The sequence below is a fragment of the Falco biarmicus genome, chromosome W, assembly GCF_023638135.1.
Source record: "Falco biarmicus isolate bFalBia1 chromosome W, bFalBia1.pri, whole genome shotgun sequence".
Classification (NCBI taxonomy): Eukaryota; Metazoa; Chordata; class Aves; order Falconiformes; family Falconidae; genus Falco; species Falco biarmicus.
In genome coordinates, this window is record NC_079310.1 from 8,699,264 (window position 1) to 8,771,352 (window position 72,089).

A 72,089-nucleotide genomic window follows, 5' to 3' on the forward strand; every position below is an offset into this window, starting at 1 on the left:
GGAGATAGTTAATGAGGTCAAATGGACTAAAAAGATAAGGAACTATATTGGAGACCTGAAATCTTTTAAAAATAAAAATCCAAGCATTATTCATGATTTTCATCAGAAATAGTTAGAAGAATAAACTTAGGGGAAGTGGTGTTCAGATGTAATCCAGTGAATAAAGACCTGAAAAAGGATATCTGCATATGGGAAAGAGTAGGGGGGAAAGACTGGCCAACATAAGCTCAAACCTCAGAAAGTATAGGGTTAAGTCAAGAAACATAAAAAGTGTATAAGCGACTTCATAGATGATTAATACAAATCATAGGAATTTCTCTAGCCACATAAATGAAAAGGAAATAAAAACAGAGGGGCAGAACTGCTATGACACAAGATAGAAAATACAAGTCTACATTAACAGCTCCAAAACTAAACAGATACTTCCCCTCAGTTTCCAGTAAAGGTTTTGATGCCTAATACCAGAAAAAAATGCACAACAAAAATGGAGGAATGAGAATGAAAAGGATCACACCTGAGGTAGATTAAAAAAGTTAATTGAGTTTAATATCTCATTTAAGGGGAACAGAGCAATCCATCTCACAGAATTCTAGAATAGAGATAAAACAAATGTTTCAATTCAATAAGCTGCTGAGGTGATATATATCCCCAGTCCTACAGGCATTAAAGCTCTTCCTAAAATATGGGATACTTTGACCTATCAATTTGAAGTTGATTATATGGGTTCATTAGAAGGGGTTCCCTCATCACTGAATTATGAGGTATTTTGGCTTTGTGATAAAGGATAGTCCAAGTTCCTCAATTCTTCCTCCACAGTCAGTAAGAGGCTTTGGAATGAATTTAGTTCCCATTTTAGGACACATAGTGGAATTTATTGAATGGCAAATATTTTGAACAATAAGTAGTTGTAAGTGTTAAAAAAACTAGTCCCGAATGCTTTCCACATCTTGGTTTCACTTTACAATGTCTACATAGTTGTGACCATATTTTAATATATGTTATACTTGGAAAGCTGGAATTAATGTTGGAAATCGCTGTGAAACCTTTAGAGTAGACAGTGTTGTACTCACAAAATTCACTTGTAAATCTACAATATTTACATGGCGATGGGCATTTGATTGTTGTTGAATGGTACAATAAAATTTAATTTGAATGCTTAAAGATCCTGCAGCCATGAGTCACAAAGTGTTGTTGCAATATAAAATCACCCAATACTTTAGGTGCATTCCAAAAATATTGCTTAATTAACCTCTTTTCTATAGGTTTTATGCCAAATACTCTTTTTTTTGTTTCTACAACTAGCATAAAAACACAAGGCCAGCATACATTCTGGCTCTGTGCTTTACTTGATTTGACAGCAAGATTCTGTGTCCATACCTGATCTAGAACCTATTTATGTTTCTAGGAATTGGATGGTAAAGACCTAGTATTGATGCCAAAAAGACACATACACAATGACCAGAACAAGATGTGATGTAAGCCAATATAAAACCAAAACAAAACTGTGGGCAAAAATCTTGATACATATGATTGTCAACTCTAAGACTACAGCCAAGCCTCATTTTTTCTTTTTATCTAATTCGGAAACCTTTGGTGTCTATTTGGTATACAGAGGTCTCCTGGTAGGTGTTTTGATTCTCATTAGCACCTTACAGCACACTGCTGCTAAGGAACACTTGAAAAGGATCAGAAGTGCAGGTTATTGAATATCCAGACAAATTAATGACATTAGATCACAAAGTTGACATAGCTGTTAGTTTCTGGCATTTCATCAGTTGAATTGGAAAAGCAGTTCAGAGTTATCCATCCCTAGGACTGGCAATTAAAACAGAAAATTTTATAGGTCTGTAATTTTTGGAAAGTGAGAGAAAACAAAATTGACATGATGAAATCCTTGTTGGAATTTTAATTTAAACTCAAAGTTTATTTTTGTCAGATTTATAAGAATGTCTGGCTCCTGAAGTAGTTCAAGGAACACCCATTGTAGAAAATAAAATGCTTTACTATCTCAACTTAAAACTTAATGTTTAGTTTTCTACTTTCTAATATTTCAGTTTGTGTTCTGAAACCCATTGAGATGAATCAATGGTATCAAATCTTCTCTCTGTGGGAACCCAGAGAGAACATACTGTACCAGATGTTATTATGAACCAGCTACAGAAGCAGACCAAATGCTTAGTTCATCAAAATTCATTGCAGCAGTAGCTTTCAGCATCTTATTTAATCTAGGCTGGACTTATCAAGACATGCTTCAGCAAGAGATACGTATGAGTAGCACAAGTTGCTCGTTCTAGTGTTCTTCAGTCAAGGTAGTTTATTAACATGCATCCAATGATATAATGTGGAGAAGCATTGCTACCACTGGATAAGATGGCTTCCCAAATATCTCAGTGGCTATCATACACATATATACCATTTTAGCTTCCAAGCTCATCATCAGTCTGTCTGTTGATTAGAGTAAAATGGTTTGAAGCATTCAGCTTTTTCTTCCAGTCAGACTCCAGTCTCCCTGAACCTAGGTAAGAGCTTCTGCTTTATGTCAAAGTATAAGATGGGCTCTAAACTCTCTTATCACATCTGAAATCAAGTAGGTAGACTATGATAAAGCAAGTGTCAAGTAGAGTAGAGAAAAATAGCTGCTGCAATGAGTCTGTAAAAAACATGTCACTTCCACCAAATACCTCTTCAGCAGATACCAACAAATCCCTATCCCTTGTCTCCCACTCAAATGCTGTGGTGCCTGTCATGAGAAACTCTGTTAGGAAGACACTTCAGAAGTGAAATTAGATTTGTTGCTGCTTCTTACGGTATTTAAAATGGTAACTGGAAAACCTGAGGTGTAAAAAGTTGAACTAGCTATTGATTAGAAACTATTTGTTCTGTTCTGCTTATTATGAAGATGGCCATGATAGCAGCAAATTCCTTTCTACATTAATTCTGATTACGAGTTCTCCTATTATTATGAAATCCAAGAAATGTTTTCACCACACAATTGTCAGATTTAATTTAGCGTAGCTCTTTCTTTAAAAAAAAATTGAGCGCTCTTTTCTTTGCCTAGCTGGACACTAGTTGTTTCAAATGTACTTACACCCCTGTAAATCATCTTCTGCCATTTGTTGTTGTTAGGAGCATCGTGGGCTCATAAATCAGCAGACTTTTCACATTTTTAAGATTATCTCTAGAAAATCTTTATAACCCTTAAGCTGATTCCCACAAGAGTGTTTACCATACTTAATTCCATCATAAAACGTCTTATGAGATAGTCTGCCTCCACAGATTTAGATCACATGGCCAACCACTTCAAATGCACATTAAAGAACTCTCTGATGCATTTGTTCTCAGTAGGACTTCAGTGTCTTCAGGCCACCAGAGAAAGTCTGTAGTCTTTGAGGCAACTTAAAGAAAAGTGAATTTCTTAATGTGGCTGTGTGACAACACACTGGAGATGTTACAACATTGTCTTGCAGGACTTAAGTTTTATTCTCAGTTTAATGCCTCTTCTCTCCACAGTCTCATCCAGTCTTCTAAAACTATTAAAGCCTTTGATAATCTGTGGTTTATTTCATCATGTGGGTGTACATTTGTGGTGGTGCATCTCACTCCCTCCCTGGGCCACTTTACAATCTCAGGAATGCCCATTATGCCTTAGTGCCTGTGTAATGATTTGGGCAGTTCAGCGTCCCTTGACTGTACTAGCAACTCCCACAAAGCTGAGGTGGGAAACTGCACTGGCTGTACCAGAAACATGCCTTATCTGAACAGCACCACCTGCTAGCATTGGAGCAATCCTTACCTGGAACATAAAATCCGTAACATGACTGAGAACACTACTATGACTGAGTGGCACGGTACCAACATCACTGGAATTTTGAGAAAAATTCCATTAATTACAGACTTGGATTGCAGCCAGGATGGAAAATTACTGATGACTATCCTGATTTCAGCTGGGATAGAGTTAATTTTCTTCTTAGTAGCTAGTACAGTGATGAGTTTTGACTATGATGTGAGAACAGAGTTGATAACACACTGATGTTTTTAGTTGTTGCTGGGTAATGTTTATACTAAGTCAAGGACTTCTCAGTTTCCTGGGCCTTGCCAGCCAGAGGGCTGGATGGGCACGGGAATTGGGGAGGGGACACAGCCAGGACAGCTGACCCAAAGTAGCTAAAGAGGTATTCCATACCATACAGGGCGATTCAGCCCTACATGCTATGGTTCCTCAGTAACCAAGTTGAGCAATCTTGTAAGGCAGGACAGAACTTTTACCTGAGACTTTTCTCAGGTGGATCTTTAGGTTTTTAGGCCTTTTTCCTTTTCAGTGCCCAAAATGGGTCTCAAAGGGTTTGAGATAACAACAGATTTGATTGGAATGTGCTAGTTTGAATTTATAGCTGTTATTGCTGTTTAGCTATTAAGGGGCAGGTTTCTGTGCTTACCATGGGGTTTGCTTGCCTTATTGTAGAGCAGACTCTAGTACTCATTAGTGGCTATTTCTTGCTTTCACTACTTGCTGTACCACTGCACTGTTTATCTTAATGTGCTGTGCCTGGGAACATTCTGATAACAGCAATGGCAATGCACCGGCGCTGGCAGATGGCCAGGGCATCACTGCTGTTTCCGTGCTGCTGTACTGGACAGGCTGGAACTCCAGTGTGAACTCGACTCAAAGGGACTGTGATCTCTGGATGAGTCCATGTGGGAGGAGGACACACCGAAGCCCCTGTAGTTGTGAATAAGCCCATGCCAGAGCAGGTATATCTTGGAGCATCTGTGGCTGTGGATATGTCTGTGCTGCAACAGCTATGCCTCTGAAGGAATTGTGGCCCAAGGACAAGAAGGTGCACCTCGAAGCATCTGGGGCTGTGGATAAGTCCATGCTGCAGCAGATACACCCTTTCAGTATCAGTGGCTGTGCATGAGGTCATGCTGGAGCACCTCAAAGCGTGTGGCCATAGATAAGCCCATGACAGAGCAGGTAGAGCCCTGGAGGGATTGTGGCCAGGGACAAGGCCATGTGCAAACAGGTGCACCTCAAAGTGACTGTGGCTGTGGATGAGTCTATGCTGCAGCAGGTATACCCCTGGAGAGACTATGGCTCTGTCCTGGTTTCAGCTGGGATAGAGTTAATTTTCTTCTTAGTAGCTAGTACAGTGATGAGTTTTGACTATGATGTGAGAACAGTGTTGATAACACACTGATGTTTTTAGTTGTTGCTGGGTAATGTTTATACTAAGTCAAGGACTTCTCAGTTTCCTGGGCCTTGCCAGCCAGAGGGCTGGATGGGCATGGGAATTGGGGAGGGGACACAGCCAGGACAGGTGACCCAAACTAGCCAAAGAGGTATTCCATACCATATGACATCATGCTGAGTATATAAACCAGGGGAAGAAGGAAGGTGGGGACATTTGGCATTATGGCATTTGTTTTCCTGAGTAACAGTTACGTGAGATGGAGCCCTGCTTTCCTGGGGATGGCTGAACACCTGCCTGCCCATGGGAAGTAGTGAATGAATTCCTTGTTTTGCTTTCCTTGCATGCACAGCCTTTGCTTTATCAATTAAATTGTTCTTATATCAACCCTTGAGTTTTAACATTCCTTTCTGATTCTCCTCCCCATCCCTCTGGGTGAGGGGGAGTGAGCAAGTAGCTGCATAGTGCTTGGTTGCCGGACAGGGTTAAACCATGAGAATGACTGAAGTCAATCATCTCCAAACCTATAAACGAAGGTCCTAAATGAGGTCCTTTGAGCTCTCCTGGACCATAGCAGGCTGTGAACAGCATCTCCCTTTGAGTAGGACATCTCTCAGACCTCATGAACTCCCAAGTTTGCAATAATAGTGGGACTGCTGCTGAACGCTGATGACAAGACCTGGGCTGGTTTTCCTGCTTCTTGAGGCTCAACCCTTCATCCACTGAGAAATGCAAAGGCATTTGATGTATTTCACTGAATTTGAGGAGAACATTTAATAGGTATACCTTTGTACATATATATGTCTATACTTCAATTACTTTTTGTCTGAGTGTATGTGATATGTTTTAGTGACTTCATAAGTATGGTATAAGTATTACCATTTTGAATCCATAGTTAAGCCACTTTTATAAGTAAATTCTATTTGATTCACTTTGTATATGATAAATTAGTTGATGATTTAAGTGCTGCTAGAATCCTATGATCAACCTTAAACTGTGAACATTCCTTATATCCTTTAGACTTAAACTGTTGACCAAGTCTGAGATTAGGATTGGATCTAGCCGCATCTAAACTCTATGAAGAGTTTAGAAAGCAAGGGGGGGCCATTCTGAATGTTGTGACTCAATAGGTCTCCCTTACTCTCTTACATTTTTAGTCTCTGTGTAAATCATTCCAGCTTAATTTTAACTTGATTCTTCTTAGTGTTATTTATTTATGTAGTAAGTAATAGTGAATCTTGCCAGCGAACTTTGTGAAGTCACACTCCCACAAATTCTTATTAAAACTTTTTTGTTCATACCTTTGATAGTGATTATTTTAAGCAACTTAACCTAAACCACTCGTTTATGACAGCATGCTATAAATGGTACTTTCTAGTGAATGACTTAATCCATTGCAGACAGCAAATGCCTAATGGTGATTTTAGTTAGCATCAACAGGAGCTGGTTGAAAAGTGGTTTTTATCTTTTTCAAATTAAGAGTAGAAATAAAGTTATCACAAATCCTGTAGACCTTAGAGCTACCAATAATGTATTTTTTTTCTCTCCAAGGAAGTGTTAGGATCACCTGAATTATTCTTATGTGGAACCAATGGGTCAGAAAAGGAGGAACCTAATACTGAGCTCATAAGAGTGTGGTGTTAGTAAAACAAAAAAGCTCTCCAGAGAGAGGATTTCATGAAAGATCCTGGGCTGAATAATCTTACTGGAAATGGAGACTAGATGGAGACTAGGTGAAGACAAATATACAATTATTTATCCATTTTGGGGAAGAGAGTAGATAAACAAAAGGTAATTCATAACATAGGAGGAAAAATAAGATAAAAGAAAATAGTTAAATCAAAATAAAAAAATTGCCCTCCTTAAATATTAAGATTTAGGTTGATGATATTCTTATTCCTGATGGACAACTTGCAGAGTAGAGCACTTTTAATAAGTCCTTGATGCAATTAAGGGTGATGGCCTTTTGCTAAATTCTGAGTTTCAGCCATGGTTTATGTAAATCATTCACTGGTTTATGTAAATCATTCACATTGCTCAACCTATAATGATGCACTTGGCTTCATTTTTGTGGTCTGGTTCTCATTTGTCTGGCACTACGTTCTAATATTGCAATGACTCAGATTTCTTTTAGTTTTACAACTAAAAGCACTAGCATGTATTGCATGAGACCTCTCAAATTTGTTCACTTGTTTGTGGTCTTGTGCAGGCTTCTCAAGCAGGTGTATCCAGACACCCACCTCTGCATTCAGAGGATAAATAGAAAGTCCCTTCTGTAGTGTTACTATAGTGATTCCTTCACTATATAAAGACTGACTTATATTTTCAATCTGGGATGTTCCTGAGAAATTATTTGATCATGGTCCTTTATTTTTAATAAAGATTGAGATCTATGTGCTGCTTCCTAGTTTTTGTTTTGTAGTGTTTTGGTGTTTGTGTGTGGGTTTTTTGTTTTGTTTTTAAAACATGGAAGAGAAAGCTATACTTAAACTATAGGAGGAGAACACAAAAATTGCATATAATCTACTTAGCAGTGCTTCCAGCAAGCCTTGCTTAACCTTCATTCAGACAAAGTTAAGTCTTTTACCTGGAGCAGGGAGAAAGGAGTTGGCTACTGTGGTATTACAGTATGTAACAGTATGTAACAGTATGTAGAATATTACTATACATTTCAATTGACTTTAAATCAATTTGTATTTTTGCTATAAGCAATAAAAAAGGCTATCCAAATGTTCATGCTGATAAAGTGAAATGGATTCAAGAATTATAATAGACTTTGGGATATGACTTCTATGTATACTCAGCAGAAAAAGTAAACTTTAGCATATGCTAACCAAAGCATGTACCCAGATTCCCTTGACAGTTTATACTTTGACTGTTTTTGCATACCTGTAGCTTCATTGTCACTGGGTCCAGCTAGGATTACTGAAATTAAAATTAAACCAGAGTCAAGTGTATGCTATTATCTCACCTTCCCTTTGTCATCCACACACACAACCAGAATACAATACTTGCAGGAAGAAAAAGCCTAAAAAAAAGAAAGGAGGAACTGTGAGCAGGTACAGAGACTTCGGAGAACTAGAACAATCAGTTTCTCTGCTGGGCCTGGAAATGAGATAGAATTCAAAGGGACCTTGAATTTAATTCCTAGGATCTAGATTCCTATGGATATTCCTTTGGGCCTATCACTCCAAATTGGTGGGCAGGAGGGAAGAGTGTGGAAGGAAGATATTGAGAAGACCTAGCAGAGACATGATTTTTGAGAGAAGAATGCATGTTCTACTTTGAATGGAGAATATTCTTCCCAGGACTGTAGAAACCCATCTCTTCAATAATCACTAGGACCTAGCTAGTAAGCTGAGCTCAGAAGCACTGTATAATGATTACAGAGGACTCTGATTTGATTAACACTGTGAGAAGCAACCCAGTGAAGCCTGAGAAATCACATTTTGGTGACAAACAGATTTTCTTTGCACTTGCAAAGATTCAGTCACATAATAGTTTTAGTTCTACATATAATTATATTATTTAATCATACTCTATTATGTTCAGCTATACTCTCTAAATAAAAAATAAGGAAAATAAAAAAACAAGATGACCTTTGAGATCCTGAACTACAGACTGCAGCAGGCTCAGCAGCAGTTTGATGCAGAGAGACAAAATTTTGTGGTCAGGGGCTGCAACAGCTCATCCTCTGTAGATAAGTAAAGGGAAAAACCTACACAAGATACTCACCAGGAGGTTTTGAATAAAGTCTGAGTTGAAATAACAAATTTTCTTGTCCAGATAGAGCTAAGCATTTATTTATCATTGACAACAGGAATTCAAGAAAATCTGTAAGATGATCTAATGATTGTTTTGTCAACAAAAAAAGACGATCTTGGACATTTTAATGTTCTCTAATGATTGCAGTGGTTTTAATAGAAGCTATGTATTTCTTCAAATATCAAAACATGCTCTATCTTCCTGCAGTGGCCAAAATAACTAGGAAATCATAAATCCTCCTGAGCATGGAGAAGCTTGTGTTAATACCTGCAAGCTGTTGTTGGCTTATTCTGTTCCTTTTCATTTTCTTTTTCCTTGGTATCCCTCAGCACTGACCCTTAAAAACCAGGCACAAAAATCTTTTTTTTTTCTTTTCCATGAAAAAAATGGCCAATAACAAAGACAAATATAGTAGACTAGATGGACATTGCCCTGATTCATTTTGGCAGATCAGGAACCAACTGAATTTTACATAAGGTTATGTGGAGTTTGGCTACATGCGTTTCCTGGGGTCCTAGCTCAAATTCACTCAATCAACCCTCTAAGCATCTCCAAGGATTCCAAATCTCTTTCTCCAGGGCACAGTGTCCCAAAACCAGTATTTGTTTTCTCAGAAATTACTTCAGTGGCATACCAAAAGAAACTTTATATCCCTACACATGAATTTATAACATGGAGGATGCCAGGATTTCAACAAGCAATGCAAAGTGATGCCTATGAGAACAATCAGCTTTCAGTTTGTTCAGGCATAGAACACAATGGATCTGTAGCCAGTGGAAAGGCTTCCCCTCCCCTTTGCAAGGTCACTTCAGTTGGCTTTGGATTAGGTATCGTGATTATTATTTCCCCATAAGGACAATGACGAATTCCATGATGCAATTCACCTTGACATGCTTTTTACATTTGAACCTATCACAAAAAATGTAAAAAATTATAATCTTGTTACATAGTTGTTTTATTTTCAGAACAGCATGAACAGGAACATTATTGTTTCAGGAAGAACAATAAAAGTAAACACACATTACATAATGTAGTTTAAAGAACCTGCAAAGGATTAGTTAGAACTGTAAATACACTCAGATGGACTGTAATAAATTTTAATCAGAAGGAGATCACTAAGACTCAAATTTTATATGGGCAAAACTACTTTCCTAACTCAAATGAGTAGCCCCACAGGAGTCAGTAAATCAAGAGAGAATTTTGTTTAGGCAGAGCTTACAGAGAAAAGAAACATTTCCTATCTGCATATTCCATGCTCTTTCTTCTTAGGACAGACAAGCTATCCTTCCAACAGCAATTATTTAGAATCACATCTGAACCTGCCTCCTTATGCTGACTGATTTGCAGTAGCAGGGGCCAAGAATGGTGAAAATTGAATAGAAAGAACTATCAGTCATCCCAAGCAGAAGTGTAGGATTAGGAAACTAAGGTAGCTTCATCCTAGAGTCTTAGGAGATACAGCACCTCCAAAGCAGAGAAGTTTGTGCAAAGACCAGTCCCAAAGGCACAACATTGTCATAAAATCCTTCTGGTTTTCTGTAGCTCTACACTCTACTACATGCAGTGTTAAGGCTGAAAGATACAATTTATCACTGGCTTACATGTACTGTTACACCCAGGAGAGGATCAGGCCTCCGGTGTGTTTAATTGTGTCTAAATTTCACTTAATTTGAGGTCTTCACCCATGGCTAGTGTGGCCCATTGGAGAAGAAGCCATTGTAAGATTCAGATGTGAACCCTCACTTTTCTCTTAAACTATGAAATTCAAAAAAATACATTTAGTAATTAAGGATATGTTATGTTCCATTCCCATAACTTTAATAAGGTTTCATATAATACAGAATTCTAATAGCAGCTTGTGGACGTTTTTTTCAAACCATATCATTTTGCAAGTCTTCTCTTCCTCTATAACATCAGATAAAACCACACAATTTTAAATAAATCCTATAACTCTATGGCTTTTCCAACTAGTACCACAAGAACCATTTCTAAAACTAAAAATTAGTATAAACTCTGAGACTAGCAAGATCATTTAAAAGAAATTATCCTCTTTATCCTTTACCAAATAGTCAAAGGTATTATTCAAAATTAAGTCCTTATTAAAATTTATCATATTAAATATACAACTGCCAATAAATACCAAAAATATAAAATGCCTCCAAAACAGAATATTGGAATTGCTTTATAGAGTAATAAAGACTAGAAAAAGAGCTATCAAAATAACCTGCTGTCCTCTCTTCATGTTATATTCACTAATATAACCTGACCTTCAGGGAGAAGCACTAGGGTACTGGGTGGGTGTGTGTGACGGTGACAAATGGTTACCCTCATGAACAGATATCAGGGTCCCTCGGTCCTACAGATTTTGAAGGGTCAGTAGAAGGGTCAAGGCCACCCTTATAGCACTGCCCCTTGGCTGCAGGTCTCTGACCACCCCCTGCAGCACATTCAATACTTGAAAGCCTCTCTTTAACAAGAGCACCTATTGCAAGACAGAGGAGATATGGGACTGTATTATCCCTTAGTCTAGTCCAGGATGCTGACAAAAAAAATGGCCTGTCCTGTTCTCTTTGGATGAAGCTTCAGGTGCACAAAGAAGCCTCCATGATCACCTAAGCAGAAAAATAGAAAGAATAAGAAGGAACACCTATGTGAAAAAACACATCTCCCTGTGCTTCGGGCTCAGCACACAGAAGCAGGGTCAAGACAAGGCAGCTTGCTTGAAGGAGGAAGTTGAGATGCTCTACATAGGCTTAAGGGTATGGTAGCCTTGGCAAGGCACCTAGGGTGTGAATGGGAATGCACAACGAGAAGGCAGGACCTTTGTGATCGAGGGATCCTGGCTTTAGAGGTTTGAAGGAGAAAAGTGGTGAGAAAAGAGAGGGAGACTTTAGGCTTCCAGTTCACACACACAACCCACATAAAACAGAAACAACCAGATTTTTAAAAAGCCATCTGGTAAAAGAAAAAATTGAAGGCAAAAAAGTCAGTTTGGGGATATACGTAAAATGTTATTTGTTCAAAACAAGTCATAAAACAGTCCTATAGTGTGCTGGTCAAGTGGGTAAACTGCTGAAAGGTAAGAACCCTAGAAAACCTGTAATCTTATTCCCACAAAATTTGCAAATAATTTTTTATTCAAAGTTTGTCATTACAGGCTATGTCAGTGCAGGTACTTGTATAGCAAATTAAGAATCTCAAAAATTCAGTAAGAAATTGTGCCCAGAATTTCAAAGTGATTTTTGAAAATGCAATTCTATGGGCTTGAATACGTATGAATCTACAATCTACTTAGAGGAAAAGTTCCTGTGGAGTTATACTCCCTTTCAATTGTTATCACTGGCATTATTCATTGTGCTTTGGATCCTTCTTAAAGGCAATTTTTGGGGAGCAATATGAAACAGGCATTCATGCTTTGTAGACGAATAACATATCTGAAAAATGCATACATAGGCCTCTTAACCCAGTGCTCAAAACAGTATTGGTGTTAAATTTAAACAGCTGTAGAGTGCAATTTAGCTATGACAGAGCTAGAGCATTAGACTGCTCTAGCAGTGTATATATATATATATATATATATAAAACCTCAGAAGTTATCTTAGTACCTTTATGAGTACTGATAATCAATACATCTAGATAATCAAGCCTGAAGCCTCTAACTGCTCTACTATTACAGCCCCATACTATAGTGCTTGCTTATTGAAATTAAATTATTAGGACATTACAAGTAAGCATCCCACTAGCACAAGAAGATTTTAATCTCCTCCTACCCAATTTGAGCACAAAAAAAGACTTACTGTGAAATATAGCAGTGTAAAGACTGCTAGATTTTGATACCTGGACTTCCGATTACAACCCATTTTCTACCACCCTTCCCTTACATTTAATGAGAATTATCTAAAGTAGTTGTATTTTTGTTCAAACTCTTGAAATTCAAATAGCATGTCTCCCAACTAAGTTTTGCTTTAATTTGTTACTGAAATTCTGCCAGAGAGCATTGCTGCTTGTTGTGGTTTAACCCCAGCCAGCGACCAAGCACTATGCAGCTGCTTGCTCACTCCTCCATCACTCAGAGGGATAAGGAGGAGAATCAGAAAGGAATATAAAACTCAAGGGTTGAGATAAGAACAGTTTAATAAGCAAAGCAAAAACCACACATGCAAGTAAAGCAAGGAATTCATGTGCTACTTCCCATGGGCAGGCAGGTGTTTGGCCATCCCCAGGAAAGCAGGGCTCCATCACATGTAACGGTTACTTGGGAAGACAAATGCCATAATGCCAAATGTCCCCCAGTTTATATACTCAGCATGATGTCATATGGTATGGAATACCTCTTTGGCTAGTTTGGGTCAGCTGTCCTGGCTGTGTCCCCTCCCAATTTATCTCAACCCATGAGTTTACCTTTTTCTTATTCTCCTCCCCATCCCACAGGGGTGGTGGGGTGGAGCAAGCAAGCTGCTGCATTGTAATTAGTTTCCAGCTGGGGTTAAACCACAACACTTTTCTAATGGTCAGTTCTGTAACTGGAGCTGCAGGAGCATGGATACACATGACATTAAACTTGCATTCCATTCTTGTGGGTTAAGGTGTGAATGCTAAATTCAGAACATCCATTTGGATAGGTTTAGGATCCTTCCAGTTCCTATCAAATAGCTCTCCTCTATTCCATATAAACAATTAAAATAGTTCAAGTACTTGAGAACATCTTCCATTCCCAAAAACTTGGGTTAGATCACTTACTGCTCACCAGTGAATCCAAAAAGCATTCCACAGTGAGTTTTTCCTCACTTCAATTATAGCCAGAAACAAAATATATTACATATTTTGCTCCCAATGTTTTACATTGTCTGCTACAGGAGAAAGTTATCTTGAACTACCTGTGCATTAGGGATCAGGGTCAACACATCCTCCAGTTTGTCATGCTTTTAAAATTATTACCATAAAGGATGTCTAATCAACTCATTTGGTTTCTTTTATCTTTAGGTGATACACCATAAAAATTCTACATGGTAACTTTCTGTCAATAACACAGTCTGGTTTAAGCTTTTCCTAGTAACGCACCAGATCAAATCTCCCAAGTTTCCTTGTACTTCCCAAGGACTGGAATATATAATGAAAAATATTTCTAGCTGACTTTATGTAATACTGTGTTAAATAATCTTTTAAGTAATGCTAAGCCTCATTTAAACTTTTCTAATGTTAATCTTCATTGAAAAGAAGGGTAAAGATGTGGAAAAGGATTATCATATATTCAGTTAAAAGTGACATATCAGCAATATTTTGAGTTTGACAACTTTACAAACATACGAGGACTTATGTAACATGTCTGAATATTGAAGCCTTCAGTTGGGAAACTTCCCTAAGATGGATTTATGTGTCTTTCTTATTCTGTCTTGTATGTTTTGCTGTTATAAGCCTCAGGCACTGGCTTTGGCCTTTATCCAGTAACCCTCTTCCTGTGGGTTCAGGAATTGGTTGTTGTAGGATTGGGGCTGTTTCTTGGGACTCTGCGTATGGCTTTGGTCTCTTCTGTTTGAGAATGGTGAATTCCTGCTTGAGGCACTTGCAGAGAAAGTCTACTAGACTATTCACATGGAGTAAGCGGAGGTTAAAAGAGTTCTAGTTTTTTAGCCCAATGAGGAAAAAAAGTCTAAAATCATAAGTTTACTCTCCCAAAATGCCTAGGACTTAAAACCTAAGATAACAGAAGGCATTTTCATGCCTGAAGCATTTTTTCTTAGAGCAGTTCTTATATTCAAATATCATGATGTCATGTATTAAATAAGTTTAGTAAATCTAGTGAATGATTGTCGGTGGAGTATTTCCCAAAAACATCAATAGAATCACTTGGGTTAATTGAGTCAGCAAGCTGTGTTTGACAGCGGATGGATCATTTCTTACAACTTAAAGAAGATCTTTTTTAAAAGGCCTGATGAAATCAGTGTCTAGGCCAGGGGTCCTCAAACTTTTTAAACAGGAGCTGGTGCGCGGATGAAGTGGCAGGAAGTCATCTGTGGCTCCTTGGTTTTCCCCCCCCCCCAACCCCCGCTGTGTGTGTGGGGGGGGGGGGGGCAGGGGGGTTCTGTAAATACCGGGGGCTGGATTGAGGACCCTGGGGGGCTGTATCTGGCCCGTGGGCCATAGTTTGTGGTCCCCTGGTCTAGACTGAGAAAACTTATAAACATGGCTCTTAAAGGAGATTAGTTATTTTTTCAGAGAAGCAAAAATAGAATCAAACATCTTCATAATTGCCTCTGCAACCTTGCGTAGACAGCAATAGAAAAATTGCTGCTGAGTACTGTTAGTGTTAAGTCACTTCCTAGCTTTTAAGTTTCACATGGACCTAAAAGTATTAATTTCATTAACAAGACAGCCTTCACACCATCGTTTGGCTAATACTACTCTACACCACCATTCCTTTTTACAGTTATAGCACACACATAAGACCCAAGGCTTACGGTGCCCGCATATAGTACAAGAAATTCCCACGACTGATACTTCTCTACATTGATTAATTTAGTCATTTTCAGTCCACAGCGTTCAGTTTATACTGCTTCAGTTATTTGTGATCCCAGAAGGTTCAGAAGCTTGTTGATCGAGGGGATGATCCGGAGGATGATCGGAGTCCTCACTGGATGATTGTGGTAGGGATTCACGGAAGGGTCGTATGTTCTTCACCGGAATCCACCTGGGGCCTTTTTCTGTGGAAACACAAGCATAACCTCTTCCCCATGTCACAAGAGGATATGGTCCCATAATCTTACCTGTTTCTGGATCACAGACCAACACCAGAGGTTTAATTCGTGCCTCAAGTGAAGCATTCGCATTAAAATGCCGAACTATCAGAGGATTATTATCTATTAAAGAACAATTCAAAAAATTGAAAACATACAGAGCTTTCTTTACTCGTTCCTCAGGGGTTGCAGTCCCCATTCCCCCTTTTTGTTGTTGTAGTAAGCGTTTCAAAGACTGATGAGAGTGTTCAATCAAAGATTGACCTGTAGGGGAATGAGGAGTACCGGTAATGTGGGTTATGCCCCATGAGTCAAGAAAGTCCTTTGTTGCAGCTGAGATATATGCGGGACCGTTGTCCGTTTTTATTTGGGAGGGTATGCCCAAGACGGCAAAAGCATGCATCAAATGCTTGCAGACATCACCAGCTTTCTCTCCTGTGTAACAAGAAGAAAACAGAGCACCTGAAAAGTTGTCAATAGAGGAATGGACATATTTTAATTTACCAAACTCTGGATAATGTGTAACGTCCATTTGCCATAGTTGTAAGCTCTGTAGTCCTCTAGGATTAACCCCTCCTGCTATGGATGGAAAAGAATGCCTTTGGCAGTCAGGACATACGGCGATAATATTAGACGCTTGATGGGAGGTAAGCCCAAACTGCCGTTTGAGACCTCCAGCATTCTGGTGAAAGAAAGAATGGCTTAGTTTAGCCTGTGCTAGACTATCTGGTAGGACTTGTACTGGTAAATTGAGCATTATCAGCTCCTCGATTCCCTTCTGTAATAAAGCCAGGTAAAGAGGTATGTGCCCTGACATGCATAACAAAATAGGGGTGAGGGCGAGAGTCTAAGAGAAAGACAAGCTCTTGTAATAAGGCAAACAGTTCAGAATGTGAGACATCACGTAGTACAGATGCCTCAGCTCGTTCTACACACCAGCCCCGGATCAAAGGGGTCTTCCTTTGGGGGGTAACCCGTGGCACAAACCTTCAAGGGGTCAGGCAGTTTTGGGTCCTCCGGTGGTAATGGAGGTACTGTAGGAGAGTTTCCTTCTCCCCCCCCCCCCCCGCTTTGTCTCTGTGACTTTTTTCCTGTGCTTTCAAAATCTTAAAAAAGCTTTTCCACCATGGGAGCATGCGCTGCGCTTCAGCATCCCCCGATGTAGCCGCATCCCATAGTTTTACCCCCACATCATCCCAAAGTTCTCACGTAAAAATATTAGATGCAGTTACAGCGGGTACTTTCACCTGTACCCATCTAAGGATTGCCTTGAGATCATGCCCCGGAATATTCTTTTCATGCTTATTAAGGAGAGCTTTCATAAGCTCATATATGTTTCTTTTGGGGGAAGACGCCTGATTCCCCGTGTTTCCCACAGCTCACCTCTAAATTCCAGAGGGACTTTTTTTCAATTCCTGCTTCCTTTCAGCAGCTCATTCAACGTTCTGTGGGACTCACGACCTGCCGCTCAGCCTGGTGGTTCATAAACCCATCATGTCGGGGTCACCAGTTTGCCACGATGAGAGACGGGACGCTGCTTGATGCAAGCAAATGTCGATTTATTGTGTACAATCACAAGTTTATACATGTTATCAGAGGCCGGGGCGCTTTAAACAGATTGGTTCTTTAAACTACACATTACATACTAGGCAATCCCTGATTGGTGGTTAACTACAAAGGCCACTTTAAGTAAGTTTTTACAGTCATCAATTAACAGCAACCTGTTACTTCTCCTTGGCGCCATCTGTTCCTCATTCCCTTATCTTTTCTCAGCATGACTCATCCTGTCGATTGTTATCTATTCACATTCCTTGTCCTCCCAGGGTTTGTGGCCTACAAACTCAAGTACATTCCTTTCAGCTAACTGGTTGTTACTTATGGTCCTGATTTCCAGGCCCCCTCCTGCAAGAAGTAACAAGTTTGTGCTAATTGATGACTGTAGAAACTTACTTAAAGTGTTCTTTGTTTGTAGTTAACCAATTAGGGATTGCCTAGTATGTAATGCTTAGCTTAAAGAACCAATCTGTTTAAAGCGCGCAGCTTCTGAAAACATATATAAACTCGTGATTGTGTACAATAAATCAACATCTTGCTTGTATCAAGCTATGTCCCGTCTCTTCATTCGCCCCAACTTCTCTTTTGGGCCATCTGTTCCTCATTCCCTTATCTTTTCTCGGCCTGACTCATCCTGTCGGTTGTTATCTATTCACATTCCTTGTCCTCCCGAGGTTAGTAGCAGTCCTCCCAAGGTTTTATGGCCATCCTCCCAAGGTTTATGGCCAACAAGCTCCAGCACATCCCTGCTTATCGGCTGGACCATACTTGGAGACTTGCCTCTCAGGCCCTGTCCCACAATTTTGTTTCTGTTATGCTGCAGTAAATGTTCTGCTGATCTATGAATAAAATGTGTCCAGACAAGAAATTCTGCAAGCTCACTTTTTAGTATTTAAAACTTTTGACTTTTGGAAAACTCTCATAGTCCTCTGAGGATTATTTTGTATACTTTAATTTTCATTAGTATTACTTATTAATCCCACATTTCTTTTGCTGCCCTCAGCACTCATAGGGTTTATTGCAGTTTCATAAGCAGTGGATGACATTTTCCTACATAAATACTTTACAGGTGACATCTATAATGCTGGGAAGAGCTGAAGTCTCTCAGCACTCACAAAACCCATGTTTGTTGAAGTGATTTTTTTTTTTTTTTTTTTGCAGCAGGGCTCTTGTTTTCCTCACAACATGGGTGCTGCTAGCATTGATGGCTGCACACTGGCATTACTGAGATCTACTTGAAATCAGGAAAGCAGGCCAATGATATCCAAGTGAAAGGCAGAATGATATGGCAGATTATCAAAACAGTGTGTGTGGAGTCTGCTGTTGTGCATCCAGACATTCTGGACTTCTCTAATAGGACATACTAGATAAAAATATATGGTCTTTGGTCAGGAGAAATGCACTCTGATCAGCATTATTGACGCTGGTTTCAAAATGCAGCTATGCCTAAAATATTTATCCCAATTAGGAAGAAAACTTGTTTAATATATTAAATGTTTAATAAATAAATACATGTATACAGGTTTCAAATATTTAATAGACTTGTTTTAGTATTTTGCAGATTGTGAACAGTCAGTGCATTAATTTATGTTTTCAAGACTTTTCAAAGCCTTATAATTTGTTTTTCAAGACTGTCTGGAAATGTAGTCCAACTCAAAGTAATATGTGCTTAAGTGATATTAGTAGTAAAGTCCAGTCTGCTCTTGGAGTAGTAATCCCATCTGAAGTGCTATCTACACAGGACAAAAGATAAAATATGAACCATTTTATTGAAAAATAAGAAACAATTGAGTGCAATTGTGTTCCTGTGCATCTGATGACACAGAATAGTGTCTACATCTTGCAGACACCAAGAGCCATCAAGCAAACATCAGGACACAGTGTATAGCATTCTTTATTGTGTAGGCAGTTTTAACATTAGCTGTGAGTTCATATTAATTCAAAAATATTTAAAAAGAAGATTTCTTGCAAGCTAGTGGTCACTGGTTACTAATGTCTAATAATTAGTTCCAGGCAATGTGCTAAATGGCAGATATATTTATAACTTGTGTAATAGTTTAGTGGAAATTAGGATCATTTTTCAATGGGAAAGACATACATGCAGAGCCTGGTGGTTTTTTTCACCCTGTTTTTCAGTAAATTACCATGGTTACACTTTCAGAATAATTGTAGTAATAGCAGTGCACTACAAGTGAAGAGGCACAGAAAGTTCAGGTGTCTGAGCACAATGGTGTTATGAAAACCTGCCATGTTGGTACAAAGAGAGGGGAAACTGGGTGTACATGGAGACCAGCTGTCAGGAGCTGCATGCCAGCATGACTTGCTGCAGCACTGGTACCTGGAGAGGCTCAGCACTGTTCTGCCTCAAGGGAGGAGGTCTTCAGTCCTTGGGTCCTGGGGAGATTGGTGCAGTGCAGCCTATCACAGTGGGCTCCCTGCTGAGCTGTGGCCAGGGCTCAACCCTGTGTTTGCTCAGGCTTTTACAATGCCAATGTGGCCCTCAGTGATGGGGGTTGAAATGCAAGGTCAGAGTGAGGGTCTGCCTCTGTGTGTCAGGCTTGCTAACTCTTCTGCCTCTCTGTAAAGGGAAGAAGAACTCTATCCTCCTGCAGAAGTTCCAGAAGGACCTCAACACTGGGGTTTTCAACAACCAGGAAAATGAGGTCTTAAAGCAGATTGTGAAGCATGACAGAGAGATGGTGCAGACCATTGCCCCAGTGAGCTTGCAGCAGATGCCTGTGCTGAACTCCAGCACCTCCACTGCCACCTCATCATTACACATCAGGATGCAGTCCCCTTCCATTTACACCACAAGCAGCCTTTCTCATGGAAACTTGCACTCCACCTCGCTCAGCACACAGATGTCCCAGCAAGCCATCATCCTCTCACCCTGCTCCTACACCACTGCAATCTGCAGCCCACCTGTACAGAGCCCTCTCGCTGGTCGAACTTTCCAGTATGTCTCATCAACCACCTCACAACTCTCTCTCATGCAGCAGCAACCGCAGGCACAGAAGAATGAGGTACACAAGAGCACCCAGGCCCTCTACCACACCAATCTGACCCAGGAGGTGCGGCCCCTCTCTGCCTCGCAGCCTTCCCTGCCCCATGAGATCTCTACCCTGATCACCAGGCCTCACCCCACTGTGGAAGAGTCCCTTGCCTCCCTCCCACAGCCCACCCCTGGTACAAGCATGCCCCCAGCCAGTCAGGCCACCGTCCCCCAGCGTGTCTCACTCTTCAGACAGATGTCCTCAGGAGCCATACCCCCAAACCGGGTGGCCACACCACCCACAGCCTGTCTGCAAAGGGATTTTTCCACAGTCTTAAGCACAGAGCCTGAGGGAGACAAACCACGGTTCGCATCAAACTTATGATTCCTGGTAACTGTGAGCAACAGACTTGTAATGAACTGAGAACCATCCATGGAACAGTTTTAGCTTATTTCCTAATGTACCCCAGCAGTCCACTATGAGAAAAATATTTTAGACAGCTTTTCCCTTGAATGTAAAAATTATATATATATATATATATATGAAAGAATTTTAAAAACTTGTTGGAATTCATCTTCTTTTCTTGCAACCATTAAAGAACTCTAAATTCAGCTGTAATATTATTTATTTTTAACATGTTGACTTTAAAATCAGTCTGACAGATTTCTCTGTTTATGAGGTTTTCTATTTTCATGCAAAAACTGTCAACACAGTAAAAAAGTTCAAACATATATATTAAAAAATCAATGCAACTATAATATAACACTGAGTGATATTCTGAAACCTTCATTATTTAATGTATTACATATATGTTGTTAATTTGTCAGGAAGAATTCAGTTGTTGTTTCCTATTGCATTTCATATTTTAGCACTTTCCATTCAGAATTAGATTTAAAACCAAATAATTGCCAACACCTGCAATCAAAATGCTGGCACTAGCACTCTTCTGGATAGATTGTAACCTCATGACATGTTGACTGTTCTGCTCTTTCAGAAAAATGGGTGGACTTCAGTCTTCACATTGCTAAAGACTTTTACAAAGACTATAAATATTGCCATTATAAATAACTTTTTAGACACCCCCCCAAAAAAAAAGCTGCTGTTGCTGTATCATTGCAAAGTCTTTGTTTAGGAATTTAGGTTCAGCTCTTCACTTTGAAATTTACAGTTTTAAAATTTATTGAACCTAAGTGCAACATAAGTGTTGAATTGTAATGCAGTGGCTTTAATGTTACTTTTACATGCAATGTTTTATGTAAAAATGTATGCTTGATCCTGCAAGCCACTTGTACTTCACCAGTGCCATCACTTTTCTTCTCCTTGCCCTCAATAGCATCTGAAAATTTTCCATGCATGCTTTGGAGAACCAAAAAAAAAAAAAGACAATAAAAATAGGTTTGGTCGGCCATTTTAGGAAAAGGCTTTATGGTATCTTAGGAACTAATAACCATTCATTAATTGTGTCTACCTTAAAATTACTATAATTCTGACTTTGAATCTCTGGTTGAAGTCTAGAAGTGAGGTTTTTCATTTAAAGGATTATTTGTAAACCATAGCTTGATTTAGGCTTTCAGGTGCTTTCTGTGTCTTCACTGTAGTTTTGTATTCGATATATAAATATAATATAGCATCAAATCTATCTGGAAATGCACGATTTGCTCTGTGTATATTGTAATTAAATGGCTAGTATATCCTAAGGCATGTAGTGCCAAGCATAGCCCATAGGTATGAGGTTTATTTTTTATGTCTTCAAAACAGTAAGGAAATGGTGACAGAAAGCAGGGTTAAAGCATACTGTTCTGTGAACGTTTTGTTGTTTGCTCAAACCTTCACATTATGTTATCCACAAAAAAGTTCTTTCGTAATCATTTGTGTCTGATTTGTCACATTAAATAGAGATTGAAACTAAATGTGTCATAATTTAACTCATTGAAAAATCAGCATTATGGATATGATACAAGCTATATTCTGTTCCTTAAAACCCAGCTGACTCATGAAGGAAGTGAATGCAAAGGACTGATTCTTTTCCCATTAATGCTGAGTTTAACAATGCATTGAAAAATTAAATAATATCACAAACTACATAATGCAATGAATCCAGATGTACTTGAGAGCCAAGTAAATATTATAAAGCTCCACAGAGCTTGAACCCATGCTGCCTGTTATGCCTGTTACACCTTTTAATAAAGTGGTACATCAAATACATTTTTAAAAAAAAACTTCCAGTTTTTGCTGACTCCCACTCACCATTAAAAATCAATGTAATTAACCCATTAACATGCTGCTGCCATTAATTCAAGTGGCCCAGAATAGTATACGAAGAAGCGATTGTTTAAAAGTGTTTGGAACATTATGGATACACTGCAAGACCATTTACTTCAGTTAATTAAGATCATATACTGATCTTTCACACTGTTTAAGGTTTACATTTGCTAGGAGAAATGGGGTTAGTAGTGAAATATTTTTATATATTTTTTTTATTTTAAGCACTATGAAGAAATATTAATTCATATGGTCTTTCAGCAAAACCATAATAATTTTTAAATGAATTTGTAATAGAGTGGACAATATCTAGGATTTGTAACTTAATTTAAAAAATGGTACAGAGTATAAAATTATATATGTGTATATATATGTTTGTACGAATGTCTATGTACTTAGATTAAGAAACAAATTGCTAACATTCCTGTAATACAAAGGTTCATTGCTAGTTTCAGAAGTGACCTATTTTCTCTGTACATAAGTAAGCCCATAAGTATGAAATCTCACATCTGTACAGGATGAAACGTATTAATGAAAAATGTTGAATTTTACTGCTGCTGGGAAGACTATAAATCTGATTCTTATAATAACTGTATGGCCAGGGATGAGTTAGATATTTTTTCTTTTGTCTTTGCGCAAAGCCATAAATATAAATATAAATATAATATTATTAATAATTTGAAGAAAATATATACAATAAAACCATGAATATTTTTTGGTTCCAATATCTTTATAAGTGGGCAAGTTTTGCTTTACCATGAAAGAAGAGCTGTTTGCTTTTTTCTTTGTTCTGAGCCCCAGAAATTATATGCACTAAGTGTGGGGAGGTGGAGAAAAAAAAGTCTGAGTCATTATCTGAATAGTAGGAAAAAGAGGGCTTAGAAATTCAAGGATGCTACCTTATTTACTCAAGCATTTCCTAAGGAATAGTTCCTGTGTAGTTTAGAGGAATTCATTTTTTTAAAAAAAATTCTCACTAAACTCTCATTTAATCTATTACCACTAACTTGTAATATTTCTTGAGTACAAATATTTCAAACTTAAGTTTACTTATATATAAAATTTTAAATATCCTGGGGGAGAATCCCAAGTAGTTGTTAGTGTAACTTAAGAAAACTATATTCTTTGTTCACTTTATCTTACTATGTATGCCAATCCCAGATGATGTACCTCTGAAGTTGTGTATAATAGTTGAGATTTCAAGGGAATATTGATGTGGATGTAGTGTTCATTAATTACATTTTAAGTCACTGTAAATGAAAAAGCATAGTCCATTCAAACCAATAGTAGATTTTTTTGTGCTAACTTCAGTAGGATATATAATCCTTGACTGATAAACTATAATTTTAAGCAAGCATGAGTAGTTGTATTTTCAAATTGCATCCTAAAGTGTATTGTGATTTCTTTTAAGTGGCATTTAATTATTTTTTTTTATTTTGTATTGCTAAGATATAAATCCAGACCAATTGTAGTCAATGAAATGATTTCCAAAAGGAACAGCATTGTACTAGAAACTTCTGGTCTAGCAGCAAAATTCCATCCTCCTGTCTACATTTGACCATTGCACAGGGTATACTTTGCTGTTTTGGTCAAGTCTTATTATTTCATACATATTTGTGTACAGAACCAAAAGAAACAATATCTATGTGCACCTACACACTAATGTATATATTTTTAAAAGTCTGTCCATTTCTAATATCTATTTCTACCTCAGATTAATTTCTATCTTACCTTAATTTTAATTTAAAAAGCAGTAGTAGAGCTGGAATCAAAGTAAATTTTATTTTAAACAGCAAATTTTCATGTCTTGATGCATGTAATTAAGGTTTAAGCTTAATATTTATATTTTCAAAATTTACTCGTGTGAGTTCTCACACTGACTTTAGTATGTCTATCCATGTGAGTTCTTATCTACATTATAGCTGACATTGTCCAGTTAAGAAAAATGTTTTGTTTTAAAAATAAGATGTTGGACTTTTAAACAAGCCTGCAATTCAACTGCTCTGGGAATGTGCAGTGACATTAGTTATTTCTGCTTTTTCCACAGACCTCTGTTCACACAAAAAATGTTACAAGATAGGAACAGATAGTGTTTGTTTAGAAATCATAGGTCTGAGCTACAAGCATTATCTGGTACATTCTAAGACACATTATAAGAATTAGGTGTGCACAATTTATTTGTTTAGCAGATTTAGCCTTTCCCCCTCCCATCTTTTCTTTTGAGCAGGGAAGAGTAATAGCGTTAAAATTGTCGTAGGCCATGTCCTCTGAGAGATACATGTTGTGAATCTTGAATCTGTACATTTTTACAAACAATCAGTACCCAGTGCTCCTTTGCATACTTAGCAATTTGAATCACTTACTTGATTAGTGTGGTAGATCGTACAGCCAGATGGCATAATTTCTGGTCCATGATTACATTTCCCTCACCTCTGAACACATGCAATATCTTCAGAACTTAAAGCAGCACCAAATGTTTCAGGTCAAGATATGGGAACATTCAGAAAAAGAAACAGAGTAATAGTAGACAAGCAGAGTATCCAGCTAAATGAAATTATTTTAAATCTACCTGTGTACCCTTCATATATATTTCAAAATACTGCTACATGTATGTGCACCCAGTTAAAAAAAATATATGTTGTGAGAATGAAAACTACATTTGCCGTCTACATTAGATGATTTGAGATGTACACCATGGCTAAGGTGATCCTTGGCCTATGAACTGAGACTCAAGCACACATTTGAACCAAAACTAAATTTTGTCCCATCCTCAAAACTGTTCCAGATATGTGATGTTATTTCACCTGCTTGCAGAAGATACCATATTTCTTACTATTCTCCAGTTTTACATGTCAGATTTGTACTGTTTCCCCTTTTTCCCTACACTCTGCTTTGAAGACAATCTGCAGCACGTAGTTCTCACTGAAAGGCCAGTGGCAAATTTGGATCGAGCAGAACCACAGACCAAAAGAGAAGAAGATGCCAAATTCCAAGTCTACAACCAGTCCAAATTAGCCTGTGCATGAAAGGGAAGCAGGTACTTGACCCATGTCACGTGAAGGGGGGGGGGGAAGAGATATTTTCCCGACCCCTAGTGTTTGATCTGTCTGTCAGCACTCCAGGAAAGCTGAGACCCTTGTGCCCAACTAGTCTGTCAGCGTTATAGAGATCCTTCACTGAACAGTCCTGCTGGGTCGGACAATGATTTTGTGAGAAACTATGGACTAGGGTATTGTTTATTAAGATTTATGTTAAGCCCAATGTAAAGGTCAGACAGTGTGAGAAACTATGGACTAGGGTATTGTTTATAAAGATTTATGTTAGGCCCAATGTAAAGGTCAGACAGTGTGAGAAACTATGGACTAGGGTATTGTTTATAAAGATTTATGTTAGGCCCAATGTAAAGGTCAGACAGCAAAAGATATAAACAGCCACAAGATACCGCTTGTGCAAGATAAGATAACCACCAGATGTCCAGGAACCGACAGAAACAGGACAAACTACCCCATATAAGGACATATGAGTGAGGGGTCAACTATGGGACAAAGGAGGAAGACTTCTTACTTCGGCCTCAACGACCACCAGAAGGCAGAAAACGACCCCCTAACAACAACTGAAGCATGCGCAGAGTACCTCCACTACCTCATGAACACGGGAGTAAAGATGTATATAAAAAGGGACTGTTTGAACTGCTCAGGACGGCAGTTGGCGGAGCGCAGACTCCCCTGTCGTCCAGCGCTGTTTTTGCTCATATTCTACTTGCTATAATTAATAAAATTTTAATTGGATTATGATCCGTTGTGGTCTCAATTTATAACAATTTCTGGTGCTGTGACTCGGATAAGGAACGGTGGGCTTTGGTCCTCCGGGGAGGCGCCCCGCGACATTTCGCGGCCCCGCGACCAACAGCTTACTCCAACCTTACCAACGAACCTAAATTCTAGAATAATGAGCAAAGGAGAAACCGGTAAAATCCCATAAAAATTCTGTGCACGGGAGTCCGGACGAAGACGCAGGACGCGTAAGTATATTGCGAATTTGTTCGCGGGTTTGCCGTTCGGGCGGGATTGGGTTTCCTGGGATATAACGAGTGAGAGGTTCGATATACTGAACCAAGCGAGTGCGGACTCTTAAGTACTGCATCTCCCATCTCCTGCGAGGGACTGGGCCAGGAACAAGGGGAGCGAGTGAGTGTATGTTTGTGGATATTCCAGAAGATGGGGGCAAAGGGCAGCAAGCCTTCGACTCCCATGGGAAGGGTACCCATTGTACCTAAGAATACCCCTCTGGCATATATCTTAGACAATTGGAGATATTTCCCTGGAACTCTAGGGAAAGATAAGCAGAAGATGATAGAATATTGTACTAAGATATGGGGAGGGAAGAAGATTTCTAAAAATGTCTTTTGGCCAGTCTATGGGTCAGAAGAAGATTGGGTAAGACAGCAATTAAACCTCTGGGTTAATAATAAAAAACCCCTTAACCCGGAGGAGAGTCGATATGCGGAAGTGTGGCTAGAAAGACCGGGAGCTAGACTTTACCCACTGAATGAAATGAAAACTAAACAAAAGAAAAAGCAGGAAGAGTTAGACGAAACCCTCCTAACCCCCCCTCCTTACATTCCTCCTCCTGCTCCCGCAGAGGTCCCCAGAGCGCCCACTCCCCCACCAGAGTCGGAACAAGGGTCTCCCCCTCTTCCTAGACGCATAACTAGAAGTCAGAAAGGGGCAGCTCAGATGTACCCCCTAAGGGAAATACCCATGGGGGGACCTCAACCTGTGATCGGATATATTTCCGTACCCCTAAACTCGGCTGACCTACGAGATTTTAAAAGAACCGAGATGGGAAACTTAATTGAAGACCCACTCGGAGTGGCAGAAAGATTAAATCAATTTTTGGGACCAAACCTTTATACTTGGGATGAAATGCAATCTATCCTTGGTCAATTATTTACTACCGAGGAAAGAGATATGATTAGACGAGCAGGAATGAGACTGTGGGATGCTCAGCATGCCCAGGGACCCCAAGCAGATATTAAATGGCCACTCCAAAGACCTAATTGGGATAATCAGGATCCAGTGCATAGAACTCATATGCAGGACCTGAGAACTATAGTAATTCAGGGGATTAGGGAAGCAGTACCCCGTGGCCAGAATATCAATAAAGCATTTAATGAAATGCAAAAGAAAGATGAAAGCCCTACTGAGTGGCTGGAACGACTGAGGAAAGCCCTTCAGCTGTACTGTGGGGTAAATCCAGACGACCCTTTAGGGTAAGCGCTCCTCAAAACTCAGTTTGTGGCAAAATCATGGGAAGATATCAGAAAGAAGATTGAAAAGTTAGAAGACTGGCAGAATAGAGGGTTGGATGAATTATTTAGGGAAGCTCAGAAAGTCTACGTAAGGCGGGAAGAAGAGAGCAGCAAGCGACAAGTAAAAATGATGGTAACAGCAGTCAGAGAGGATCGCAAAGTGCGAACTGGTGAACACAGATCTGCTGGAATGAAACAAGGGAACGTAGTAGTAAAGAAGGAACAGAGATGTTGTTTTTACTGTGGAAAAAGGGGACATATAAAACAGAATTGCAGAGAAAGGATCAGGGATGAGGAAATATTGAAAACGGAATAGGAGAGTCAGGGCTCTATATCTTAGGGGACCGGAGTCATCATGAGCCCTTGATAAAATTAAAAATAGGTCCCCATAAACAAGAGTTCACCTTTTTAGTAGACACTGGGGCTGAGAAATCAACTATTAAGCAAATACCTGAGGGATGTAAAGTTTCCCCTGAAAAAGTACAAGTAATTGGGGCAAAAGGAGAACCCTTTAAAGTAAGCAAAATCAAAAATGTGGTATTCGAAACTGAAAATAAATTTGGAATGGGTGAACTCTTGCTCGTCCCTGAAGCAGAATTTAATCTGTTAGGATGAGATTTAATTGTTGAATTGCAAATAGAAATTAAAGTAAAAAATCAAGAGCTAACAGTGTCTGCTTATCCTTTGACCGTGGATGATCAAAAACAAATTAACCCCGATGTCTGGTACTCTCCGGACACAATTAGTAGACTGGAAATCCCACCGATTAAAATCCAAATTTCCGAACCCCACATACCTGTGAGGGTAAGGCAATATCCCATATCCCTAGAAGGACGGAGGGGATTAAAACCAGAAATCGATCGATTGTTAGCACAAGGAATCTTAGAGCCTTGTATGTCACCCTTTAACACCCCCATTCTGCCTGTAAAGAAACCAAATGGGAAATATCGGCTCGTACATGATCTAAGGGAAATAAACAAAAGAACTATCACCCGGTTCCCTGTAGTAGCAAATCCATACACACTGCTAAGCAAGCTAGGACCCCATAACTCCTGGTATAGTGTGGCTGATTTAAAGGATGCCTTTTGGGCCTGTCCACTGGCAGAAGAATGCCGTGATTATTTTGCCTTTGAATGGGAAGACATAGAGACAGGCCATAGACAGCAATTGAGATGGACCGTGCTTCCTCAAGGGTTCACTGAGTCCCCTAATCTGTTTGGACAGGCCCTGGAAGAGCTCTTAAAAGAATACCAAGTACAAACAGGAAACGTACTGTTACAGTATGTAGATGATCTGCTCATAGCAGGAAATAATAAAGAGGATGTAAGAAAAGAAAGCATTCGACTCCTAAACTTTCTTGCACAAAAGGGACTACGTGTATCACAAGAAAAGTTACAATTTGTGGAGGAAAAAGTGAAATATTTGGGGCATTATTTGTTTAACGGCAAGAAGATATTGGATCCAGAGCGCATTAAAGGAATTCTGGAATTACCTATGCCTGTCACTAAGAGGCAAATTCGGCAGGCATTAGGGCTATTTGGGTATTGTAGGCAATGGATAGAGAACTACAGCTTTAAAGTTAAATTCTTATATGAACAACTGTCTAAAGACAAAATGCCCAAGTGGACCCCTCAGGATCAAGAGCAGTTTGCCAGTCTCAAAAGGGAGCTAAGCCAAGCACCGGTTTTAAGCCTACCAGATTTAAAGCGGCCATTCCATTTATTTGTTAACATATATGAAGGAACGGCATTCGGAGTATTAACTCAGGAATGGGCCGGACAAAAGAAACCGGTGGCATACTTATCAAAGCTGTTGGACCCTGTGAGCAGGGGTTGGCCGAGTTGTTTACAAATCATTGTTGCTGCTGCCTTATTACTTGAGAAAACGAATCGCATTACCTTTAATGGAGAAGTTGTCTTATATGCGCCTCATAATATCAGGGGAGTGTTACAACAAAAAGCAGAAAAATGGCTTACAGATAGCCGATTATTAAAGTATGAGGGAATACTTATAGAATCCCCTAAACTATCTTTGAAAACTATTGGAGCAGTTAACCCCGCTGAATTTTTGTACCCAGGAGAAGGTAATGAACTATTGCACAATTGTTTTCAAACAATTGAACAGCAGACACGCATTAGGCCAGACTTAGAAGAAGAAGAACTACAATGTGGAGAAGTATTATTTATAGATGGGTCATCACGAATAGTGGAAGGTAAACGATTGTCCGGATATGCCATCATTAAGTTGGAAAAAAGAGAATTTAAGACAATAGAATCAGGCCCCCTGAGTGCCAGCTGGTCGGCTCAAGCCTGTGAGCTGTATGCATTGTGGAAAACATTAGTGTCACTGAAGGGAAAGGATGGAACTATATATACAGACTCACGCTATGCGTTCGGAGTAGTGCACACTTTTGGGAAAATATGGGAAGAAAGAGGATTCATTAACTCACAGGGAAAAGAACTGATACACCCGGAATTAATTCGGCGAGTTCTGGAGGCATTAAAAATGCCGAATAAAATAGCAGTTGTACATATAAAGGGACACCAGCGAGGTACAAGTTACCAAGTTAGGGGAAATAATGCAGCTGATACAGAAGCAAAACGAGTGGCAGGCAATTATAGTATGATTTTAACTATACAACAAATACCTGTTAGTAAAAATTTGAGTTTTGAGTCTGCAGAAAAGGAAAAACTAGAACAAATGGGAGCTAAGGAACAGGATGGTAAGTACATATTGCCAGATGGGAGAGAAGTTTTGCCGAAGGGCATAGCACTTGAAATATTTTCAAAAATACATAGTAAAACACACTGGGGAACCCAGGCGTTAGTTGATCATTTCAATCAACAGTTTGCCTGTATAGGCGTATATAACATAGCAAAGACAGTCACGGCAGCCTGCGAGACCTGTAAAAAGGTTAATCAAAACAACATGAGACAAAAGCCTCTTGGAGGACGTTCCCCAGCATACAGACCTTTCTCACACATACAAGTGGATTTTACTGAACTACCCAGGGTAGGGCGTTATAAATATTTATTAGTAATGGTGGATCATTTAACACATTATGTTGAGGCTTTTCCTACCTCCAAGGCAACTGCTAACCAAGTTACTAAAGTGTTACTTGAACACATTATACCTCGATATGGAGTACCTGAAGTAATCGACTCGGACAGAGGAACACACTTTGTGTCAAAAATTGTTAGAGATCTAACAGAAAGCTTGGGTATTAAGTGGGAATACCATACGCCATGGCATCCACAAAGTTCGGGAAAAGTTGAAAGGATGAATGGAGAAATCAAAACTATTTTGACTAAATTAATGATAGAAACCAAATTATCATGGATTAAGTGCCTACCCATGGCGCTATTAATTCTCAGAACCAGACCCCGAGCAGATGTAGGAATATCAGCGTTTGAAATGGTGTATGGAATGTCCTATAGAATTGAAAGTCCACAAACAAATGTTTTAATTCGAGACCGTGTGATTAATGAATATGTTTCACAATTAGCAGAACATCGTAACAAGCTTTGGGAACATGGACTGATTGTACAACGACCACCGTTGGACTTAAAAATTCATAATCTTAAACCTGGGGACTGGGTATTGGTTAAAACGTGGAAAGAAGAAACCCTAAAACCCAATTGGGAGGGACCTTATGTTGTTCTGCTTACAACAGAAACGGCTGTCCGGACTGCTGAGCGTGGATGGACTCATGCTAGTCGCATTAAAGGCCCAGTGACGAGACCCCACTGGAAAGTAATCAGTACTCCAGGTGACACCAAGATAACCCTGAAAAGATAACGTAATGATAGAGACTTTATTTGATTATTTTGCCGCATTACCTTTTGGTATAAAGTGTGTATTGTTGTTTATATTTGCTATAATTATTTCTTTTTTTATCTATTATATATGGAAGCCTACAAAGTGTGTTGAAGGAAATTGCTAAACTTATGCAACCACACAATATCAAGTATAAGAAGATATGCTGATGCAAATAATATATGCACTCTAGATATATAAATTAGATGTAATAATTTGAACTGCAATTGTTATCCATTTGCTTGTTTCAGGTGTAAGGTATGCCAGAATAAATGGTGGACACACTGTGAATGTGGATACCCTCCAATAGGAGTTTGCACACAGTGTTGGAAAATCCAAAGAACTCTTACTGAGTGGAAATTAAAACAATTAGAGTCTAAACAAGAAATTATTCGAGAATCCCATGAGTGGTGGGAAATTTTTGCCAAAGGAATAAACCCTCAATATTATTGTTACCACTCCACCGAACCAGTCCCCTTTGTAGCTGAAATCTTGGCTATAAAGTGCAGGAGGGAAGTACTAACCGTGTCTTGCTTGGCCCCATTAATTAAAGCTGCGAAGTAGGAAGCCTATGTAAACAGGCAAAAAGCCCGAAACAGCTATTCTCCTGAAGAATTCCCTTGCTGCCGAGAAGATGGTACACCCCGTGGCTCGAAGCAACCGAGTCAACGGGCGAGGCAGAGGAGAAACAAACCGTGGAGAAAAGAGCCAAAAAAATGGGATGCAAAAGCAGCCATGGCCGAACTTCCCCAGGACTGGTAAGAATATACTTAAATTAGCAAAATTAACAAACACCCTTTTTCCTGGTATACCATTAATTGTGCTATTGATAATAACCCAAGCAAAAGGGGGAAACCCACATGAACCATTTAAGTGGGAACTAATATCTTGGGAAGGAACGAAAACAATAGCCACTTTTAGCAACCCAGGGCCACCTGAATTTGTAGTGAAACTTTGTAATTTAGTACCAATACCTTGTGAAAAAGGACCTCCATTTTATTTATGCCCGGCCTCTGGACAGCCTTACTGTAATTATCCCGGACACTATTATTGTGGTTATTGGGGATGTGAGACAATAGCCTCGGGCTGGACAGTAAAGGCTCCTGATAAATATATAAAAGCAACCTGGACTCCTAACGGATGTGTACCTGAACAAACGGGTGTAGATCTTACAGGTCTGCGCGACGTGGATTATGTAGCTCCACGTAACAAAAAAGTCTGTACCCACATCAAATTTCAAGTATTGCATCCCCTAGAAGACGAGTGGTTAGTAGGACGAACATGGGGAATACGTGTCTATGCAGGAATTCCTAAAGATTGGGGAGGGCACTTTCTCATAAGAAAAATTAAAATACCATATGATTCACTCCCTGTTGGGCTGAATAAAGTATTGAATTCACCCACTTTCCCTAAGAAAAAGATTGTCCCACAAGTGTTACAACCACTCGTCCAAACTCCCTATCAGTAACAGATAAAACAACTAATGACACGGTGACTGAGTCCTCTTTAGTTAGGGGAGTGTCAGAGTCTAAAGACCCCTTATGGGATTTAATGCAAGCCTCTTATCATACCCTTAATGAAAGCAAACCAAATTTAACTAAAGAATGCTGGTTATGTTACAATGTTAGACCACCATATTTTGAGGCAATCGGAATACCAGATAGGATTCAATGGTCTAGTGGTTCAAACCCACAAGAATGCCCATGGGATGACCAGAGGAACCATACGCAAGGAATTACTATTCAATTGGTAACAGGTCAAGGAAAATGTATAGGTACAGTGCCCGAACAATATCAGCCCTTGTGTAATCAAACAATCACTAAAGCTAACATAAAGAAACATAAGAATCAAGCTGACAAATGGGCTATCCCGACACCAGGAGCTAAATGGGTTTGTTCAGACTTCGGAGTAACGCCTTGCCTATCCCTAAACGTGTTTAATCAATCTCAGTTTTGTGTACAGGTGATTATTGTTCCTCGTCTGATCTATCACACCTCTGAGGAGGTGTTACACCACTTTGAAGGAGACCTGAATAGGCAAAAACGAGAGCCAATTACAGTGGTAACCCTAGCTACACTGCTGATAGCGGGCGGAGTTGGAGCAGGTACAGGCATAGCCTCCCTAGTAAAAGGTCAGGAATTACAAAGTTTGCAGATGGCTGTAAATGAGGATTTAACAAGAATAGAACAATCTATTAAAAATTTAGCCACTTCAGTAAAGTCTTTATCAGAAGTAGTGCTGCAAAATAGAAGAGGATTAGATCTATTGTTCTTAAAAGAAGGAGGGTTATGTGTAGCTCTCAAAGAGGAATGTTGCTCTTTTGCTGATCATACGGGAGTAGTCCTGGATGCCATGTCTGAACTCCGGAAAAGGTTGGAACAACGTAAAAAGAATCTTGAGGCGGGCAGGTCATGGTATGAAAACTGGTTTAATATCTCACCTTGGCTAACCACTTTGTTGTCTGCTTTAGCAGGACCACTTATTATGTTGATTCTAGGACTTATATTTGGGCCTTGTATATTACGCTATATTTTACATTTTATTAAAGAACGGTTTGACATAGCTAAATTGCTTATTTTAACTACGAGGTCTGGGGCAAAGTATAAGAGTGTATCTATTAATGAGGATGAAGATTGTTGCGAATGCGTTATGCCACGTGAGAACTATGCCTATTGTAATTGTGAGGTATTACCTTGTGAGTGTTATGATAAATGTTGGGATTGTGGAAAAAGGTTTGTTCGCAGTGCCAAGAATGAAAGTAGCGTCTAATAAACAATAAAAGGATAAAAAGAAAAAGGGGGGATTGTGAGAAACTATGGACTAGGGTATTGTTTATTAAGATTTATGTTAAGCCCAATGTAAAGGTCAGACAGTGTGAGAAACTATGGACTAGGGTATTGTTTATAAAGATTTATGTTAGGCCCAATGTAAAGGTCAGACAGTGTGAGAAACTATGGACTAGGGTATTGTTTATAAAGATTTATGTTAGGCCCAATGTAAAGGTCAGACAGCAAAAGATATAAACAGCCACAAGATACCGCTTGTGCAAGATAAGATAACCACCAGATGTCCAGGAACCGACAGAAACAGGACAAACTACCCCATATAAGGACATATGAGTGAGGGGTCAACTATGGGACAAAGGAGGAAGACTTCTTACTTCGGCCTCAACGACCACCAGAAGGCAGAAAACGACCCCCTAACAACAACTGAAGCATGCGCAGAGTACCTCCACTACCTCATGAACACGGGAGTAAAGATGTATATAAAAAGGGACTGTTTGAACTGCTCAGGACGGCAGTTGGCGGAGCGCAGACTCCCCTGTCGTCCAGCGCTGTTTTTGCTCATATTCTACTTGCTATAATTAATAAAATTTTAATTGGATTATGATCCGTTGTGGTCTCAATTTATAACAATTTGACTGACTTGTTCAGGGAAATGCGCCAACAGCATAAGGAGGACTCCTCAGCAGGTCTTCCCACTTTATTTGAATATGTTACCCACTGCTGGTGACTGCTAGCTTCCACGAAGAATTAATACTAACAGTTTATGGAATAACACTCTTTACTAATATGAAATCACAACAAATTAAGGTTTGTTATAAAGGTATGTGATAAAGACTGTCTGCAAAACACAAACTTGATGTGATATACAACCAAACTATATACAACTAAAATATAATCACTAATAGCAGCTAGAATGTGTTAGTTATTTAGCATGCATAAGTCAAAGTTCTTACCCAATAGGCGTCCCTATGGGGGAGAAGACAGGTTCAGCCTGTTGACTGATCCCAGAAGTTACAATGGAGTCTTTCCTAACTTCTCCCCTCATCTGTCCACTTTTTATACTTCATTGTACATTGCATATTAATTCATCATGCACAGGATTGGTTACAAGTTTCTCACTTTAATGCAAATCAGTACGCATCCTCAGATAGCACTATTGAAATTCTCTGCTAACTATGCATGCTCCTCAAGCAGGGTTTTGCCCTCTTTTGGGGGGGCTATTTGAGTTGGAGGTCGTGATCTCCCACTACCACTATTATCTTTGTCCTACTTTAGACTAATTTTCTGTTGATGTCAGGGGATTGCAACACCTTATCATCCTGTTTCCTCTTATAGCCTGAACTTTCCTCAGTTGAAGGCTTCTTTCTGCATAACTTAGATAATGGTGTTCTTTTCACTGTCTGTTCTCATGCTCCCCAAGGCTGACTCCCTTGATTAAAGTCCCTTCATTCATAACAATTTTAGAGTGAGTCAGCTTGACCTAGCCTTGTGAACACTAAATCAGAGTTGGGTAATCCAGGAGTTTAGACAACAATTCCCCCTGCCATGGACTTATTTCAGTCCAGGACTAGTCCATTTCCATCACATTTAGGCAGAGCTTGAGTGACTCTAGTCATACATATTGTTGTTACTGATAGGTATCATGTGCCCAGTGAGGTGTGGTAGTACCTTGGAGGCAGGTAATTTTGGAATAGAGGCGTGCCTTAGTATTACAATGAGATTATTTCATCTGAGTAAAGTCATTTCTCCACAATGGTTGGCTCAGCCATGGACATCCCATGGATTCTTCATGTGACAACTGGTATGCAGCTTATCAGCTGTGTGGTACCATCAAGTTCCCATTCCTGCAGGGAGCATGACAGAGCGTGGCTGTGGTGTCCTCTGTCACTCCTATCATCATGTGCTGAGCTGGCAGGATGTGTTGTTTAGGGAACTGTGGTGATGTAGATTCCATGCATGCCAACCATCCTGAAAGCAATAGCTGTATTTTACCCTAAAAAAGCTTTCTGTAATACTATGCTTATATTAGGTCCCAATTTTCTCCAATTCCCCCAAGGTGGTTTTCCCACAACCAGTTTCTCTGGAAAATCTGCAGACATCTTCAGGGATATTGAACCATGGGTCTCAGCAAACCCAGGGTCCAATCTGAAAATGCATCTTCAATGTCAGCTACTTCTAGACTCTGCAGTTACTGAGAAGTTTACATAGATTTAGGCAATAGTTCCTATACCATTAGCAAACCATCTTATCTGTCTTCTATTTAATGACTGCTCTACTCTTTATAGTTTCTATATCACACTTGACATCACAAAATCAGAGATGTTCTCTGGGTGGTACACTGAGCGTGACCACTGCTCATGGATTTACTTTCATCTTTTCTTTTGGGAGCAAAATGTGTGCAGTCTGCGTCCTGTTTTGTCACTGCAGTGCAGGGGTTTTAGATGGAGAGACCTGGTTTTGAAGTAAGAGAAGCTCCTGTGTATCAGAGGGAAGCAACTGCAGATTTTAGTCTTCGTTGTGGACAGTTAGGCATTTTGTGGTTCTGGACCATGCTCTGTTTGAATTAGATTTTTTATTTCTCTGAAAAGTCAACATAAACTATGCTGTGCTTGTTACATCACAGGTGTAATCTGCATTGTTGAGGAGATGCCTGCAGACTTTTATATTAATTAGCTTTTCCTACATGCTGGAGGATTTACATCCAATTATATCAGTTTCTCTAGTCCAGCCAAGAGGCAGTGTGAGCAATAACTAATGCCTGGTCATCATCCACTGCAACAGGCAATCTTCTAGGTAAGGAAAGAAGATGGATAACAATATTAGAGGTGGTCTTACAAAGAACCGTAAGTATTTCTAAATATGACCTCGACTGTTCAATTCACATCCAAATTCTTTATGAAAGTAGATTATAAGGTAATTGCAAATTTTACTTTTTTTTTTTTAATCGGTCAGTTGATACCCTTTCTGCCTCTGATTTGTCTTCATCTCGTGCTACGTCATCTTGGCAACAGAAATGTGTACTGATATTTAGAGGCCATGCTGTATATCAACTGTTTTTCAGTTTAGCTGATATCTGTATGTTGATATTTTAAAAAGATTAAGAAATATTTTTTTTAAACCTTATGAAGGAAGTGTATTGTGCACATTTTACCAATTGGCATAATGCTAATGTCTTCCTCCAGGAAGGGCTCAAGTAGTTTTAATGATCCATTTGGACCTTTGGTATTATCTCACAGATAATGATGCCCTGGGCAGAAATGGTGAATGCTGTGGAAAAATCCAAGAGAGTGGTTTGGACATCTCCTTTTCTCCAGTAGCAACTTCATCAGATCCATCAGATCAAGGCTTTTGTTTTTGTTCATGTCTGATTTGGACACAGTTCAGAACTCTACTCAAACTCTTGACTGAACTAATGATTAGCACATAGAGAAATAAACTTCCTTTCTAGAGCATATGATAATCTTATGTCATCTGGCACATAACATCAGAAAGCAAGCTATTAGACAGTGGGAAAAAAAATTGTTACCACTGTATGCATGATTGAAGATGGTATGTGCCACTAAACACTATGTAATCTACTGTATGTGTTAGATCAAAGATAAACTCTGAGCCAGAAAGTGAGAAACTGTCTTTGGGTTTTTAACTTCCTGTTTTATTTGCATATGTTTAAATCTCCCAGGATAACAAATCCAAATAAATAAAATAAAAGGATTGTGACTTTATGTTTATGAATCCCTTAGGTTTTGATCCTCTATAAGCAAGCATTAGAATTGTGTTTCTGGTTTCTATGGGAGCTGAATTAATTTGAATGAAAATGTCTCACATAAGACATCTCTCAGATTGGGAATTTGAGAAGTTGAATACTTTATAGCCTTTATTTTCTTGCTTGGGTCTATGACGGTCAAGTGTTCTGTGAAAGAGGAGACGTTTTTAATTTGTCTTTTGCCATTTTTTGGACAGCTTGCTAAGGATAGTCGGCATTGTTACAGCTGGCAAAAGCTGATGTATCTGGGGCAAACTATAGTGTCGGCAGTGTTATTACAGAAGATAGCACTGAGCACAGAGCATTATATATCATGGACCCAGTTACGCTGGCTATTTTAGGTCCATGGTTATCAATGAGGTCACGTGTTGTTTATTGCTGCACTCTTCTGGCTCACTTCTTGCTCTCTTGTCCTGTCCCTAACAGTCCTGTGCAAGACAGAGATACTGGATATCTGGAACACAGAGAAATTCTTCTGTCTTCTAGAACAACTTTTTCATAATTTCAGATGTGATAGGTGATAAAATAAATTCTACTATGTGGAATGATTGTTCTATTTTATTTTTTTTTCTCAGAGTTTGGGGGTGACTTTTCAATAGTAATGGGACATACTGATGTCATTGCCAAAGAGCAGTGTAAAGAGCAAAAGTGACAATAACAATGAGTAGAAGAAAGGCAAAGAGAAGTGCCAGAGGCAGAAAAAAATTATTTCCTTGAAATAAGGCACTTGCACTGAGATTCCCTGAAAGACACAAAAGAGACAGAGGAGGAAAGATGACAATATGTCATGTCCTATTTAAGGCTGCCAAGCAGCTTTGTCATGGGGGTAATGATAAAGCAGGAGAAGCAGGACAAATCAATCTCTATTGCATTTCCATCACAAATGCATGGCTTCTTTTAGGTAATTTATTTCATTTCTTTTGAGAACTGAAAGCAGATAGATCCACATTGCTGGTTGCTTCTGTTGATATCAGAGCTGGGTCTGCTGGAAGGGTGTAAGGGAGAACGTCTGGAAAATCACAGACCTGGGCACTTCTTGTCCCTGATCCCATGCACCCTTTTAGCACTTGCATATTGAAAAATTCTGTAGTAAATTTTGTCATGTTATAATAGCATTGCTCTTTGTGTCTAACAATTACTTTTATGATCTTGAAAAATATGTACAAACTGTCAACAGAGTTAATAAAACTTCATGGTAGGCTGAAGTGAGCTAACTGTGAATAGGTCCAAATACCTTAGATGGAAACCACAGAAAATACTGCTGATCAGGACTTGGTGGAGGCTATGGCACAGCATAACCAGCATGTAAGATTCCCAAAGATGTTTCTTCTAAATATTTGTTCTAACAGACCAAATCTTACCCTCCCACACATTCCCTATCTTTCTAATTTGCTGGGGCTAGCTTATCTCCCATTTCTTTTTTCACTTCTGGGAGTGAAGCCAGAACATCACTGTACTGGTGGTGAAACACAACAAATCATGACAGTACCCCACAAAACTATGATAAGCCTGTCTTTGGCAGCCAGACATTATAATCAGAAAAGGTTACTTGTTTGCTTCATAGTATGTTCAGCAAATATTAGGGGTAAAAAAAGGAATGTATTATTTTGAAATCCATCTAGAAGAAAGTATCTAGAATATGATTGAATTCTACCTTGTGGGAAAATTACATTGTGTGTGTGTGTGGGGGGAAATTAGGGAAAACTGATACCTAAGGGAAGTGTAGTATTACAGAAAGCTTTTTTAGGGTAAAATACAGCTATTGCCTTCAGGATGGTTGGCATGCATGGAATCTACTTTACCATGGCTCCCTAAGCAACACATCCTGCCAGCTCAGCACATGCTGATAGGAGTAATGCAGGATGGAGTGGAGTGGAGACACCACAGCCACGCTCTGTTGTGCTCCCTGCAGGAAGGGGAACTCGATGGCACCACACATCTGATAATCTACATACCAGTTGTCACATGAAGAATCCATGAGATGTCCATGGCTGAGCCAACCATTGTGGCGAAATGACTTTACTCACATGAAATAATCTCATTGTAATACTAACGCACACCTCTATCTCAAAATTACCTGCCTCCAAGGTACTACCACACCTTACTGGGTACGTAATACTAATCAGTAACAACAATATGTATGACTAGAGTCACTCAAGCTCTGCCTAAATGTGATGGAAATGGACTAGTCCTGGACTGAAACAAGACCAAAGGAGGGGAATTGTCTAAACTCCAGAATTACAACACTCTGTTTTAGTGTTGAACTATACACAAATCTGTGCACAAAGTTAGGTCAGGCTGACCCACTCTCTAAATGAAAAATTAAAGGTAAGGAGAGCTAATACCTGCAAACACTGATATTTGAGGAGACAAGTAAACAGCTGGTTGTGTGCTTCCTCCAGACATGCCTGGATTGTGTTTCAGCCATTGTTCTTCATTCAGGCAGTGACTTCAATTAGGCTTCAGAAAAGCTGGTGTATTGGGTCTGGCTGAGCCCCATAGCAGCCCTCATAGTGCTGTGCTTGTATTGGTAGCTAGGAAGGTGATGATAACACACCAGTGTTTTCACTACCGTTGAGCAGTGCTCACAGCATCAAGATTGTCTCTCCAACCTTCCTTCACCTGTTGCAATCTGGTCTGAGACTGGAGCTTGGTTCTGTTTGTACTCTTGGGAACAGAATTAAGACTCAAACCGGAGTCAAGAGCCAAGAAACTTTATTTGCCCAACAATAAATCTGCGAATGCAAAGGGAGAGCGAGAGATAGAGAGAGAGAGGAAGGAAAGAAAGAAGGAAAGAAGGAAAGAGTTCACAGCAATAGCTACCACCCCGGAGCTGCGGCGTCCCGACAGTCCGATTCATTTCCAAGTCCGGTGGGGGAACGTTCCGTCCGATGTTAGTTCATTCCATTTTTTTATAGAGTTTTTACAAGCTGTTCTGCTTAACCACACCTTCCACCCGGCAATGGTGTACGTGCCCAACATTCCTCAGGGGCCTCCAGGATCCTTGATCCCCCTGACCCCAAGTATGGGCACATGCACAGGAGTTTGGTTAAGTTTTGCAGGATCAGCCTCCCCCGTTGCTCCATGGCGTCAGTCAGTCTCCTAAATCTCTGTGGTGGTAGTGGTGTTATCTTCCTGCCTTAAATCTCTTCTGTGGCAGTGGTGTTATCTTCCTGCCTTAACAATGTATAGATAGATAATTCACTGTGGTGATGGCATGAGTTTCCTGCCATAGCTATGTTGAGACAACACATCTGCTGTGGCAATGGTGGGTCCCACCGGCACAGTCCCTTACACCACCCTGTGGCTCAACATTGCTAACTTATGAATTGCTCTCTGAGGTGGCATGAACGATAGAGAAAGAAGGAAGGAATCGAGATAGCACATATCACAATAATTAACATCTAATAACTAACAACATCTCTAGTAACTATATTATAAACTAACATTACAAAACCAAAATTCATTACAACCCAATTTCATGGTCCCTGGTTTCAGGAGCAGAAGAAGAAGAAAGAAGGGCAATTACAAGGTATGCATTCACAAGGGCATGTAATAAGTATCATAATAAAAATTAAAGCAATAGTTAGCCCAACAAAGGTTGCAAAATAAATTGATACAAGAACATACAGGTATTCCATTATTTCCCGCGAATTCGACGACACAAAGTGAAGCCATTGCAGTCCTCGTGGTCCACGTGGTCTGCTGTCCTGCTCAGCCAAAGTCGGGGTCAGGATATGAAGTAGGAAAATAGATTTCCACGCTCCCTTAGCTTAATGCGCGTGTACCATCTGGGTCTAGAAACTTCTGTCACGAGTTTAGGTAAAAGAAAACAAACAATAACACTATACAATATGTATTACTGATGGTGTAGTTTGGTGCACAGCACAAATTTGTTTAACACTGTCAGTTGAGACAGTTGTTATAAATTGCATCTTAGCTACAACATGTTGAATCAAATGTATAAAATATGGAATGATACATGGTAAAAACATCACCATGGCAAGACCACATAGCAAATAAAATAAGATTCGCTTAACCCATGGACCACCAGGGAGCCAGGAAAACATGTCAATGTCCCAGCCTTTCCATGTCTGGACAGGAACATGGGCCAGCTTTTGTATTCCTGCAGTAATCTGTTTAACGATTTTGCCGCTATCATCAATTTTTAAGCAACAATTAGAATAATTTAGTTTACCACAAGCACCTCCTTCTTCGGCTAGCAGGTAATCAAGAACCATGCGATGCTGCAATATTGCCGTTCGCATATGTGTAGCCTGATCTGCCAATAGGTCAAGGGCATGTGCTGTCTCATTAGTAATGATCTCCAGGACGGCTTGCAATCAAATAATGCGATTTAGATTATAGATAGGTTCTTGAGCACCACTGAGCCACTCATTGGGGTTCCAGGTGGCAGGTCCATAATGTTTTATGATACGTTGAGGGGTCCACTTCTCTTGACCCCAAGTTTGATCACTACCACCTGTTATAGAAGTGTCAATGGACCACTGATATCGATTAAGGTCATCATATATCCTAACTCCCAAAATGTCTCCATTTTCCTCTGGTAGCAGGAAATAGAAGGGGTGTATATAACCCACATAACATGTTCCACTCCTATTATTTGGTAATTTTTTTATAAGCATGATGACAGCAAATCCAATAATGACCTTTTAGGGCCCAAGTTCCATTTATAAATGGTCCATCCCCTTTGCGCCTTAAATTGAAATTACATGGAGTTTCAAAATAAGTGGTATTTTTTAAGCCCAAAGGATGCTTAATTTGATTATTTGCCTTTTTCCCTTTAATCCAAAGATCGCATTTTCATGCTCCTATCGAACTACTATAGTTACACTTAATGGTTACTGTTTGGTTAGTTATGCCACTGATGGCACAAGTCAAAGGGTCAGATTCCCTTAATAACTTAGCTCCATTAAGATTGCTACTAGATCAAAAGTTATTAAATATTTTTTAATGTCCAGTTTCATTGACCCATGCCCAATTTAGACTGCGAGGGATAAGTTTTTCATTGGTGGTGTTGCTAAACAAACACCATAACATGTCGCCCTCGACATGAAGAGAGTGGTTATAAGTTGAACAATTAATTGGTCAACAGCCTGGAATAATTAATGATTTCCATATTTAAATGTCCAATTACACTCACTGTGACCCACAAAAACCCCATTGCTGTTGTTCCGATTAAGACAGTATTCTCCTTTTTCTGGAACTTGGATTTTCCATGGGTTTATTTCTTCATTCCAATAGAATGAGTTATTACCAATGGTTATGTCACTCAAATTGCTCACGAGCCATTTTGGGGATAGTGGTTTTGATGTCCATGGCCAATCTTTAAATCCTAAAGGACTCCCACATATCCAACAATTAGTCAGATTAAAAACATCAGCCACCTGCTGGCCTAAAGCTATAAATTCATTTTGCCACCCTCTGAGAGTGAGGGGGGGTACAGGAGTTTCCCTGGATATTAAACGTGGCGACAATGATCAACCAAAACAATGTCTGCAATGGCATGCCAAACATCCTAAAAATATTAACAAGGCAAATACTGATGAAGCCACACAATCAGCAGCTTCATATGGGTGTTTCTTTTTTCAGGTACGCTCCAGAGTCCTCACCTGGAAAAGAAAACAGACTCGGTTCGTTCAAAGGAACCAGAAGTAAATTGTTAGTAGAAGGATGGAGTAATCCACCTGGTGTTGATTTTATATTCTTTTCCATGAGCATCTTTGGCTTTACAAGCATATTTATTAAGAGGTTCAGTGAACACGAGAAGAACAGTTGCAATGGTTGGCATTTCTACCAACACAGGCTGTCCAGGAGAAAAAGCTAGTTCTCCGGGAGTACTGAGAGTCTGAGACTTTGGGGTCAAAGTCGGGGGTTTAGGACAAAAGGCATTCAGTTGGGGACATCCATTTATTCCCCAGCAATCATTAACATGGGTAACTGCATCCCAAAGGCGTTCCACCCAATGTGGCTTGTGAGGTTTCAGAAATCATTTTAAGAGTCCATTAATTCATTCTACTATCCTGTTAGCTTGGGGATAATATGGGGTGTGGAATACCCACTTGATTCCCTCTTCCCTTGCCCACTCCTGCACTTCGGCAGCAGTAAAATGACTGCCATTGTCTGATTGAATTAAATCAGGTTTTGGGAGGGAACTAAACCAAATTTTCCCCAGTCGCTCGTGGAAACGCTTCGGCTTGAACTAGGCCAGAAATCACTTCCACACCTACTAATACGTACTGCTTCCCTTCTGACCTTCGGAAAGGTCCAATGTAATCTATCTGCCAAGTTTCCCAGAGAGACTTTTTATGTCTCAAATGAAGGGGGGATTCTTCCATGGGGTGTCCCTCTAGTCGAAGTCTGCATTGTTCACAAGCTGAAATACAGGTTTTGCAAGATTCCCTAGTGACAGGCCAACTTCTAGCATGTGCCTCTTTGTATAAATCATTAGCCCCTGAGTGACCATGCTTAACATATAGCCATTCCAAAAGTCTGTCCCAATTTTCCCTGGTTTGATTTTCCTGCTGCAAAGGGGCAATTTTGGCCAGCTCATCTGCCCTGTTATTCCATTCACCTGCCAGAGTACCCCTTTCCTGGTGAGATGGCACCCATACTACTGCAAAATCCCCATGTTTGGCAATATCTAAGATTTTTTGCCACTTCTCCTTTTGCCACAAAGGCACTCGGTTTACTTCCCAGTTATTCTGTTCCCAAAAAGGGAGCCATTCTGTGCATCCTTTGAACACTGCAAACAAGTCAGTGTAAAAGTACACTGGAGTTTTAGCCCCTTCCTCGCTATTAAACACACTCCACACTGCCACTAACTCTCCCACTTGGGCACTGCCCTCACCTTCGGTAATTATTTCCCTCTTAGCATCTACATTAATATCTACAGCTCGGTATCTCCATTGTTTACCCTCTCTCTTAGCAGAGACATCTGTAAACCACACATTCCACAATTCCTCTGAAAAAGCAGGAGCTATTTTTACCACAGAAGGGGGAGGGGTATCCTCCTTCAGGAGGCTTGTTACTTCCTCTTGGATATTTAACTGTTTAGGGGTGCCTTCAGTGACAGTGATAGAAAGCTTAGAAATAACTAGATTAATAGGATATGGAAAACTTAGAATAATTAAAACTCTCATTGTATATATAAAGAGGAGCTTCACAGTATGACTTTGCAAATTAGGCCCGGTCCTGGGGCCCTTTGTACTGATAAGATTCACCTGGGATGCTTGTGTGCTAAGAAGACACTGGTATGGGAATACCTATGCCTTGAGATAGGAAAACTGGATCTGTCTTGTTCTTTCCTTTGTACTGATAAGATGGACCTGGGATGCTCCTGTGCTGATAAGAAGACACTGGTATGTGATATGGGAGAAGACTTATGTTAATGACTTCTCGATAGACTAATTATCCTAACACAACCTATTCTCGGGCATCTATTGAATATGTATGAATGTATACTTTAAAAAAGAAGTCGGGGCAGCAGGTGCTTTTGGAATTATCCACCCTGATGCTCGCCGGTGAATTAAACATACCTGCTTTATAACCTATCCTGAGTTATAAAGTTTAATTCCACACGTCAATTTGGCAACCCAGATGGGACACCTCTCTGCCTGACTGCAAAGTTGATTGAGAGGAGGACGTCCTAGGTGCACCCCGGGGATTCTCGAGGAACTTCCCCACTCCTCCGGCTGCTGCAGGGGTAGACAAGGGCCATCAGCAAGGGTATAAGGTATGTGAATTTAAAATACCTGCAGGGGGGGCAGGGGAAGAACCTACAAGTCGTGTAGAGACCTCCCATGTGAGGTGAGGATTAATATCACTCGCCAAGACCCTGTAAGACGTGAGGAGATATCCCACGCAGGGTGAGGGAGCAATATGGCTCGTCCCTTGTTTTTTTGGGGCCCAACGGAATTAGGACCACGTGGGGTGAGGGAGCACCCAAGATCCTGTAAGTCATGGTGGAATGGTAACTTGGGCACTCCTTGCTGGGATAGCTGGAGCGCTGTGTGCGATAGCTATCATTGTATACATCTAAGTGTTCGGTACCGTGTGTATTTTAACATCAGTGAGAACGCGTCTTAATATCATGTGTCTGGAAGCCAGCCCTTTGGGTTGCATATTAAAACACTAGAAAAAGATGGGGGGGGGGGGGCATGGAGGCTCAATGGGTAAGAGGACATTGATAAAATACTGTAATCAGTGGTGGCCCCTCTATAAATTAGAGGAGGAAGAAAAGTGGCTGATAAATGGTACTTTGAACTATAATACCCTTTTGCAATTAGCATTATTTTTAAGGAGGGGGTGAAAATGGGAACAGTATTCATATGCCAACCTATTCTTTACTCTCCATAATCACCCAGAGTATCAGAAAGTTTGTGGCATGAACCCCCACAGGACCCCATGGTGTTGGCATTAGAAAAGGAAAACCTAAAAGGAGGAAAAGGTAAATTGAAGAGGTGTTGTTCCTCATGTAATATTGGACAGAGATGTACGAACCCGGACAAGATTTGAAAGGCACAGAAAAAAAGTTTACCTGAATATGATAGGCCACTCCCTGTAACAGCATGGAAAAGCTGGGAAAGCTCTGGGGAGTCAGACTCTGATAGTGCCCCTGAAATGCCTGTGGCTTCCCGTACTCGGGCCAGGAAAGAGTTAAAATCTGAATCTAAACCCATCCAGGCACCCCTACAGAAGCAATTGGGCCAGATGGAGGTGCCATAATAATAAGGGTACCCTTTACCTCGCTGGATTTAGAGTCCTGGGAAAAAAAGGCAAGGGACTATAGGACGAATCCTACAGGGGTGGCAAAACATTTCCAGTACTTAGTCAGACAACATAACCCTGATTGGAAGGATATTCAATTAACGTTACATCATGTAACTGAAGCTGAGAAACAATTGATACTGAAGGCGGCCCAGGAGCTGGCTGAGGACCAACTTAAAGGGTCAGGGGAAGATATAAAAGATCATTTTCCCCTACAAGACCCCCCCTGGGATCCCAATAGAGCTGCACAGATGCAATTATTGGAACAATATCGAGATTGGGTAGCACAAGGAATAGAGAGAGCTATCAACCAAACAATAAATTGGTCAACATTATATATAATTAGACAGGGGCCAAAAGAATCTCCATCAGAGTTCCTGGAAAAACTTCGGGACACGATGAGGTGACAAACTCTTTTAGATCCCAAATCAGAAGTGGGAATTCAACAGTTAGTCTCGCTTTTTATAGGCCAATCAGCCAGAGTCATATGGAAAAAACTACAGAAACTGGGCATGCCCAAGGGGCAAAACTTAGAAAAATTTGTCGATGAGGCTTGGAAAGTATTTAATAATAGGGAAGAGGAAGAAAAAAAGAAAGACCATAAAGCCATGGAGGAGGACAGAAGAAGGGATAGGAGAGCCTTGATAGCAGACTTAAAACAAGGGGGGGTCTTGACAAGAGAGAAAACAGTGACGACCCTGGAAGGTGGAGACTCTTGGAGATCCCCATTGGGGATGAATCAGTGTGCATGGTGTAAACGAACAGGACACTGGAAGAGGGATTGTCCTCAAAGCAGACAAGGAGGCAGGAAAATCATGAACACCCCTAGAACCCAGGCCCCTGTGGCAGGAGACTCTGATGATTGATGGAAACCTAGGGAATCTACCCTAGTGGATCCACTGGTCATATTAACGCTAGGGAAACAACAACAGGGGTTAGAATTTTTAGTGGATACTGGGGTGATGTTTTTGGTCTTAAACCAGGCTTTAACACCTACTGATAATGATTTTGTAACGGTAAAGGGAGCTACTGGTCAAAGTGAAAAGGCATATTTCCTCCAGCCCCTGAAATTCAAATTAGGTAAACGATTAGGGATACACAAATTCCTCTATATGCCAAATTCACCAAAGCCCTTATTGGGACGATACTTAATGGAGAAACTGGGAGCGGAAATAAAATTAGGAAAGGAAGGAATAGAATTTAAGGTAGGGAATGACCAGCTAATTGAGCTTTTAAGTTTAGCTTTGATAAGTCCCTCTGAAAAGGCAGAAGTACCAAAGGAAATTCAGGACCAAGTATTTCCAGGGGTATGGGCCACTGAAATACCTGGCAAAGCCAAAACAGCCTTACCAATAACAGTCAAAATGAAACTGGGAACCAAACCGGTAAGGGTGAAACAATATCTCTTAAGGATGGAAGACAGAAAAGGAATTTGCCCGATCATAGAACAATTTTTAAGGTATGGACTGCTGGTGGAGTGTGAATCTGAATATAGCACTCCTATATTACCAGTGAAAAAGACAGATGGAAAATACAGGATAGTCCAGGATCTTAGGGCCATTAACAAAATAACTGAGGATTTATACCCTGTGGTAGCCAACTCGTATACTTTGTTAACCAAATTAAAACACGAATTGGCCTGGTTTACTGTCTTGGACTTAAAGGATGCTTTTTTCTGCCTACCCTTGAGCCCAGAAAGCCAATTGTTATTTGCCTTTGAGTGGGAAAATCCAGATTCTGGGAAGAAAACGCAGCTAACATGGACTGCACTTCCACAAGGTTTCAAGAATAGCCCCACTCTTTTTGGCAACCAGCTAGCAAAGGATCTAGAACAATGGGAATCCCCATCTGAGAATGGAACTGTGTTGCAATATGTGGATGACCTTCTCATAGCCACTGAAACAAAAGAACAGAATATAACATGGACAGTGAGTTTATTGAACTTTCTTGGACTAAGCGGTTATCAAGTCTCTCCACAGAAATCTCAAATAGCCCAACAGAAGGTGACTTATCTAGGATATGAAATCACAGCTGGTGAACGGACCATGGGAAAAGTGAGGAAAGAAGCCATCTGCCAGACTCCCAAGCCACAAACTGTTAAGGAACTTCGAACCTTCCTGGGAATGACAGGTTGGTGTCGTTTATGGATCTACAACTACGGACTCCTGGTAGGACCGCTTTATGAACTTATTAACGCAAACTCAAGGGATCTCACTTGGAATGGAGAAGCCGAGCAGGCTTTCCGCAATTTGAAATGGGAACTCACGCAGACACCTGCCTTAGGGTTACCAGATCCTACGAAACCCTTTTGGCTGTTCTCTCATGAAAAGCAGGGCATTGCATTGGGAATTTTGGCCCAGAACCTCGGCCCAGATCGAAGAGCAGTGGCATACTTCTCTAAACAATTGGATGAAGTAAGCAAAGGATGGCCTAGATGCCTAAGAGCGGTTGCTGCAGTAGTGACCAACATCCAAAAGGCCCATAAATTCACCATGGGCCAGAAGATGACTGTACTAGTGTCACATACTGTTTCTGCCGTATTAGAGAAAAAAGGGGGACATTGGCTATCCCCACAAAGATTCCTCAAATACAAAGCCATTATGGTGGAACAAGATGACGTTCAAATAACGGTTGTTAATATTGTTAATCCAGGATCCTTCCTCAGTGGAGCGATAGGGGAGCCTGTGACCCATGATTGCCTGGAGGCCATTGAAGCAGTGTATTGCAGCCGAAGATACGTGGTATACAGACGGCAGTAGCTTTGTCCGCCAAGGTAAACGTAAGGCTGGGTATGCAATAACCACTACTGATCAGGTAATAGAAGCCAAGGCTCTCCCTCCTAACACTTCAGCTCAAAAGGCAGAAGTCATAGCTCTAACTCGAGCTTTGCAGTTAGCAAAAGGGAAGAAGATCAACATTGGAACTGATTCTAAGTATGCATTTGGGGTGGTTCATGCTCATGGAGCAGTATGGAAGGAAAGAGGACTTTTATCCACCCAAGGAAAACATAAAACATGCTGAAGAGATCCTTAAATTGTTAAATGCAATCCAACTACCGGAAAAGGTAGCTATTATGCACTGCAAGGCTCATCGGAAGGGAACTACGGATCAGGAAATAGGCAATTCCATGGCAGACCGTGAAGCCAGAAAAGTGGCTGAAGAAGGCCTAGTGGAATTGCAGTCTTTAATCCCAGACAGTAAAATTCAAACTGATCAAACCCCTAAATATTCAAAAGAAGATCAAAAACTGATTAGAGACTTAAGGGGAATAACAGAGAAAAATGGTTGGGTTAAGACACCACAAGGGAAAGTAATAGTGCCTACCACATTATTCTGGGCTATAATAATGGCTGAGCATAGAAAGACTCACTGGGGAGCTGAAGCCTTGTATAAACACCTGAGCAGATACATTGTTGCCCATAATTTGTATACAACCATCAGACAAGTGACACAGCAGTGTGACATTTGTTTGCAAAATAACCCTCAAATAACCCAAACGATTGAACTAGGGCAAATAGGGAAAGGTAATCTCCCTGGGCAGTGGTGGCAGATTGATTTTTTGGAACTCCCTAGGAAAGGGAGATTTTGGTATCTGTTGATATTAACTGATACCTTTTCAGGATGGCCAGAAGCATTCCCTTGCTGAACAAAGCAAGCCAGGGAAGTGACTAAGGCCTTATTACATGAAATTATACCGAGATTTGGGGTTCCAGCAGTAATATCCTCAGACAGAGGCCCTCATTTTGTAGCCAAAGTCACACAACAAGTTAGTACAAATTGTAAAGTTGGGTCAGGAAGCTGAATTAACCTGGCCTCAGTCACTACCCCTAGCCTTGTTGCGCATCAGGACCAAACCAAGAACTAAAGAGGGATTGAGACACTTTAAAATGCTATATGGAAGACCTTATATGGTCCAAGCAGGAACATCAACACAAGTTGGTACTGAAGTATTAACTGATTATGTGATAAGTTTACAGAAACAACTTAGGGAAATCGAGAAACTGGTCTTGGGAACTCATGCTCGGGGTGTGGATGGACCAAACATAGCAGAAGGCCAGGTGATTATGTATATGTTAGATCTCTTTCAGACTCACCTTTGGAACCAAAATGGAATGGACCATTCCAGATCTTATTGACAACACACACAGCTGTTAAAATACGGGAACAGCCGTCGTGGATACGTCATTCCAGGGTGAAGAAAGCCCCTAAACAACACTAGGAGTTAATGGAAACTGGACCTTTAAAACTCCGACTCAGACAAAGACATTCTTGATCAAGACAGGTTTTATATAACAAGAACCGATGTGTGTCTGTGTGTGGGGAGAAGGGATGTCTAGATTCCTAGAATGATCAATAACAGATTTGGACCGTTCGTGCTTTTTTGTATCCTCCCTCTTGCCTACAACCAAGAGCCTGATAACTGGCCTTGGAATCATGCCCAGAAAAAAACCACACTGGAATAATGGGAAGTATAGATCCAAAGACAAAACTAGCTAACCTCAATGGAACTGTACTCTATCCTTTTGAACATAGAACATGGGCACGGATGGTAGATGAGAAATAGCAAACTGTAAATTTAGAATCTTGCATTATGAAAGAACAAAAGGGATTTATTTGTGAAAGTAGTACAATTGACGCTCAAGACATTTGTCTCGATACCGAACAAAATATCTGTCATTTTGAAATTCATTCAGACACTGATCAGAAAACAATATTTATATTTTGGCCAAGGTTGTGTGTTTGAGAACTGCTTGTAGCTCTATAACAGTAGACAAGAGAGTTGTGAACAATCAAAACCATTCCACTTTCTGCATTTTAATTTTGTTAAGATAGTTGGGTATGACTTTTCTTATTTAGCACCAATCATATCTCACCAGTTGATATGATCCAAATATACAATGTTTCACAGATTGACACCTGCACCTATTGGAATGAATCTTACATTGGTAAAACAATTAGTGAAGCATCAAGACTTGATCGAAATTTTGAAGGAAGTCCAAGAAAATGGACAGAAAACCCTAATAACAGTCCACCATGGCGTAAAGGAAATTTACAGGAAACTGAAAAGTATAAAGAAAGATGCAGAACATAACTGGTGAGATGTGCTTTTTGGATGGTCACCTACTGCTACTGGGATCCTAAATAAATTATGTCACCCCATTGTTGTTCTTTTAACATTAGTTCTATTCGGTTTTATCTACAATATTGTATGTTTGGAACTGGAAAATGTTAAAACGATTGACATATTTGACATCTATACTTAGTGCACGTGAGAACGTATTAAGAGGTAACTTTCAGGCAAAGTATTATCCAGTCCCCCTTTGAGAAAAAGATTGTATATAAGGCAAATGAATTTGCCTAGGATAAAAGGCAGGGGGAAATTGATAGAAAGCTTAGAAATAACTAGATTAATAGGATATGGAAAACTTAGAATAATTAAAATTCTCATTGTATGTACAAAGAGGAGCTTCCCAGTATGACTTTGCAAATTAGGCCCGGTCCTGGGGCTCTTTGTACTGATAAGATGGACCTGGGATGCTTGTGTGCTAAGAAGACACTGGTATGAGATTTGTCCTGGTTTTTGGTTTCGAAGAAACTCGAGACAACGACCCCCACAACCATCACCAGGAGACAGTGTGCAAGCGCAAATGGGAGAAGACTTATGTTAATGACTTCTCGATAGACTAATTATCCTAATCCAACCTATTCTCGGGCATCTATTGAATATGTATGAATGTATACTTTAAATCAGAGGTACACAAAGAAGTCGGAGCAGCAGGTGCTTTTGGAATTATCCACCCTGATGCCCGCCAGTGAATTAAACATACCTGCTTTATAACCTAACCTGAGTTATAAGGTTTAATTCCGCATGTCAACAGTAAAGACACTACAATAATGTTCAATCTTAGCATACCATTTTATCACAGTATCTCTTTGGGCTACCCCATCAGGAGGAGGAATTCCTGCTAACACAGGTTTAATTACCTTAAAAGGTCCCCTTAAAATTAAAGGCTGTTGGCATATGGTTTGCTTTGCTTCTCTGAGAGCAACACTCACTACAAACAATCCTTTTCCCCCAATTGGAATATCCTTTCTCAGCATCCTTAAAGCTCCTGGAGTAAAATCCAGTCAGGCGTGTAGGACCTTCTGGTCCTTTTTGTCAAAAATGAATTGACAAACCTGAGTGTGCAAACCCCCACTCAATCTGGACAGGGTCAGTGGGCTGAATAGGACCCAAAGCCTGGTGGGCATTTGCTTCAAACACCAAAAGCTATAATGCTTCATCGTGGGCTGGAGCCCATTCCCAAGCTGCTCCTTTTCGCAGCAGGTCATATAAGGGCCATGCAAGTATTGCAAAGTCTGGGATGTGTTTTCTCCAAAAGACCAATAAACCTAAGGCATGCTGCAGCTCCTTTTTATTTTCTGAAATTTTTACCTGCTCTAGTGTTGAGAGGGAGTCCTGAGGAATACAGGCTGACCCTCCTCTCCATCATATCTCCCAAAATTTCACTTCATTTGCAGCAGTTTGTAACTTTTCCTCTGGTATCTGGAGTCCCAGAGACTCTAAGTGCTGTATAATCTTTCCCTGTGTCACCTGTACTGGAATAATTTGATCCCCTCCTATCAAATCATCACCAATATATTGATAAAATCTAACTCCCGGCTCTGGGAGAATTTGGGATAATTCTTGTGCCAAAGCATGATATGCTAAGGTGGGAGAATGTTTATAACTCTGAGGGAGGCGAGTAAAGGTATACTGTTGTCCTTCCCATGTGAAAGCAAAACGATCACGGTCTTCTTCTTGCAGGGGATCCATGAAAAACATATCTTTCACATCAATTGTGGCCATCACTGGATGAGCCTGTTCCTGAATGAGTGAGATTAGCTCAGCTATATTAGGCACTGCTGCTGTCAAGGGACCAGTGTTAGCATTAAGTCAATGATAATCTACAGTCAGTCTCCACTTCCCATTTGATTTACGCACTGGCCACACTGGGGAATTGTATGGGGAGTGGGTGAATGTTAAAATACCCTGTTGTTTAAGAACCTCAATCACAGGAGCTATCCCCTCCCGGGCCCCTAATGGCAACAGGTAGGGTTTCACATTAGTCATCCTGGAAGGGGGGAGGGTAGGTGCTGCTTGCAACAGGCGCACTTCTGTCCAGGACATTTCAGCTAATTCTCTGATCTGAGGAATGCCAAAGGACCATGAGTTCCCCTGGATATCATACCACTGTCTGCCCTTCAATATATCTATGCCCAAGAGATTTGTCGGGAAAGGGCCTATTGCAATCTTGGTGTTAACTGGGTCTTCCTCCCCAGGCAACCATAATGTTACCAAGGCCATAGGTACCGATTGGGCTTTCCCCAAGGCATTTAAGACAACTAGGTTTCTAGACAAAGTCAAAATTCCACATTGCTCCACCTCACTCCACATCAGAGCAGTGATTTGTGCCCCAGTACCAATTAAAAAGGTTATTGGTTTTTTCCGTAGCCCTACAGACACTGTAATCATTAAATCCCCTCTCAAATTTAAGGTGAGTTGCCTTATAAACATCCCTCGTCCGTTCCCCACCCCCCCACATTCAGGGGACGGAGGATCTAGTTTCCCGTTGCCCTCCTTACTTCATCAGCTTTTCCCCCGATGCCTATTGATGGTGGGTCAGTAGGGGTTGGCTCAAAACTGTAGAGGGATATTTAAAGGACCGAGGACATATGTTACCATTGTCTGGGTTGGACAACCCACGCCTGTTAGTTGAAGCTGCAGAGCAGTTTTAAATAGTCCTGGGAACAAGCAGTGGGAGAAGGAAAACAAGCTATGCACAAACAAGAAGCCAGGTGCAGAGCAAGCCCTGGGAACCGCAAAATCAACACACTCTCATTGGCACACTCTGATCAGGCACCTGCAGCATGCCCACCAATCAGCGACACGGACCCCCACGTGGCGCAGAGACTTTTATCCAATCACCTGTGTATAAAGTCATGTGAGTGGTCGGTTTAAATTATAAATATAACCTGTTTGTTTAATAAAGTGAGCACGGCATGTAGCCATATTGGTGTGATTGTCGTGACTTGGCCGACTCTCCATGGGGGACCCTCTTCGCAAAACTAACTTTGTGCCCTGACCATATCTGTACAAGTTTCTCCAATTTCTGGGTGGGGAGCCCATCCATTAGATCCTGGGGAATACCTCTCTGAAGCCCCAGCTGCCACCATTCCTGTTGTCTTAGGGGTCTCCCTCTCCCAGGATCAGTAAATCAGACTGATTTATAATTCTGACTTCTCTGAACCAGCGCTGACTGTCCCTCAGCTTTTCCTGCAGTTCATATGGCTCTCGTTTTGGGTCTTTGCCAGGATCCAGCAACAGGACCATATTTTCTCCCAAAATTAATTAGCACTTGGGCAACTTCCCCCCATGTAACTCTATCTGCTACGGGGGTATTTTGTATCTTCCCCTGTAGCTGGATCCCAATGGATTTTAAAGAATCAGGAAGTCCTCAAATTAGAGGAGTCATCCGTTCTGGGTCCACAGGCATCATCATGGGAGAGCCCTGGTGACATTCAAGCCTTCTATCATACATCATCTGCAGACAAGCTGCCTTTTGTACAATTTCTACTAGCTGATCCATTGTACCTTTTATGGCTACGGGGTCTCCCCTCTCCAAAGGGAGCCCAATACACTGCCTTCTGTGTCAATGACCATGGGGTCCGATGGTTGCCTGTAGTTAAAAACACACCTGGAACCCAGTATCCTTCTGCTTCCTTCTCTGACAACAAAATCCCATCTCCTCCTGACAGGGACACTTTCCAAGCATATTCTGTTTTGGATTCCTTTGGAGTCCTTGCAAAATCCTTCCTTAATTTTGCTATCTCCTCTTTAGTAGCAATTTGGGGACAAGTGTCATTGTCTGTCTCATATAAATACTCAGTCTTGACTAGGGTTTACATGTGAGGAGGGGTTTCTGCTGCCTCTTTTGCTCTCTGTAAATCCCCCTGGGGATGTATTTGCCTAATCTCTCTCTCTGTTAACTTTGACTCCACCTCCCCAAATGAGTCACTCTCTTTCCACAATTCTTCTCTTAATGTCTCTTTTAGAAAAGCATTCTGGTTTCTTTCCTCCTCTAATAGCTGTTTGGTCTCTTCTAACTGTTCTCACAGTGTTTTAACTGACATTTTCAAGGAATCTACCATGGCATCATCTTGACACAATCTTTGCCTCCTATCTTCCATGGCTGCTGCCAAACTTGCTCCCAAAACTGCACAAATTATGGATTTCCCCTTCCCAGACCTAACTTTAGCCTCTTTCTGCAATATCATGATCCTATCCACTATACTCTGCGGTTGGAACCAGTGATTTTTTGTCCATTCTCGCCCTTGGGGAGCTGGGTGAGCATGATAGGTTCCCAAAAGTCATCCAATTTATATAAATCTCAGTGGGGGAAACATCACTAACATCTGTAGATGTGTGGGCACTCATTTCACCAAAGTGGGGTTACTTCTTCCTGAGAGGACCTCACTGTAAATTCTCTACTAACTACACCCCCCCCCCCCCCCCCTTCACTCTTCCAATTCTTTTCCAAGTCCAGTGGGGGAACGTTCCGTCCGATGTTAGTTTTTTCCGTTTTTTATAGAGTTTTTACAAGCTGTTCTGCTTAACCACACCTTCCACCCGGCAATGGTGTACGTGCCCAACATTCCTCAGGGGCCTCCAGGATCCTTGATCCTCCTGACCCCAAGTATGGGCACATGCACAGGGGTTTGGTTAAGTTTTGCAGGATCAGCCTCCCCCGTTGCTCCATGGCATCAGTTGGTCTCCTAAATCTCTGCGGTGGTAGTGGTGTTATCTTCCTGCCTTGACAATGTATAGATAGATAATTCACTGTGGTGATGGCATGAGTTTCCTGCCATAGCAATGTTGAGACAACACATCTGCTGTGGTGATGGTGGGTCTCACCGGCACAGTCCCTTACACCACCTCTCACCAGTAGGCTGGGGGTGTGCAAGATCTTGGGAGGGGACATAACCAGGACAGCTGACCCAAAGTGACCAAAAGGATATTCCATACCATATGACATCTGCTCAGATATAAATGCTAAGAGAAAGGAGAATGCGGCGAATGAAGAGACGGGACGCAGCTTGATGCAAGCAAATGTCGGTTTATTGTACAGGAGCACAACTTTATATACACTTTCAAAGGCTGCGCGTCTTAAACCAATTGGTTCCTGAGGCTAAGCCTTGCATGCTAGGCAATCCCTGATTGGGGGCTAATTAACAGCAAGGTGTTGCCTTTCCTTGGCGCCAACTTTGGCGCCATCCGTTTCCTGCTCCCCTGTGCTCTGCAAACAGGCCTCATCATGTTAATTGCTGTCTAGACAAGCTCATCATGTTGATTGTTGTCTAGACAAGCCCGAGCACATTCCCCTCAGCTAACTGATTGCCACGCATGGTCCTAGTTTCCAGCCTGCTCCTGCAGGAGAAGGAAGGGGGGGCATTTGTTATTTACTACATTTGTCTTCCTGAGCAACCTCTATGTGTACTGAAGCCCTGCTTCCCAGGAAGTGGCCAAACACTGCCTGCTGATGGCAAGTAGAGAATAACATCTTTTGTTTTCCTTTGCTTCTGCATGCACAACTTTTGCTATTGCTTCATTGAGCTGCCTTTATCTTGACCCACAAGGTTTTTTTCATCTTATTTTCTCCCCCCCCGTTCTGGTGAGGAGGAGAGTGATAGAGCATCTTGGTGGGCACCTGGCATCCAGCCAAGGTCAACCCACCACAGCTGGTTATCAACTGTTTCATTTTTGAGGATAAAAGGTGCTTTCTGGTTTAAATTTGAAGTTGAAACATTCCTTCCAGTCCTCAGATCTTATAGCAGTCAACATCTGAGCTGGCTAAAAAGAACCCCAGAGAGGAAATGCTACCAAAGCAATTGCATATTGCTCTTGATAGTATCTCATTTAATTAGGAGATTTAAATATTCATTGGTTATTAACATGAAGCAGTGGTATCCTTCATACTGCTGCAAGTTTATTATGTATCTGAAATTTGGTGGTAGATTCTCTACATCAAAGGGGGCTTTAGTCAATTTTAGGTATATGCTGCATAATTCAAGGCACTACTAGGTCAGAGTCAGCTCTGAGTCATTGTGCCATATCTAAAGATTTCTTTGAGTAGTCAGTATTACAAGAAACTTCTGTTACTTTCCTTTTGGCTCACATATCATAATCAGAAATATGTATTCAAATGAATCATTTTTCTGAGGATGATGCACAAGGCAGAAGGAACACAGCAGAAGTTACTTATCCCAAGGGAAGCCTTCTAGACATGTTTCTGGAGGAAATAAAACCAACTTGAGCTTTGAACAAATATGATTTAAAGCCATCGAGACACATAAGATGCAGAACCTTATACAGTTGAGTTTTTACAGCCAGTTTTTTAGAGTGGAACTACTTTTCCAAGAATGATGGTTTTGCCTTAGTTACGTCTTGGACTGTGTGAAACCTGTATTTATAATACATACAAAAATGCAAAATTCTGGATTATACACTCTGGTCCCAGGTAGGAATTCTTCATTTCATGGAATCCACAGCAGTCAGCTTGCTTTATTGTGAGAAATAAAAAAATTAATATAATCTGAAAGTTAAAATACTAACATGTGTCTGCTACTCTTTTTTGAGATTTCTTTGTCCATGGTCCCCAATCCATCATGCTTGCATTAATTTCTTTATCCATTTTGTTAATAATAATGCCCTCTTTTATTGCCTTTAATTGCTTCATTTTGTTGTAAACTTGTGCTATTGGTTATTCAATTCTCTTTTTCTTAACAGCTAATGAATTATTTACTTTATTTAAGACTAGCCTTACATTTGTAAAGATAATTTGCAAGCCATTGCAATTAATTAAAGTATCAGGTCAATCTGGCAATTTTGTTCATTGCTATCAGGTTTACTGATTCTTAAATACATTGCCAGAAGCCTAATGTTGAAATAGAGAGATCTTAATAGCTCTATTGGTCTATATGCAGGCAATCAGTCTACATCCAAGTTCAAGAAGAAAAGACAATTTCATTAACTCATGATGTGCAGGAAGCAATTTATGCTGTGACATCCTTTGCAACGGTTGCTTCTTTAGTTTCTGTGCTGAAGGAAGATCCTATGGATGACACTGGTAGTGATGGAGGAATGCAAACTCTTTGGTTTTCCTATGGTAAGACTATGAGATTGCTATTAGTTCCTGAAACTGAAAGAGGCAATATGAAATGTAAGACTATTGTTGCTTTTTTTTCGAATGTGAATGTGAGTGCGTGCTGTCTATGTCTGTAGTGAAATGTAAATGTAGTTTCCCGTTTCCCAGATAAGTGATCTAAGTGGGAAAGATAGTTTCAGTCTATACAGCCTGTGGTGTGTTCATCCTATGAATGAACAACTCTGCTAACAGTAGAGTTTTCCTGATTTTTATTTATTTATTTATTATTATATTTTTTTTGTCTGGGAGGGATCCTGCACCTTAGGGACTCCATGTATCCCTGTTGCAGCTGCATCAACAGAATCCTGTAGTGTAAGCTCAGGAAACAAATAGTATATGCAGCTTTAGTGACTCCATTTGAATTTGCAGAGTCAACCATTTAAACAAATTTCCTAGCAGAAAATATTTTCTGAGCTAATCTGTGCTCTGAAGATGTGTATAGACTGTTTCCAAAAGAGAGTTAAACTTTATTTTTCTCTGCCCTGGAAATCTTTGTTGTAAGAATCATATACAGCTTTGTGAAGAAAGGAAAATTGTGATATAAACCAAACGTTTTTTGTGATAGTGGTTGTGTTCATTCTAGGTGGAATAGAAGTCAAGAAGTGAATTAATTATATATCAGGCATGGTTCATATCAGTGACAGAGTTGTGTTGAAAAGGTGGCGTCAGTGAAGACTTATTGGTGTAATGAAAACTGAGAAGTTGGGTGTGATTAGCTCAGAAAAGATTGCTTTCCTTTCTCTTTATTACTCTCTCTGTGAATTGTAGATGGATCATATCTTCAAAGTTTTTGAAACATCATTAAAGTCTTGATATAGAAGCAAGTATGAGCACTGGCTTTAGTGATATGACAGTATTTAGATTTGGGGTTTTTAAAACTGTAAAGAGATGAGTTGAAATAATATACTTTAATTTCTTTTCAGTTATTAGTAATTTTTTTCTTCTGTAAAATAGTAACAGAAGAATGAAGTTGATCAAGATCTCTGTATGACTAAAACACATATCTTCTGATATAATTTCCAGTTTGGCTCACCCAAGAAAACTCTGGAAAGTGGTACAAATTTTCTTTTATTCATATGGGATTCACTCCTCTTTCATAACACATCTAACTGCTGCTTTAGAGAGCTTACAGTGGTGCCAAAAGCTTACATTGTGACTTCTATAAGATGTTTCTTTATGTTGAGAAAATATTTTATTAGATAGTTAACTTAAAATTAATCAGGGTTCTTTTCAGGGTTATATAGACAGCTGCTCGAATTAGCGTTTTTTGGGATGTTTTGCTTGTTTTGCTGCATCCTACCTCTTGATGTGGAGGCAAGAGAGAATCCACAGTACTGCTTGTGTGTGTGGTCTGGCTGTGTGAAGCACAAGGATCATGAGACTCTAGTCCAGGGGTCCTCAAACTTTTTAAACAGGGGGCCGGCGCGCGGATGAAGTGGCAGGCGGTCATCTGCGGCTGCTTGGTTCCCCCCCCCCCAACCCCCGGCGGGGGGGGGGGGGGGGCAGGGGTGTGTGTCTGTAAATACCAGGGGCCGGATTGAGGACCCTGGGGGGCCGTATCCGGCCCGCGGGCCGTAGTTTGAGGACCCCTGCGTCTAGGCTAAGTGCCTCAGACATGATAGAAAAGGGATATCTTTAGATGTATCACAGGCAGTTAATTATATTTATTCTTTCTCCCAGGGAGGAACAGGATCTGTTCAGGAAGAAAGAGGGAGTACAGTTGAGGCTGAATCCAAGGGAATTCATGCTTGTGGCTAACAGAATCACCCAAATGCTATCCTTGCTTTTTCTCAGGATGTGAAAATGTATTCAGTGAGACTACTTATCCCCTTAACATGTGATCCATGTAACACACAGATTCATTCAGAGCTGTGGCTTCCTCATGACTCATTTTATGGCCTGCTAGTGAAAGCTCCAGTGTTCCCACAGCTCACTGCAGGTTTAATCTAGCACTAGGAGAAAAATTAAATGCACAAACCTCTGAAGAAATACATTACACAGACCCAGAAGTTTGAGGGGAAGGAGGGCTGATGAGATAATAGCAATTTTTTACATACTAAGGAGAAGTTGAAAGGGATCTTCCTTACCCATCAGATCTGTTTCCTGCCAGATTCCTTAACTAGTTGGAAGATTTTACCCTTAACTCATCCTATTGAAAGAACATTATAGAGCATCACATATGTTATGATAAAAAAACCCCACTAAACACAATAAACAAAACCAAACCCTCCATCTAACCTTCATCCCCCAGTTCTTTCTAGACAGTTTGCATTTTGTAAACATCCTCTCTGTCTACTATGCAGAAATTTAACTCTTCCAGCCAAAGTCTGTGCCAGGGGAGGTTTAGACTGGACATTAGGAATCGTTTCTTTACTGAGAGGGTGGTCAAACACTGGAACAGGCTTCCTAGAGAAGTGGCTGATGCCCCATGCCTGTCAGTGTTTAAGAGGCATTTGGGCAATGTCCTTAATAACATGCTTTAACTTTTGGTCAGCACTGAATTGGTCAGGCAGTTGGACTAGATGATCACTGTAGGTCCCTTCCAACTGAAATAATCTATTTATTATATTATATTGTTCTAAACATTGTGATGGTGATATATGAAACCCCAGAAATGCAAAATAGGAATAAAGTTGGAGTCTCAATTAATTCAAGAAGCAAATAAATGGCTTTGTGAACTACTTGAATTTGAAGTCACCAGACTCTAATATAACCCACTACAAGGAAAAGAATAACTCAGTGAATGTGTGTACATCATGAGCAGCTGTTGGGGCTCTTGCTGTATTGAATGATTATACTGAACTCTGAAGCAAGTGGAAAAATACTGAAGAAATAAGACGAGGTTACGGCCAGAACAGTGGGATGAAGAAAAAGGAGCAAATTGCAGATGTTGGCACAAAACCAAGGCCAACGGGACGTGATAAGAGGAGCTGGGAAACTGCAGAAAGGAGCCTACATGCCAGAACAAGCAGAAACAGAAATCTTCCCAGTAAACAATTGTTAACCAATCATATTATTATACGCTTGTAAAATAGCCAATCACATTATTGCACGCTTATAGAATGCCTTATAAAAGTCTACCTGGTTTGTACAATAAACGGATCAGATCTTGAACTCTGTGAGTATTTGAATCTGACTCCCGCTCGCCCGAAATGCCCGCAGCAAGCAGCAATAAAGAAATAAATTTCCAGTGTCTGTTAAGAGAAAAGAACTAGGAGATAGTGATTTATTTTCTATGAAATTAATTTGGGTGCTTGAAGACCAAGATAACTTTTACAGGTATTCCTTGTTAACTAGAGAATGTATCAACCATGTTTGTGATCTATCAACATGAAAGGAAAGCACACAAGCAAAGTGTAGGGAAAATATCTCCTTGCCTTTCAGCATTTTGTGTCACTTCACACCAGTGCTTTGCTGTGTCACTTGTTAGTTCTGTGCATCTGCCATGGTGTTAGACTACCTACCGAGAGTGTACAGACAAAAGAATCACTTGTAGGCTTAAACTGATATGTCAAAACCATCAGCAGCATTCAGGCATATTTTGCTTCCCTTCTGCATCTTGGTTTTACAGTTCCCATTTTAGGTCATACTCTGCAAGACTTTTTGGCAAAGAGGAAGTTGAAAAGCAGTATTTCAACAAGAGAATAAGTAAAGTAGATGCTCAGAAAAGTTTTAAGTAATGACTTTAAAAAACAAAACTTTTATGCTTAGTCCAAACCTTTTTCTATCTTGAATCTTCCCAGAGAATTAGTGCCAACTGAATATGCCTTCTTTTTATACCTAAATTGATTTCTTTTTAATTCAAACAATCTAAAAGAATAAGAAGCACATAGTTAATGGAAGTTCCTATAAAATTTTTATGCAAACAATGCTGCCCAGTGGTATTTATTATAGTGATGTTATTATGATACAATGTTACCAGTCCTCACTAGTTTACTGTGAGTTTTCTGATATTTCATAGACTTTTTTTAACAGCCCCAAAACTAGATGGATACAACATACTGGTATGTCAGCTTCACTGAAAGAAAAACAATCTCTTATTGCTCTAGAGCCAAGCCGAAAATATGTGCAGGATGTGAGATAAACAAACAAAACAAGAGTCTTGAATGTGTTACAGGCAGAGACTCACTATTATTTAGCTTCTAATGCATGTTTTTTAAAAGATGAAGTTTGGCACTTTCTTTTTGAATGCAACAAAGGTAAAGCCTGATAGAGACCCCAGCACCCAGTCATTCCCTGGCTGCACTGTAACCCATGCAATCATGGATGGAGGGTCAAGATGTTTTGGCTTTCACCTTGCCAACTGATTGTTTCATTTCAGGCAGCAGCAGCATGTCCTCAACATGGTGCATCCTGAGAGTTATTGTTAGTGGGCTATTTTGTAGTACTTGAGAGTGCTAGCACTTATCTGATTCATTATATGCTGGCTATGATCAGATAAAAGCTTGGTTACATTTTTATATTATCTTGGGCTCAGTACTCAACCAGTTGCTACTTTTGCACTAATTTGATTAAATGTGCATTGCTGCAGTGAGAGAAAATTCAGCATTATTGATGGATGATGGAGAGAAACTCCTTAATTGCTTACTGTGGCAAAACTGCAGCTGATAAGGATGTAAATATCTATTGCACTTTAAATTCAAATAACTTTAATAGTCTAAAGAAGCAACATTTATGAAATTTTAAAATGGCTTGTAATGATATTCAGTGCATTAATTTGATTTGTATTTACTTTTCAATGAGATAAATTGAATCTTTATTACCACTGGATAAATAATAGAGGATTTTAATAGAAACCTAATTTACAGAATTTTTATATACACATTGTACACACTACCAAACAATGAAAGTTTGTAAACTAATTTATTATTTTGACATTATTTCCTTGACTTTTTCTTGAAAAAAAATCAATAACTTACAAGGTAGTATTGAATATTTATTGATAGCTGTGTTCTAGGTTATTCATGCAAGGTAGCCCAGGCATTCAGATGCTGTATTCTGCTCTAATATATGGGTCTCATCAAATGTTGACTTAACTGATGAGTCTAACTCAATTAATTTGGTGAATGCTGAACTGAGTCTACAAAAAGCAAGATGTGTTTCTTTACAATATGGAAGCAAAAAGAGTTTACATGACGTGCATTTTATGAGCTTTGGGAAAAGACCAAAATTATGCATTTGCACATATATACACATGTAGCCACTCCTTATCTATTTCTCTAGACCATTATTCCTCTGGTCCCCCTCAGAAGCTACTTATTTATTCCTAGAGATAAGTTAGGTAAAGATATTAAGGACAGACAGACTTGTTCCCTCAGAGGTTTCAGACTGCTTTTTACTGTGCCTTCTGGAAGGGTACAGCCATTTCTGTCTCTGCTGTCCATGGTTTAGTCTGTGACTATGTTAGTGTTTTAGTTTGGAGTAGTTGTGGTTTTCAAGCCAATCCCCTGATCCTCCCATGTTGGTTCTGACTGCAGAAGGATTTGGCTGCCTTTGCAAACTGAGATCTGGATCTCGGCAACAGCTGTTTCAATCTACTGTTCTGCTCCTATCATAGCAAATTACTTGTTGATGTAGATATAACCTTTGGGATGAAAAAAGATTGGGTAGTCTTTTTTGCCTTTTCAGTCTTTTATTCTTGGATGTATTATATTTGGTCATACTGGGATGAATACCCCTGTTCTTTGGTCTTGGAAGCTAAATAGTTCATGATTGTCTAATGCATGTTTAATATTCTACCTGAGTACTAGGCTTGTAGGAGTAAGCCAGTCACAGAACACCAGACCACAGAAATCAAAACTTGTTTTGAAAGACTCTTTTTGACCCACTCAACCAGCTGTATTTCTGGGTGTGTATAAAGAAGATTTATACAGTAGAGGACCTGATCAAAGGCTAGATTTTTACCACTTTGCTTTAATACTTTGCCCTTCGTCAAACATGAGATACAGCCTCACTCCAATACTGGAACCAAACTTCTTTACTTTGAGGGAGACAGAGCAGTGGAACAGGCTGACCAGAGAGGTGGTAGAGTCTTCTTCTCTGGAGACATTCAAAACCTGCCTGGATGCGATTCTATGCAACCCAATCTAGAAGGACCTGTTTTAGCAGGGAGCTGGACTAGATCTCCAGATGTTCCTTCCAACCCTGACCATTCTGTGATGACATATTTAAGGAGAAAACATTACTGTGCAACTGGGCAACTGCAGCTGGAAAGAAGAGTGAGGATATGTGAGAGCAACAACTCTGCAGAAACCAAGGTCAGTGGAGAAGGAGGGGGAGGAGGTACTAAAGGCACCAGAGCAGAGATTCCCCTGCAGCCTGTGGTGAACACCACGGTGAGGCAGGCTGTCCCCTTGCAGCCCATGGAGGTTAACACTGGGGCAGGTATCCACCTGCAGTCCATGAAGGACCCCACACAGGAGCAGGTGGATGCACTCAAAGGAAGCTGGGACCTGTGGGAAGCCCACAGTGGAGCAGGCTCCTGGCAAGACCTGTGGCCCTGTGGAGAGAGGATCCCAGTCTGGAGAAGGTTTGCTGGCAGGACTTGTGACCCTGGCGGGTGACCCACACTGGAGCAGTCTGTTCCTGAAGGACTGCACCCTGTGGAAGGAACCCATGATGGAGCAGTTTGTGAAGAACTGCAGCCCATGGGAAGGACTCATGTTGGAGAAGTTTGTGGAGAACTGTCTCCTATGGGAGGGACCCCACACAGAAGGAGGGGAAGAGTGTGAGAAGTCCTCCCTCTGAGGAGGAAGGAGCAGCAGAAACAATGCATGATGAACTGACCCTAACCTCCATTCACTGTCTTCTACCACTGAGAGGAAGAAGACAGAGAAGTGGAAGTAAAGTTAAGCCTGGGAAGAAGGGGGAGAGGAAGGTGTTTTAAGATTTGGGTTTTATTTCTCATTATCCTACTCTGACTTTGATTGGTAATAAATAAAATGAATTGTCCCCAAGTTGAGTGTGTTTTGCCCATGACAGTAATTGCGGAGTGATCTCCCTGTCCTTATCTTGACCCATGAGCCTTTCACTATATTTTCTTTCCCCTGTCTGATTGAGGAGGGAGAGTGATAGACTGGCTTTGGTGGGCACCTGGCATCCTGCCAGGGTCAACCTGTCACACTGCTTCTGTAATTAATATCTAAAAGTATATATGCTGTTGCTATAAAATAATTAATATCTAGGCAAATGTAATCGTTGTTACAGACTGTCATATTAATGAGTAGTTATGAAGCTGTTACCTGTTGCATACTTAGCACCTCTTTCTAAAAAGCTCAGCATGCTGATCTCTGAATTACTGGGGGAGGGGGGAATTTAATCAAGTACATCAAAACCAGAGGTGGCTGCTTAAAAAATAATAAAAAAAATAAAAGTATTTCTTGGGTATTGCAGTACATTTCTTTGAAGATCTAGCCAGGAACACTCTGAAAATCTGACTCTTACTATAGAGGGCTGTGTGATCTTATTCTAGTATGGTGAATTTCTGTATAAGTTAGAATAATAAAGGATATATGTCTACACCAGGTTCCTAAGTGAGGCTCTGACTTTAACACATATTAGTTTGTATAATATATTCTCAGATCTATGTTTTTTTATAATACAGGTTCATTTTTCACTTTAGTTACAATGGCTGTTTGATGTCACTGGCTTTCAACATTTATGTACTTCATGAAAAAAGAAATATATGCTGGTGGGAGCAGTATTGATTTAATGGAGGAAAGTTTATTAAAGGACAAGCAATGATTCAAAGTGGTGGTGGTAGTAGGTAGACCTGTCGGATCCAGTAGTGAGTTTTCTGGGCAAAACAAAATTGCTGAAGAATATTTTGAAATATAATGTGGCTGCTTTACAGTTGGTGAAATCATAAATAAACTGACAAAATAGAATTACTTTCTTTAATACTAAGGTTGCAGAACTGTAGGAGGCAACACGCAGGAGCCTGCTTTCAGGCCAGTACTGGATGGAGGCAATTGGATGGTAGTTTTATCAGCATTCCTGGTGGCTGAGATGCTGTTTCCATTGGGCTTGGGTCCACAGTTGTCCAGGATTCAGCTAGGATAGAGTTAATTTTCTTTTCATTAGCTGGTGCAGTGATGTATTTTGGATTTGGTGTGAGAACAATGTTGATAGGACACTGATGTTTTCAGTTGTTGCTGGGTAATGTTTACAATAAGTCAAGGACTTTTCAGTTTCTCAGGTCTTGCCAGTGAGAATGCTGGAGGGGAACAAAAAATTGGGAGGGGACATAGCCAGGTCAGCTGACCTGAGCTAAACAAAGAGGTGTTCCATACCATATGACGACATGCTGAGTATATATAATCTGGGGGAAGAAGAAGGAAGGGGGGGACTTCTGGCATTATGGCGTTTGTCTTCCCGAGTAACCGTTATGCATGATGGAGCCCTGCTTTCCTGGGGATGGCCGAACACCTGCCTGCCCATGGGAAGTGGTGAATGAATTCCTTGTTTTGCTTTGCTTGAATGCGCGGCTTTTGCTTTACCTATTACTCTGTCTTTATCATAACCCACAAGTCTTCTCAGTTTTACTCTTCCCATCCTCTCTGGGGGGAGTGAGCAAGTGGCTGCGCGGTGCTTGGTTGCTGGATGGGGTTAAACCACGACAGTCCAACATGGGGCTTGAAGGGTTTGAAATAACAATGGATTTGATTGGAATGTGCTAGTTTGAATTTATAGCTGTTATTGCTGTTTAGCTATTAAGGGGAAGGTTTCCGTACTTGCCATGGAGCTTGCTTGCATTACAAGCACTAGACTAATACACAGTTAGTAGCTGCTTTTTGCTTTCGCTGCTTGCTGTACTGCTTATCATCTCACTGTGCTGTGCCCAGGAACATTTTGATAACAGCAATGGTGATGTGCCTGGGCTGGCAGACGGCCAGGGCATCGCTGCTATTTCTGTGCTGCTGTACTGGATAGGCTGTGTGGGAAAATCACCTTGAGGGGGGAATTAGAGAAAAATTGGGTCCTAATAGAAGCGTAGTATTACAGAAAGCTTTTTAGGGAAATATACAATTGCCACTTCAGGATAGTTGGCATGCACAAAATCTACATCACCACAGTTCCGTAAGACATACAACCTGCTATCCTAGAGGAGGAGTGGAGTGGAGACCCTGCGGCCAGGCTCTGCTGTGCTCCCTGCAGGACTAGGAATGCGATGGTACCATACAGCTGATAAACTGCATAGCGGCTGGAAAATATATGAGATGTCTGTTGCTGGGCCAACAACTGTGGTGAAGACCAAGCAAGAGCCTCATTATCTGTGAGAGAAGGTCGGGAACTAGGCCTGCTCAGCACTTCAAAGCTTTCTGACGAGGACATGCTAACTGCTAAAAGAAAACAAACTGCTGAAGAGACAAAATTCAAGGATGCTAGGGTAAAATAATTGTGATAGTGGGAGATCGCGACCTCCTACTCAAATGGCCCCCCGAAGAGAGAGAATCCCCTGCTCAGGGAGCATGCGTAGTAAATTTAAAATGAACTGTATCTTTAAATGAAAGCGAGAGAACTTTGCACCGATCATAATAAAGGCATGTATGACTAGGGTCACTCAAGCTCCACCTGAGAGTAGAGAGAAGTATAAAAAGTGAATGAATGAGGGGACAAGTGGGGAAGACACCACCGAGAACAAGCTAAGGGAAGACGCCACTGAGACACACTCCTGGGATCGGCTGACGGGCTGAGCCTTGCTTCTCCCCCCCTTGGGATGCCTTGGGTGAGACTTAAATTAAGTGCTTCATTGGGAGACTTAGAAATATCTCTAGAGAGTCACTCTTTAATATTTGTAGCCAGGCTGTATTGTTGTAACTTTTTTGCACGTTTTATGCTTTATAACATTTTATTTGCATGTACCTTTTTGCAGACAGTCACTGTCACTGGCAGTAAAAGAAACCTGTATATCTGTTGCTAGTAAAACTGCACTGTTAAGTAGCTGGTCGTCACAGTTTCTCATTGAACATGACCATACCCTAGAGTGTGGCCGTGCTAGTTCATGAATATGACTGGACTGGCAGTGCAGGCTGCTATCAGTGTATCCAGACTCGTGGTAGTTTAATATACATATTAAACGCGACTGGACTGATAGTGGTAAATTGGACGTCACCTAGGATTTAAACCTAGCTGCACCCAACCTCTCACCTCAGTGAGGAGAGTTGGAAGGGAGGGAGGAGGGGTTATTTCCTGATAAATTACTCCATCCCCTTTAATGCAACAAGCTGGAACTCCAGTGTGTATTCGAGTCAAAGGGACTGTGACCTGTGGATGAGTCCACATGGGAGCCAGACACCCCAAAGCATCTGTAGCTGTGAATAAGTCCATGCCCAAGCAGGTAGATCTTGGAGTGTCTGCGGCTATGGTTATGTCTGTGCTGCAGCAGGTATGCCTCTGAAGGAAGTGTGGACCAAGGACAAGTCCATGTTGAAGAAGGTACACGTTGAAGCATCTGTGGCCGTAGATAAGTCCATGATGCAGTAGGTACACCCAGAAGCATCAGTGGCTGTGCATGAGGTCATGATGGAGCACCTCAAAGCATGCGGCCATGGATAAGCCCACAACAGAGCAGATACAGCCCTGGAGGGATTGCAGCCAGGGATAAGGCCGTGCTGGAGCTGATTTACTTCTGAAGGGACTGTGGCCAGGGATAAGGCCATGCTGGAGCAGGTCTATGGTCATGGCCCATGGATAAGGCCATGTTGGAACAAGTGCACTTCGAAGTGACTGTGGCTGTGGATGAGTCTATGCCGCAGCAGGTACACCCCTGGAGACGCTGCAGCTTGTAGCTGAGGCTCCACTTGGAGCAGGTACAACCCTAAGGGACTGCAGTCTAGGGATAAGTCCAAGCTGGAGCAGGGGCAAGGGGAGGAGTTCATTGCAATGTTAAACCCTATGGGCTGGTCCGTAGGGACCAGGGGTGGAGATTGTAATGGATATACCTTTAAATTGTTGTAATCCATGTTTCATTTTATAGGAATGACCATAGCAGGAACCACCTGGACCATTGGAGGACAAGCCTTACAAGAAGCGGTGCAAGTGCAGCAGTGACCTGACCTGAGCTGGCTTTGATGCCTGATAACCTCATACAACACACAACCTTTCTTCTCCTGAATGACTACCATAAGATCTCATGTTCATGGACTAAATGAACTCATTGGACATTTGTGGATGTTTTATAGACATTTTACAGGGGTGGTGCATAGACTAGGGCAGGGGTCCTCAAACTATGGCCCGTCAGCCAGATACAGCCCCCCAGGGTCCTCAATCCGGCCCCTGGTATTTACAGAACACACACATCCCCCCGCCGGGGGTTGGGGGGGGAAACCAAGCAGCCGCAGATGACCTCCTGCCACTTCATCCGCGCGCCGGCCCCCTGTTTAAAAAATCTGAGGACCCCTGGCCTAGGGGAATGATATCTGTGTATTATATCAAAGGATGGGAAGGGTGATGGTGGTTAATGAGGTTGTATTGGAAAGTGTGGCATGATGTAAATGGTATGGAGTAAGGGGTGGATACTGTCCTGGTTTCAGCTGGGATTATGTTAATTTTCTTCTAGTAGCTGGTGCAGTGTTGTGTTTTGGATTTGGTGTGAGAACAATGCTGATAGGACACTGATGTTTTTAGTTATTGCTGGGTAGTGTTTTTACTAAGTCAAGGAGTTTTTAGTTTCCCAGGCCTTGCCAGTGAGAGGGCTGGAGGGGCACAGGAAATTGGGAGGGGATGCAGCCAGGTCAGGTGACCTTAACTAGTCAAAGTGATATTCCATACCACATGACATCATGCTGAGTATATAAAATGGGGGAAGGAAGAGGAGGAAGGCAGGGACATCCAGTATTATGGCATTTGTCTTCCTGAGTAACTGTGATGCGTGATGGAGCCCTGCTTTCCTGGGGATGGCTGAGCACCTGCCTGCCCATGGGAAGTGGTGAATGAATTCCTTGTTTTGCTTTGCTTGTGTGTGTGGCTTTTGCTTTACCTATTAAAGTGTCTGTATCTCAACCCTTGAGTTTTACTTTTACTCTTCCTACGCTCTCCCTCATCCCACTGTGTGGGGAGTGAGCAAATGGCTGTCTGGTGCTTGGTTGCCAGCCGGGGTTAAACCATGACAACAGTCAAAGGGAAATTTCCACTGACTTCAGTAGGCTATACATCTGGTCTTTTTTTAACAAGGTATTGGGGTTTATAATGCACCATATAGCTCTTAATAACCAGATATCTACTGATAAAGCTCAGAAATTAATTATATTAGGAATTCAACCATGAAATTAGATGCGAACAGCTAAGAAGTAGATCAACAATTAACCAAATATTGGTAAATATAAATCATGGAGAATCTTGTAATACCTTTATACACTGCTAAATGCACAGGATCATGATTTCTTTTTATTAAATGTCTCTTGTAAACAATTGAACAGCACCAGCAATTCCTGTACTCCAGCTGTCATTCTTATATGAATGCTTGGGCAACTGACATCTAATTTAAGTGCCATCCAACTGTAAATAAATTGTGAAGCTTTTGTGCCTGTGCAGTAATATATAGTTATCTCTATGTTGTCACAAATGCAGATTGTGTGAGTCTCACCCCTTTAAAACTAATATGGTTTCAGCCAGACAAGGAAGAGTGTTGGATAAAAATAGCTTGCAAGAAATTTTAAATTATTTTTCAGTGTTTCTTTTGGGGACAGGAATAATAGCTTAGATTTCTGAGTGTCAGAGAGAATAATAAAGCTGATTCCCAGCATTCAGGCTTTTTGTTTACTGCCTTTTTTTCCCCCCCCATTTCGCTCCGCTTGAACAAGGAATATGTATTTGTCTGCTTTGTCATGTACAAATGTGACACTACAGGTACAAGTGAAAATTGTCTATTAATTTCTTAT